Below are 72,089 nucleotides of genomic sequence, written 5' to 3' on the forward strand. Positions count from 1 at the left end.
TTGCTGAGATTATAGTCATGAGCCACAGCAACTGGCCGCCAAATATATTTTGAACCACTTACTGAGTATAAGTATCATGTAGAAATAATTGCTGCTATTATTCTTATTTGTCATATCTTATTTATATTTAAGAACAAATATCCATTACTTTCATGTTCCTTTCCACCTATAGTTTTGAATCTCAATGAAACTACAAATAGAATAAATTGTATTTTAATGAATCCTCTCATCTAATCAGCTATTGGCTAATCAGTCATCCATTTCAGTCACTCAACACTCAATTGGTATATAAATTTTTAAAGGCATTGGAGTCATTTTTAATTTCAGAAAAACTCTCAAATTATCAAGCTAATCAATAACAAAATGTAATTTAGATTTCAGTAAACTTTAAAACTTTCTTAGTTCTTGTTTTCTTCTACGTCTAATTATAAATTGAAAGAAAAACAAGAGAACTTTTCTTTTTGAGTGCTTAAAACAATTCAATAATGGATTAGTCCAGAAGAAAAATACTTTAAAAAAAACTATGATAAAAGCTATTTAGACAGGCGGATCACGAGGTCAGGAGATCGAGACCATCCTGGCTAACACAGTGAAACCCCGTCTCTACTAAAAAAATACAAAAAACTAGCTGGCCAAAGTGGCAGGCGCCTGTAGTCCCAGCTACTCGGGAGGCTGAGGCAGGAGAATGGTATAAACCCAGGAGGCGGAGCTATTTAAGTAAAATAGAGTATTACTACATTCAATATATATTCCTTCCTTTTCTCTATTTTGTCTCTAACTGGACTGTTTTTGGGGTTCAGAATTGTACCTGTCTATGTATCTACGGATATCTCTATAAAAATGCTATTACAGGCCAGGCATAGTGGCTCACGCCTGTGATCCCAGCCCCTTGGGATGCTGAGGCAGGTGGATCATTTGAGGTCAGGACTTTGAGACCAGCCTAACTTACATGGTGAAATCCTGCCCCTACTAAAAATACAAAATTAGCTGGGTGTCGGGGCGCATGCCTGTAATCCCAGCTACTCTGGAGGCTGAGGCAGGTGAATCACTTGAACCCAGGAGGCGGAGGTTGCAGTGAGCTGAGATCATGCCATTGCAGTCCAATCTGGGCAACAAGAACAAAACTCCATCTCAAAAAAAAAAAAAAAAAAATCATAAAAGGCATAAATTTTTCATTTAAATGGAGCTTACTAAAAAATATCCCGTATGGTTAACATGCAATTAAATGTATACTGTCAATTAAAAAATTAGCATCTGCTAGAACAGAATTCATATTTAAAGTCTTTTTTATATTAAATATAACAATTTGATCTTGAACACGTTCCTAAATTTTTCAAGTTCTTAATTGCAAAAAGGCAACCCAATACCATTTTATCTCAGTGGTTTTTGCTAAGGACTAAAAACAACTTAAAACATTTTGTGTTATGTAAAAGCTATTTCACTAAAGTAGCTATGCTCATTTTTTAAGTTAGAAAAGCAGTAATTTCATAATAAACAAGTGCCAGTTGTAGTCAGAAGAAACAATAATCTGAGGGAAAGAGGAAGAGATGGAAGAATTGTAACGTGTTCTATGTCCTTGTCTGTTGCTAAATGCTGGTTCTATGGGTAGGGTCCAGGGCTTCATCTGAGTGCAGTCTACAATAAGTTTAATACTGATAATCAGTTTAGGGCCTGTGTGTGTATGTTCCCAGTCTAAGATTTCCTAATTTTTCTCATGAGAGGACTCACTTTTAATTTAAAAGGATTATTTTTTGCAAGACTCTTCTTCCCCATTTAATGGCGCTTATATGTTTGTTATATATCAATTTAAAAACACATGCCACAAAGCCTTTATGAATTCAGTTTCAATTTAAAATGAACACACATTACTAATCACAATAGAGACTTAATGTATGTTTAAAATAGTATTTATATATATGTGTGTGTCTTTAGTCTATAGATAATTTGGTTTACCAACCCCTTGGAAAGGAATCCCAGTACGTCTCAAACTGGAAATTGCTGACGTTGCTGACGTATTAAAGTCACTTCCTGATTGGAAAATTCTATATGACCTGGTTAGTTTCTTCCCAAATCATTCTATCTTTAAATAAGCTCTGTGCCTTTAAGAAGAATTATGATTATACCTCATACTATGTATATATATTTAAATGAACAATTAATGAAAATTGTTCCCAATTATTTAAAAAAAAGAAGAAGAAGAATACTATTTTGCGGAGGCAGTGCAAATCCTCCGATGTGTCATGGTGGAGTCATTCTCAAAATCTAATGGCTAGAAAATTGAGTAAACATAGAACTAATAAAGAAAAGATTTCTTCATATCATATAACATCAGCCCACAGAAGAGCACATTGCTGTGGAAAATTTTGAGACAAGCACAAGGATTTTTTTTCACAGTGATGATATCTCATGCTTGCAGGCATTAGTTACAAAGTGAAAAAATTCCTCTTCACATATCAATACCATAGAGGTGACTGTTGTCAATTATTATCAGCATGACCCCATTCTCCCTATCACATCCCCACCATCTTTCTTTTCAGCATAAAACACAACACTATATTTAAAGAAACAAGACATTAATCACGATTAAAAACTCTTCCTCTCACTCTTTGCAAGTACCTGACAGAAAATGCTCCCAGTTGACATTCCATTCATTTGAATTCTGCTTTCATTCCTCAAAACACTGGCACTATTTTTTCTTTCCAGATCCAATTTGTAGGACAAAAGCCATTATGTAACCATAAAAGTAACTTTTCCTCTTTCTAATTTATGAAACTTGTGATCCCTACCAATGCTCCATAAAACTATAACCCATTTCTAATATCTTCTTCCTTGGTTCCATTTCATCTTTTCCAAAAAAAAAAAAAAAAGCTATTAAGTGAGAAGTCACTCAATGCCTGCTTTCTTGATAGATTTGGAAGCTAGGCTTAGGAACCCAGCCTACCTCTATCCTACTGTTCATTGATTCATTTAACTCACAAATATTGACCAACTACCAAGTACCAACATCCTAAGCATCAACGTTTGCATATAATGGTAGGTATTTTGAGTGAGCACTAACTCTGTACTCGGCACTGTGCTAAGCACTTCCATTATTTTCCTATGCACTGGATACTATTATTATCCTTGTTTTACGTAGGAGAAAATTGAGACAGATTAAATAACTTGTCCAGGAATTCACATAGACAGTTTATATCTTAACCCCTGATAACATGGTGAAGTACTTGTTTCTAACAAAAGCATTCTGGACATTAAAGGGCCTTAGAGTAAGAGAGAAAAAAAGCCAGAAAAAAAAAAGGAATAGTAATAATAATTTTTTAAAAAGTAGAAATAAAAAGATAAGGAGTTAACATCCATTAGATTCCATTTTCTATTCAAATATGTATATTTACATGCAAATGAGTACTGCTGAATTGACTCACAGTTCTTAGGTCCTATAGAGGAGTGCAGTGAAAAGGAAGACAATTTACACAGTACAGAGCTGAACATAGGACTTACAAACAAAAAAGTTAAGTAATACAAAGTAGCTTCCCCAGGTGTAAAGTACCGGGTCTAGAATTCTATGAGGCTAGGGAGAAGATAAACCACAAAAGCTATAAGAGATCACAATGAAAAGAGATCCGTAAGCCTAAGAAGCCCAGGTCCTTGAGGAGAACCATGAATTTGAGCAGGATTTGACTAATTCCCTTAAAAAGTAGCCATTCCCTCAAAGTACGACTCCACCAACATAGGCAGGAAAGTGGGAGTGAGGAAGGCTTAAAGAGTTTTCCAGCCTGGCTGGGGTCAGGCAATTTGCTTGGGGAAATAGTGGGAGCAGAGGTTGAAAAGACTGATGGGCTTCACATTTGTGGCAGGCCTTGTCCAAAAAGCAATGGGAAGTCATTGAAAAGTTTTGTACAGGGGAGCGACAGGATTAAGGCACTATTTAGGAGGAAGTCATATCATAAGCAGTAGCCTGATAAATGGCAAATATGACAGAAGGAAAAAAAAATAACAGGAGTTTTCTTCACAATGACTAGACTTTGAGGTGATAAATGCCTGAGCCACATTAGAAACAGGGGTGTCAGAAGGAAGGCGCAGATGGGAAAGGCTTTTCTGGGCGGTGGCATTTAAATGCAAGGAGGGCGCCTGAATCACTGACCGACTTCAAGTACCGGAGTTTTCGTGACTGAGGTTAGTAAGTCACACACACAGCTCTCCAAAGGCATGTACGGGGAACGCCAGCCTTGGCTAAAGGACTGATTCAAGTTGTGTCCGTCACCCTGAGCAACCAAAACCACCCACTACAGGGCAGGTGACCCCACAAAGCAAACCAACCCATCTGGTCCACGCTCCCCACCTCCGGGAGGGAGATGGAAAAGTTTCGGGAGTAGTCCCCGACCAATCGGAAGGACATTTTTTCATTCCTCAACCACTACTCTCAGGTGCTCCAGGGAGGGAGGATGACTTCCGGATAGTCCTCCTGTCACTCCTCCCTCGGACCAATTATGAAACTCCGGGCACTCTTGACCTCACCCCGTTAGGGCCCGGGAGGGGTTCCCTAGTATAAAGTTCGCAGCACCGGACAGTTGAGCTCACTTGCCTGATATTTCCAGTGTCAGAGGGACACGGCCAACCTGTGGCCCCTTCTAGGCTGTCAGCCGCGCTCCAGCCACTGCAGCGAGCCGGTCTGCTCCTGCCCTGCCCGTGCGCTCCCCGCAGCCGCCCTCCGCCCAGCCCCAGCGCCCGCGCCTGTCGTCGATGCCCGCGGGGAGGAGGATGGAGATGCTCTCTGCCGGCAGGGTCCCTGCGCTGCTGCTCTGCCTGGGTAAGTTCTCCCCCTCTGGCTTCCGGCCGCCCCAAAGAGGAGACAAATAAGGAAGGCTCCTGTGCATTTGTCATTCGACAAGTACAGAGTTGTCTCCAGGTTCAAGTGTGCTCTATTTAAAATTATGTCTTGTTTTGTGAGTCTGTCTTTCCCTGTGGTGGGATTGGGGGTGGGGACTGGGAATCGATGTTAAAATGCCTTTTATTGGTGAATTAGTTAATGGCATATATGTTATGCATGGATTGAAATACCTACTTATTAAGCAAAATAAAAAGTTGTTGAAAAAACTTTTTTTTTCTTTTGAAAAGTTGCCAGTCCTAGAAATCTAAAGGCCTGGAAAACACTGTTAACATTTCATGTCTTGCTTCTTTTTGTTGGAGAGTGGCGAATAGAAACTGGCGTAAGACTTTTTTTTTTTTTGCGGGGCCGGTGGGGGCGGGGGGAAGCTTTTCCTCCTCTGTCTTGCACTCAGTTTTCTAAAACCTAGCCTGGTTTAGCTTTCCCGGAGGAGCTGGTGTGCGCCAGTGCCAGTTGGCTGAGCTCCAAGAAGCGAGAAATAAAACGCTGGTCGAGAGTACCTGGAGCAGAAGGGCCCTGGGCAGGTCCTGGCGCTTCCCATCGCCCTTCGCCCCTACACCTGCTGCTTCGGTTTTTCCCCTGCAGCCTCCCAAGCAGCCTCTGGAGCAAGCGCTCTGCACTTGCTGCTTATTGCACCCCGTAGCCTGTGATGGCTGAGGGTATTTTAATGCCAGTCTTCCTATTTGAGATGATTTAGTTCAAGGGGAAATATTTCCTAAATAGCCTTTCTATAAAAAAAAAATTACTTATTTCTAATTCTTTAAACTTCAGTTCAAGGAACTTGAGAGTTTGAAGTCGTATATGAATATCTTAATAAGAAAATAAAAGTTACCACCAGTCTCATATTCTCCCTGAAGTTGGAATGAGGCTAATTCCCCAGACACTCTGACTCTACCTGTGAAGGATGTGACTGTTAAATTATTATTTTGACACACTTTATCTCAGGGGTTGAGAGACGTAATGAAATGCATATTATGCATAGTTGAAACTTACAAGTCTAAGTCCAGGAACACAAGTGGAAACTAGATATGTGATTTCTGCCAAAACTGAGCTAAGAAAGACTTGCTAGAAGATTCTCAGTAAACAATGTGGCTTTGCTGTCTTTGTTTTGAAAATAATTAAATTAGAAAGGTGACAGTCTTCCTAGAGTTAGAAATTAACCTCGAGGTCAGAAGAACTTAGCACTTATTATTTTCCCCACATGTAAGGTTGCATCAGAACAACGCACATGTCTGTTCGGGGTGTTTTACTGAATATTGTAATTTGAGACAGCAAGAGCCTGTGAATAACCTGGTTACTACCTAGTGTGTGTGTTGTGTGTGTTTTTGTTGTCATGAAAGTGCTTACCTCCTTTATTGCATTACTTAATTATAGTTCATCTATTTCGTCAGCTGCCAAGCCCATTTCCAAATGAGTTAGGTCAGTTTCTGTTTTCCCAGTTTGTTTGGATATTTCTCTGCCACTAGGAAAGTTCCTGTTTGAAGTTCTGTATTATCTCTCTAAACTCTATTCAGTTATGCAGAGCCCATAGCCTTATTTTAGCAAGACCACATGTTATTTCTGAAATTGCCTTCTTTTCCCCAAACAAAAGATTTCTTAAAAATTCTTTTCCCAAATCCTGTCCTCCTCCCCCCAGAAAAAGAGACAGACATTTATTTTAAATTTTAGCATACATATTATAACTGCTTTATGTAGAATTTGTATGTAGTTATGACTAGGGAATAAAATTCCAGCCTCCACCCTTAACACATGCAGATGTAAATTGCCACTCACAATCATTTGGTGGTTTTTACATTTTATATGTATTTGATATTGATGTTCTTGTTTTATAAATTGGGGAACTGTGACCCAAGTTCCCATGGAAAAGTAGTGACAAAGTGAGAGAGTTCACACTTGGGCTTGCCAGCATGTTTGGCCTACTGAACATTAAGTAAAATAGTTGAAATACTGGGTAACATTTTTCTAAATAATCTATAATTTTAGAGCAGAATTGTCTTTTTTAATCTTGTGATTTTTCTGAAGAGAGGAGGAGAAATTTTTATGTTGAATTCTGCAGTTATGTTCAGGGGCTTTCTATTTTACATCAAACATTTTTTTCATTGCCCACATGGATTTTTGAATATGTTCCTGAATGACATCCCCAAGACAATTTAGTCCTACTTCATCAATGAGAGAGAAGTAAGCAGAAGAAATATTCTTTTTTGAAAATATGAGAAGCATAAATCTCAATGAGACAATAGGCTTGTCTTTGATCATTTCTGTTGACCCTGAGAGTTTATGAGTTACCTGAGTCTTGGCACAATCTGAGATGACAAATCTTGTCCGAAAACATGATGACAGGCCTTTCCTGTCTGGATTTTGACCAGGTACCCTCGCTACCTTCTTCATAGTCTTGCCATGTGAGCAGCTTGGGTAATTTTGGTGTCTGATTCAGCACTAGGACCCTAATCCAGGAGTTGAGGAAGAGAACTAACAGTTACTAAATGCCTACTGGGTGGCAGCCATGTTGTGTATTAGGTACTTTAAACACATCATTACCTTTACTTCTTAAAATAACTGCGTGAGGTAGATCTGATTAGCCCAGTGAAGTCAAGTACTTTACAAAGACTCAGAGATAGTAAATGGCCAGGTCCCTCTGTGATAATGAGGAAAGAGCCAGTAAGACTCACGGCTAGCAGGAGCGTAATAAACATAGCAGATTCTAATGGAGAAATTCCAGAGCAGCCTGAGGCTGCTCCAGGGCTCAGACCCTCTCGTACGCACAGCACATGTACAAATGGGATTTCTGACTCTGTGCAAAATAAGGCAAATAAAACGTGACTATTCTCTTAAGCTGTGCTAAAATATGTTGAATTTTTACTTAATGCTCATAATTTTTAATCAACACAGTTCCTAAGATATGATTTTTATTATAAAGCAGTCATTGAAGTCAGTTGACTGGGGTCCTTATTTTTATATTTTCCAAGATTTACATTAAGTAAAGCAATAAAGAGGGTAACTTATGTCTGTTTTTATTCCTTGTATTCTTTGTATATTATTATGAATTGAATATAGCATCGATAAGGGATCAACTTGGAATCTATAGCCCATTCCGGGTAACTGTGAGAACATAAATGTATTTTCTTGGTTTTAAAAAAATAACAATACTCATATAGTCACTTTGGAGAAACTGAATTTGAATGTTTTCTGTCTACTTTTGCAAAAGATTCTCCCATTTCCTGGTTAATGTTCACGTGAAAGATGCAAATGTCAAGTAAGAAATCCTCTTCAAAGAGAATGTAAATTAAGGCGGGGTTTCCTCATCTGTCAGTCTTTACTTTGAGTGTAGGCCTATACAAATCGTCTAATTAATATGGCTGTGACTGCTACTGGGAACATTCCATTGGGAGACAATGAGAACGCTTCCCAATGGTGTAATAGAAAAGATCCTCAGGGAGGAGTAGTCTGACAGCCATTGCCTTGACATGGCAATTCTGGAACCTTTGGAAAAATGAAGTAATGAGACATACTCAGTGTCCTCTGGAGATGCAGTTTACGTAAGATCAGGTGTTTAGTTATAGGGCACATAAAGGTTGAGTGGCCTTCTAGGTTAAAGTAATGATTTAACTTACTAAGATACTATTTATATGATGATTTGATAATTGTCCAGAAAAAAATGGATTTTTAAATATATCTCATAAGATTCTTAATATACATGTGTATCCTACATCTCTTTTTTAAAAAATTTCAATAGCATTTGGAGTACAAGTGGTTTTTTTTACATGGGTGAATTATACAGTGGTGAATTCTGAGATTTTAGTGCACCTATCACCTGAGTAGTGTACATTGTACCTAATGTGTATTTTTTTTAATCCCTAGCCCACCTCCCACCCTTCCCCGTCTGAGTCTCTAAAGTCCATTATATCACTCTGTATGCCTTTGTGTACTCATTGTTTACCTCCTATGTATAAGTGAGAACATACGGTTTTTGGTTTTCCACTCCTGTGTTACTTCACTTGGAATAATGACCTCCAGCTCCATCCAATTTGCTGCAAAAGACATTATTTCATTCCTTTTAATGGCTGAGTAGTATTCCATAGATATATGGATGTATTCCATGGAAATATATGTAACATTCAGAAAGAAAAATGTTGAACCTTAATCTCTTAGGTTAAAAATCCTCTATTTTAAATTTGAGGCATGAAAGTGATTGATGTGTGCACACACACACGCATCTTTATGTATGTAAATTGTATAGTTTTAAATTAAGAGGCATAGTGTATAGTGTATAAAACACAGATTTCATGTGCCATTTTTTTTATTTCATACTTTCAGAAAGAGTGATTTATCTCTGAGCCTCAGTTTTCTCTTCCCAAAAAAAAGGTTATCTGCAATAACCTTGTACGTAGATTTATTGGATAAGATGATACATGAATTCATAGACAGCACTTTTACATTAATTCATAGAAAGCACTTTTAAAATTAGTGCTGTCATCATCAAAATGGTTTCTTACAATAAAAAGCCTTAGTTCTTACAATAAAAAGCCTTAGTTCTTAGGATGCCTTTTTAGCCCAGAAAGTTATTATTGTTCCCGTTTTACAAATAAGGAAACAGAAGTTACACAGCATGTAAGGCTTTAGGTTTGAATATGCTGTACCATTTACTAGCGATGCCTTCAAGTCACTCTTTACTTTTGGTGAAAGTACTCACTCTTTAAGATTGGAAAAGGAGTCACTTCCTTAGGCACTTCTCTGATAAGCCCTGACCCTCCTCCATTGCACCTTTCCCATTCCTTTTGTCCTATGACCCTGTCACACCACATGCCACACTGTAAGTGTATAACTCTGTCCCTCCTTGCTGGTGCTATAGTCATCTTTTATCATTTCTATTGTGATAGGCTTATAATAAACACAATAAATGTTTGTTAGATGGATGATTGCATTGATACTTTACTCAGAGTTATCACCACTATGTTATAGACTCAATTAGCTGTACTTTAAAAACGTATTTAAAAGTATTTTAAAAATATATTTTGAGAAGCAAAATATCTTGAGGTTAAGTCACAGTTTTGGAAAATTCAATTCTGTTGTTGTTTCTGATGAAGTCTAATAAGTTTTCTTCCCTCTCTTTCACATTTTTATCTCTTTTTATAGTCTGTATTAACTGAAGATATTCAAGTGTGTGTGTGTGTGTGTGTGTGTGTGAGAGAGAGAGAGAGAGAGAGAAAGAGAGGGGTTACCGAGCCATGATATGACTGAATAAAGTGGCAGTGATTGACTCCCAGTGGCAGAAAGAGAAGCATTGTTTTAGAAATTAAAGAAACCTTAGAGAAATCTAATCTGAACTTCATTTCACCCTCTACTCCACCTCACTCCTTGTTCTCTGTTTTCAAAGATAAGGAAACTCAGTTGCAGGGAAACAAAGTAAGTATGTGAGCTAGAACTGGATTCCATTTCTCATGAGACTAATGCAGGGTTTTTCAACCTTGTCTCAGTTGACATTAGGGACTAAATAATTCTTTGTTGCGGGGGCGCTGTATTGCAGGGTGTTTAGCAGCAACCCTGGTCTCTACCCACTAGATGTCAGTAGCATCCCCTGGTTGTGACAACCAACATAGTCTCCAGACATTACCATATGGTGGCAATGGTTCCCAGGAGCAATTTTGCCAACCACGGATACAATTTTGCCAACCCTGGTTGGCAATTTTGCTCCTGGTTGAGAACCGATAACATAAAATGTACTTTTTTTTTTTTTTTATTGCTGTTACACATTGCCACCCATAATTCACAGTTTGGACAATTAGTGCTTGAGTTACCAAGACATAATTAATTTTAATGATAATCTGGATACAAATATAAAGCCCATTCTCATGTTTAAAAAATCAGCTTGGCAATATTTATTGCTGATTTTAGCACCATTCACATCTAATAATGATGAGTCTTATTTACGATGGAATCATGAATACGTTCTCTGATTATTCCTTTGATAACCACCCTCTACCTCCTTTTACAACTCTACTCTCTTAGGTCTCAGCACACTTAATTTTCTTTTTTCTCTAATTTGTTTTTCTCTTTTCTTGGCCACTTCTGTCTGCTCTCTACTACCTGTTTCTCAAAGGTCTGTTATTTTCCATTCTATACTATTTTCCTTAGAACATTTAAATGACTTCCATTCCTTTAAAGGTAGTATCTCCTCATTTGACTTTCAAATAGACTTCTCCTAATCTCCAAATACATTCTTATTTCTTCCCAACAACCTCAGAAATATAAATAGGCAATACCTACAGATAAACATCAAACTCAAATGTGTTCACTCCCTTCGTGCCTTCATGTCCAAACGCCACCAAAAGTCTGCTGTCCTACCTATGTCTCCTCCTTTTTTAATGGCAGCATTCTCTGTTTTTTTTTTTTTTTTTTTTTTTTTTTTTTTTTTTCTAGAAACTTGGCATCATCTATAAATTCTCGCCTTTCCTTACCACCCTTAGGTGTCCAACTCCTTTCAGTCTATTTAGGGCAAGAACAATGTCTTTTGTACCAATTTCTTTCCAGTATTTTGTTCAATATCTTGCATGTAGACAACTCCCAATATATATTTATTGAGTAAATATTATTTGACAAATGTAGTTACTAAAAGCAAGGATGGTAAGCTGCCCTCCTTTTTGATTACTGGATTGTAACTAAGCGCATCCCACCCGGCTATCATGCTATGGAGGCATACGTGGCTCTCACTGAAGTCAAGGTCACCAATGTCAACTCAAACTATATTTTCATAAACTATATGATCTGAAAGTAGAATTCCTTAGCAGCCTCCAGTGTGTGAGTTGTATTATGTCGGTTCTCTGAATAAAAAGTAATTAACTTCGAGTCTTTTGAAATCATCTTTAATGTATTCCCTTTCTCTTTTTTTGTGTGTGCTCACTGGTTAAAACATTATCCTTGCAGATTCATGTTTGGCCATAGGCATCTACAGAGAAAACAATGTAGTCAATATGTTTCTCAAAATGCCATTAAATATCTAAGCTTCATGCTACAATGTGGCCATAATGAAAATAAGGCAAATTGCAGACACTTATAGTCCAAACTGTTGCTCCTTTAGAGATTTTTCTTTTGGAGTAATAATGTAAGAATAATTTAAATTGGATTTATAGGAGTAGAAGCGAGAAGCCAGATGGAAGGGAGTCAAGGTACAAAGGTTATAAAAAAGCTCTTCTTATGTAAGATTGTCTTGAGGAAAATAAATATGTTTCCAACAGAAAATTTGAAATAATATTCTATATATGAAGGTTTGGCTTTTAGGGGATGCAAGTCCCACCTTTAGAGATTTTAGTCACAAAATTCAAAACACTCAGATAATTTGAATTGACTTTTTCTTTTTTTTGAAACAGAGTCTTGCTCTGTCGCCAGGCTGGAGTGCAGTGGTGCAATCTCAGCTCACTGCAACCTCTGCTTCCCGGGTTCATGTCCTTCTCCTGCCTCAGCCTCCTGACTAGCTGGGACTACAGGCGCCCACTACCATGCCTGGCTAACTTTTTTTTTTTTTTTTGTATTTTGGTTTCACCATGTTGGCCAGGGCGGTCTCGATCTCTTGACCTCGTGATCCACCAGCCTTGGCCTCCCAAAGTGCTGGGTTGTACTCTTTACACAAGGGTTGGTATGTATTCTCCTGCATTCTGGAAATACTTCCATTATGAACAAGATATACACCTTTAAATTCATATTTAGGGTAAAATAGATAATTCCCTTATATTTTGACTCACTGATTCTTTATTTGACTAGCTTTAAGTATAGTACTATATGATAATATGTAAGTGAAATATATTAGCATTTGAAGTATGATTTAGAAATGACTACCTAAATTGGAGAATATAACTTAATGCTTATGACTAGAAACACATGGCATATTAATATTTTTGCTACTTGGCAAGGAAGATTCTATAGCTATTTTTCAAAACTCAAAATTAAAATAATTACTTATTTTTAACCTGTTATATTAACCTTGGGTTTCATATGTTTTGTCTCAAATTGCTATAAACAGTTTTTACACTTAGGTCTTAATGAAGTGTAGTTACAAAGCAAACATTAAAAATATATAGGAATAGAATTATTACTGGCAGAAGGCAAGGTTAGCTTTCTATAGATTTATATATATGTGTGTATATATGTGTATATATGTGTGTGTATATATATACTCTCTGAAAACTAGAAGGTGCTGACAGTAAGTCTTTTCAGTATCTGATGTGATAATGAGTTTTAGAGTTATTTTGACCAAGGTGAAGCAAGAGCTTATCAAATAGTGGAATTTAATTTAAAACAAAAAGACATCCAGAAACAGCAAAGGCATATTCACTCCTTAAAAGCACACAAGACCCAACAAGCCTGTTATGTTATAGACAAATTCTAAAATCACAGACTGCCATGGAAGATGGTAGAAAATGAACAGTCTGAGCAGGCTGGCATGTGATCACAGCAAAAGCGTGAACAAAGAGGATTTTGCTATGTGTTTGGGCTGGACAAATGCTACGACCCAGCACAAGTTTGCTTTTCTGGTCTAAATAGCCTAAAAGGTTAAATTGGGAAAATGAGATGCATTTCTTTTATTCTGTAACTTATCTGATTTTAATTTGGATCATTTTAATTTTCTTGATTGTTTTCCAGAAAAGTCATTTCATCCTAAGATTTGCAACTGATTTTGCTGACTTGGCTTTGATCATCCAGTCACCAAATCCTAGCCTCTTCTGTACTGGCCTCCTTCTGGATGAGCCCTCAATGTGGTCCTTAGGAAGCAAGGTCAATCCAGGCACAGTGGCTCAAGCCTGTAATCTTAGCATTTTTGGAGGCCAACATGGGAGGATTACTTGAGCCCAGGAGTTCAAGGCTTCAGTGAGCTGTGATGGCACCACTGCACTCCAGTCTGGGCAAATGAGCAACAGCCTCGAAAAACAAAGTAAATATAAATAAAAAGGAAGCAAGGTCAAAAGAAACCATATGCAATAGGAAGTGCATTTTCTACATCTGGCATTTTGTCTGACTGTTGGGCAACCACTTCGTAGTGCTCCAGGGCCCACGACATTTACTGCTATTGCCATTCCTGTGATGGCACTCAACCTCTCCCACGCGTGGCCCCCAATATTGTGTAAGGGTGTAGGCTTGGCCCTGACTCACAGGGAAGAGGCGATTTGTATCCTCTGAGTCACTGGCACCACTTCCTGCTGGCACATCTGAGATTTCACTGAAACATAACCTGAAAAATGAAGGTAGAGAGATATATAGGTGAGGTTCACATTCCTAAAACCCATTTGGAAATTTGATAGAAATAGTGACCTCTGAATGCATTCCCATTTTTATAGCTGTATTGTAAAAGAAGCGCCAACTGCCAATTTTGAGTTTACAGATCATCTGTGTTACATCACCTGGCAAGAAATTCCTCTGTATCTTAGTTACCAATGCCACCAGACCAGAAATGCCACCAGATCTGTTTTTTTTGACACAGACACTATCTAAAATCTTTAGTATTATAGTGAATTATTTGCTTAGCAAGAATCTACTGTCAAGAATGAAAAAGCCAAATATAATATTTGAGGTCCAATCATACAGAAATTATGTTCAAACAACACTAAGGTCATGAAAAACCTGACATTAAGGAAATATATGCATATGACTTTAGCATTTATTCCCTCCCTGTATGACTCATTAAAATAATGACTAGCGATTCTTAAGGGTAACCGCATAGTGGATATAGTATTTCTCTGGAGATAGATTTTGTATTCATTGTATCACATTCACTCTTCTACCCTAGTTTGCAAGTGTTTGGGAGCAGAGGCCTATTGCAGGAACATTTGAGAACTACTGTTTTAAAGCAATAGTGCTGTGCAGATGGACATGACTTAGAATTAATTTTGCTGTTTTATTGGCCACATCCATCCATGATGGAATGGCATTTATACATTTTAATTTGAAAGGAACATTTAAAATTGTATACGATTCCACCTGTAAAATATCCTGCTGTAGGATTAATGCAGCAAGTCTCACAGAAACTATCCTGAGCAATGGACTGTGTCCAAGGGAGCGTCACAAGTAAGGAAAGCCCAGTTTTTGTGGAGGCACACCCTGAGCTGAACATTCTTTAATTAAGAAAGACAAATATTTCACCTGTGGCCTGAACAACTGGAACAAAGTTTCCAGCAGTGGAAAAACTAACAACTACTAAAAACCTTAAAAAAAAGAAGACTAACAGCAACACTCCAAAGTAAGTTGGATTCTATAATAGTTGCAGGTTGCAATTGGAGGCAATTCCAAGCAGAAAACGTTAGGCTTTAGTTTATGCAAAGGTTAGAGAAACTGGCTTCAAATGTGCATTTTTTTCTCCCTGGCTAGCATTTTCCTAGAAGTAGAATTAGTAATGTCTTCTCCAAAACTTTCCTCAGTTGAAGAAATATGTAGGAACAGGAATGTTAAGGATGTAAGCACGTGCAACTAAAGCTCCAATTTGTATTGAGGAAACTGTGTTAGTTAAAGGATTTAATTCTTCAGTAGTGAAAGTATGGTGAAATTATTATTGGGATTTAAAATAAAATGGACTTGAATGAGAATCTAGCTTATCCTCGATAAAAAGCTTAGTGAAATACTTTTCATCTTGGTTCAACTGATAATGAAATCTAAGCTTTAGCTATTTCTTTGTCATTCAATAAAAATATATTTTTGTGTGGTTCCATAAGAGCAATTGAAGCAGCATGTATATTGTAGAAAAGCATGGAGTTGGGAGGGGATAATTCTGAATCTTTAAAAACAACAGAATTTTCAAATCATTGAAGAATAGGAAATTTGATGTCAAAAGATAAATTCGTAACTCTTCTCTTTGGTGATCATAAGTGATCTTAGACAAGATATTTAATTTAAATACACTGAGGGTATTTGAGACTAATAACTACTTCACAGAATTAAGTGTGAAATTTGATATATGAAGTTACACATTATGATGCTGATGCCGATGTGTAATTTAGTTTTCAGAACCCAAAAATATACAATTGGCTGAACAGATACAAGCCTTCTCTAACTGAGAAAAAATAAAATTCCTGTATTACATGAATTAAATTTTTCTTTACAGTACCAAATTGCAGAGATGTACAAACTTGTTATAAACCAGTAGAGGGCACTGTCCGCATACACTGCTAATACCAGGGGCTAGAAGTTGAGAGTCAAGAAACAAATATTTAGGGATATGTCAGCCATTTCAGGAAAACAACAACAACAAAAAATTAGTTTATTTCACTGTATTCTTCCCCAAAATCTATAAGATAGGAAAACTTAAACATTAAACTCTTTTTAATGTTTTCAAGATCACGTAGCTCAAGTTTTCCTCACAAGACTGCAGAAAAGTAAATTAACTTTTTCGAGATCACGTAGCCCAAGTTTTCCTCACAAGGCTGCCTTCCGCCATACTTTGTGGTCTCTATGTTGGGTTAAATACTCTACTTCAGTTACAGCTACCATAATTTATTCTCTGTGATGTCCATTATACTCTAGTATTATTGCCTATTTCCAAATTCTATAAAGTGGCCCATTTAACAATATGTATCCTTGGGAAAAGTTACTTAAACTGTATATGCCTTAGTTTTCTCTAATGGGGATAATAATAGTATCTTCCTCGAATTGGCACTGAGAGGACTAAATAGTATAATAGAGATAAGGTGAATACGACCATACCTTGTTGTATTAGTTTGTTTTCACAGTACTTCAAAGAACTTCCCTGAGACTGGGTAATTTATAAAGGAAAGAACTTTAATTGACTCACAGTTCTGTATGGCTGGGGAAGTCTCAGGAAACGTACAATCATGGCCGAAGGCGAAGGGGAAGCAAGAACCTTTTTCACAAGGCGGCAGCAGAGAGAGGGGAGACGGAGGAACTTCCAAACACTTTTAAAACCATCAGATCTCATGAGAACTCACTCACTATCATGAGAACAGCATGCAGGAAACCACCCCCATTGATTCAATCACCTCCCTCCCTACAGATCCCTCTCTCAACACATGGGGATTGAAATTGGATATGAGATTTGGGTGGGGACACAGAGCCAAACCTTATTACTGGTACATAGTACCTGTTCGAGAGATGGATGGTCCTCTGTCTGAACTGTGAAAGGAGTGGAAAGTCGAATATATTTTGTTGCCTTTATGAAGGCATTAATCATCATTTCATAACAGTTACCACTTACTTAGCTACTTCAACGAAACAGGTTGATTCAAACTCTTCCTGTGCTTACAGAAACTGGATTCTCAATGTGGTTCATCTGGCATGGCTATTTCTTCTCATGTTAGATAGAATATATTCTGATTTCACCCAGATTACCTTTACCTAGCTGCCAATCAGTCAAGGAGAATTTTCAGGAGTAGGAAGTCATTCTATTTATCACGCACCCTAGGCCAACGAACACCTGAATACAAACGAAAATGTCCAGCGGACTAAACAAAATAACATGGGAGGTATTTTTTCTCAAAAGACCACCTTTAGGGTGTAGAAAAAGCAAGCCTAACACACATGTCCATTATCCCCCACAGTAGGTATTATTCACTTCTTCAAACAAAATATGTCTAATTTTTTTCAAATCTCAGTTCTGAAATTCGTTATTCCCCAAAGCAATTGCAAGCTGAAGCCATTAATTAATTTAGTGGAGCTTAATTGCTGCTGCTACTACTACTACTACCACATTAGTATTTACTATATGACAGTTACTCAAATAAATTGGAAAGAGTGTTTGAAATGCAAATACCTAAAGCTTAAACAGAAGCAGCTAAAAGCTCTTAAGTAAACATGTGTGCAATTAACAGGGTTCTTCTTATGATGCTTCCTATACAATTCAGAAACTACTTGAGTCATTCTGATATCTATGTTCCAACATTTTATCTTTTCACTGAATACACATGATGAAACAGCTGATTCAAACTCTTCCTATGCTGACAGAAACTGGATTCTAGGGCTCAGTATGGTTCATTTGGTATGCCTGTTCCTCCTCATATTAGACAATATATATTCTGATTTTACTTAGCTTGCATTGTGTTAATTAAAATCTATATTCATGTGTAATGCAATGCAAAGAGTAACTTAGGTACATAAATCAATAAGAATGTTTCTTAGGTTGAGTTTCTTGTTACCATAAGTGGAAACTGATTTTTTATTTAGAGCCTTTTTTTTTTTGTGATGGGGTCTAATTTGGAGCCCATGATGGAATAAAATAGTGGAAATTCTCCAACTGATGTGCGTCTTAGGAAATAAAACTTCAAAATCAAATCTTTGAAAATGTTGTTGTGAAATATTTAGAGCAGGTCAAATCTGTAACCATGAATGTAATGCCAAGGCTTTTATCCTTCCACAGACTAGCTGGGGGTGTTTGTATTTTCTGTTATATGCCTATTTCCATGAATTATTTTGTTTTATGGTTTTGATGGACCAAATCAAAGTACTGCAAATCAAAGTACTGCAGTTATGTAGAAATTTGATCAAGATTTCTTTCCTTAACACATTAATTATATATCTGATTTTTCTTCATAAATAGGTTTCCATCTTCTACAGGCAGTCCTCAGTACAACTGTGATTCCATCATGTATCCCAGGAGAGTCCAGTGATAACTGCACAGCTTTAGGTAAGCCCAAGTTTGTCAATGTGGCATCAAGAGACTACACATTTTTAAACAGAAATATAAGCTCAAAGACCATACGTATGTGATAATAAAAAGAAAAGGGTAGGAATAGCTGCTATATTACTTTTTAAACCACCTTATAAACTAATGTTCTGAAAAAATTATATAAAGGAATAACTGGTAGGAGAGGGACCAGACAAATTATATACACAGATTTGACTGTGAAGAGATAGGGAACAACAACAACAACAAATTGCATTCCCTTTGGTCGTCTCCTGGCTCTTTACTGCAAAACATTCTCAGAGACCACACTGACTGGATTCCGGGCAAAACAGCAAACCAGGAAAACTTCGTACAGAGTAGGTTCTCTGTCTCCCTTTCTATCCCTCTCTGTCTCTTTGTAAGAAGAACAAATGATGGTCGTTTCTTTCTAGGCACAGTGTTTATTCAGAAAACATTTATCGAGTACTTAGCATGCACCAAACACTGTGCTAAGGCATAGAGATACAAAGATAAGTAATACAGTTTTTTCCCCACGAGAATTGTGGACTCCAGAAATAGTCCAAGGGGGATCAGCTTTATCTTCAGTCTGAGCTACAAAATCAAGATAACTGAGTTATTTTGAGGAAGCAGGATATTTTCCATAACAACTTTATCTTTTGTCCCTCACCATCAGGTCTCTGGAGGTTCAGTCAGCCTCCCCCCATCATCTTTATTTTTTTTTTCCTTCTTTGGTTATTTGGGCAAGAGTATTACAATCAAGTTGCTATTTTAAAAATGATTTTATAAGCATCTTTCACATTTTGGTATCTAAAATTTTCTAAAATGAGTTTCACACAGAGGCTCCTATTTTCATTGTTGTATTTGCCTGACAGGCCTTTCTCACTCAGGGTTTGTCTAGTTTGGATTCAGGCCTCATCAGTAGAGATATTGGGAGACTGGTTAATTCATTAATGGTAACCTCAACAACTTGAGAACATACACCAAAGCCAGCCTTACTGATGAAAAATCCACTATAGAATTAAGCTCCTTTGAATTAATTAATGGTATGAGCTTGCAACGGCTTTGGGGAGTAATAGATTTCAGAAATGTTTTGGGGCTTGAGAAAAATTAGACATATTTTGCTTGAAGAAGTGAATAACACCCACTTGGAGAATAATGACACGTGTGTGTTAAATTTGCCTTTTCTACCCTTAAAGGTTGTCTTCTGAGAATGAAATCCTCGCATGTTATCTTCTTTTGTTTAGTCTGTTGGACATTCTCCTTTGTATTCAAGTGTTTATTGATTGGTCTAGGGGGTGTGACAACTAGAGTGACTTCCTACTTCTCAAAATTCTCCTCGACTGATTGGCATCTGACCTGTTTTGTTGAAGCAGCTCGGTGGTTACTGTTATGAAAGAGCGAGAAATTCTTCCATACAGGCTAGAGAATATATTCAACTTTCCACTTCTTTTACAGTTCAGACAGAAGATAATCCACGTGTGGCTCAAGTGTCAATAACAAAGTGTAACTCTGACATGAATGGCTACTGTTTGCATGGACAGTGCATCTACCTGGTGGACATGAGTCAAAATTACTGCAGGTAATATGTCAGAAATAAACAAATACATTTTGTAAAATTTTGTTTTATAGATTTAGGGGTACAAGTGCAGATTCGTTAGTGGATATATTCAGTAGTGGTGAAGTCTGAGTTTTTAGAGTACCCACCCCTCGAACAGTGTGCATGGAACCCATTAGGCAACTTTTCATCCTTTAACCCCTCCTAAAACTCTTCTACCTTTTGAAGTCTCCATAGTCTATTACTCCACTCTCTATGACCATGTGTACACATTATTTAGCCCCTACTTGAAAGTGAGAATATGTGATAAACAAATGCAGTTTTACTCTTTTTATTTCTATTTTTATACATTGAAATTACCCTATATTTCCATGGGATGTTAAATGCAGTATATATATTATTAGAAACTTTTCTGAGTTTTTACAAATTAGGTAATAAATAGTGGCTTTTAAATTGCACACATATGTCAGAGGTGCAGAGCAGGGTGGGCTTCTGATGCCTCTCACACTTGCCAAGATGGTGTCTCTCTGCTTTGGGTCTTTTCCTTCAACTTCTGTATCAGGTATTGTTTTAAGAATTGATTCCAGGCCAGGCGCAGTGGCTCATCCCTGTAACCCCAGCACGTTGGGAGGCTGAGGCGGGCAGATCACTTGAGGTCAGGAGTTCCTGACCAGCCTGGCCAACAGGGTGAAACCCCGCCTCTACTAAAAATACAAAAATTAGCCAGGCATGGTGGTGCACGCCTGTAATCCCAACTACTCAGGAGGCTGAGACAGGAGAAATGCTTGAACCTGGGAGGCAGAGGTTGCAGTGAGATGAGAGATCACGCCACTGCAATCCAGCCTGGGCGACAGAGCGAGACTCCATCTCAAAACAAACAAACAAACAAACAAACAAACAATTGATTCCACTGATTTAGACAAAAGGCATCTCAAATCTATACAACTTACAAAACACCACTGCAGACTGTCATCCACCATGACAGCTGAACACAACCATCATTTAATACCACAATTTAGCCCAAGAGCTATGTGGAGCCCTTTTATCATTACTGATCTAACTCAATCTTTGAAATCCTCTTTACAACCTTAGCAAATTTTGTTGATTTCTTGAATTACAGTGTGATATTAGTCCTTATAAAACTAATTCAGAACCATGATTTTCTTTTTAAATAACTGATTTTTCTTTCTTCTGTATTTTCCTTAAGGTGTGAAGTGGGTTATACTGGTGTCCGATGTGAACATTTCTATTTAACTGTCCACCAACCTTTAAGCAAAGAATATGTGGCTTTGACCGTGATTCTTATTATTTTGTTTCTTATCATAGTTGTCGGTTCCACATATTATTTCTGCAGATGGTAAGTCAGCGTGTTTTTTATACTCTGCTTTTATAAATTATTTTTACATAATGCAGACCTATAAACTGGGTAAAAATATGGATAAAGTATTAGAGAGATAAGATCAAACGTGTACAAATGACATTTACAAGAGTTGAGAAACTATTAAGTATTATGCCCAATACCTGAGAGATCAGATCAATTGTACCCCAAATCTCAGCATCATACGATATACCCTGTTAAGAAACCTGCACATGTACCCCTGAATCTGAAATAACTTGAAATTGTTTTTTTAAAAAAATGTTTTTGCTGCAGAACATCTGGATTGAACTTTATGATCAGCTCTGGTACTTATTACCTATGTGAGCTTACATAAGTCAAATTGAGAGTATCAATTCCTTTCTTTAGAAAATATGGACAGAAATTCTTATCCTACATTAGTTACAGGGTGGCTGCTTTTAGTGTGTAATATAATATTTCATGTGAAAGTAAATCATAGGAAAGGGGCTACTGTTGTAGTTAACCACCTGAATTTAATTCATCAAGTCACATTTTTTCTTTTATAAAAACAGCCTTGTAAATTAGTAACCTCAGAAGCTTGGGTTATCTTACCATTTAAGGCAGACTGGTGGAACTATTTCTAGAGAATTATAAAAAACGGTTGTTAAAAAAGAGTTTGTGTTAGTCCCCCCAAACAGTCGTACCCCATCCTCATGTGCATTATTGTCACGAGCTGAAGACAGAAAAAATAGAAAGTGAACACTAAAGTCTAGTTTGGCAGGATTTTTTCAGGGTTAGGAGCAAAGGATGGGGACAGCGTGGATTAATTAACAGCAGTTCCTTTTAAAATGTCTCCATGAAACATATTTTGAAACAGGTTCAAGTTACTCAAGGTGGATTTAAGTTTTTATTTTTCTGTGAAAGTAGCGCACTTCCAATTTTGAAGGTCTGAAAGTGTGCTACTTTCATAATATTAAATTTATTTTGTCCGTATGTGATTTTAAGTATCCATCAAATAACAATGCCTTCATAATAAGTTGCCATGACAGAACTAAATACTATTAAAACTGAAATATGCCTGAAAATCTTTGACCACAATCCTTCCCTTTATAGATGGTGCACTGAGGCTTAGAGAGGTTCATTCACATATCCCAGCTCATATAGTTGACAAATGCCAGAGTTAAGAACAAATTCTTTTTAATTCATATTCTTCCAGTAAACATAGACATGATGTGGTTTCCTCAAAGCTACATGTCTCATTTCCAAAATAGGGACAAAATAAACTCAAAAATATTAGGAAAATAGCTTAATTAATAAATGAAAGAAGATTCTCAATTATGACAAATCTATGAATCCTAGCTATGAGACCTTGGGCACGTTATATATAACCCATTTGTATTTCACTTTCTTCATCTGTAAGATGAGGATGGTAACAGCAAATGTGAAGGTAAAATAAATAATGCATATATAGCACTTAGAAAATTGTAGGTCACCAAATTAGTGCCTGATAAATATTATTTTTATTTTGATTAGTGATAGCATTATATCAATATGATGGACAGAGTGTATTAACGTAGCATGATTTGTAAATATTCATTCCTTAGAAGACAGGAAGGAAAAAGAAAGAAAGAGAGACAGAAAAAGAAAACCTAAAACTCAGACTTAAATGTGGCCACACTCCTCTCGGAATTTCACAATATTCATGATCACATTAAAGGCTTGGAGAAACTCTTTAAGTGTGTTTTATCGTGTCATTCCAAAATTGTTTGACTACAGCACACCACCTCTTCATCCCTCTTTTTTTTTTTTTCTAACCTTGTCCAACCTAAATCTGTTCAACTTTGTCATTTTGGAAACACTATGCTAATGTGCTTTTGCAGTCCATATATGACACACTTTTTCCTTTACTGTTAACTGCAGTGCTAACAGTTTCGTTTGTGAATATTTCCAGGTACAGGAATCGAAAAAGTAAAGAACCAAAGAAGGAATATGAGAGAGTTACCTCAGGGGATCCAGAGTTGCCGCAAGTCTGAATGGAGCTGTCAAACTTATGGATAACAAGTTTGACAGGGATATGGCAGGGATAACAGCGTGCCTGGTTAATATTAATATTCCCACTTTGTTAATAATATTTATGTTGGGTCAAGTGTTAGGTCAATAACACTGTATTTTAATATACTTGAAAAATATTTTTATTTTTGTTCTATTGTTGACAGACTATTTGCTAATGTATAATGTGCAGAAAATATTTAATATTAAAAGAAAATTGATATTTTTATAAAAGTAATTTCCTGAGCTAATGCTTCATTGAAAGCTTCAAAGTTTATATGCCTGGTGCACAGTGCTTAGAAGTAAGCAATTCCCAGGTCATAGCTCAAGAATTGTTAGCAAATGACAGATTTCTATAAGCCTATATATATAGTCAAATGATTTAGTAAGTATTTTTTTTCCTACTCAAATCAATGATAATTGGTTTGACTGTACCAGGGTTTGATATGTTGGTTGGCACCATGGTGTCACATATTAAAACAGTAATGCAATTGGAATTTGGGAAAACCAAATATAGGTCCTGTGTTAAACACTACACATTTGAAACAACCTAACTCTGGGGACTCTATGGTCTCTTCACTCAGGTCTCAGCTATAACTGTTATATGAGGGGCAGTGGACCGTTCCCTATGCCAACTCATGACTCCTACATGTACTAGTCACCCATCTACCAGATTCTGCCTATGTAAAATGAATTGAAAAACAATTTTCTGTAATATTTTATTTAAGTAGTGGGCATTTCATAGCTTCATGATATTCCTTTTTTTGTATATTACAACATTTATGTGAGGTAATTATTGCTCAATAGACAATTAGAAAAAAGTCCACACTTGAAGCCTAAATTTGTGCTTCTTAGGATATTTCTTTTTATAGGTACTTTGCTGAATTCTAACATTAAATCACAGTCCAAAATTTGATGGACTATTATTTTAAAGTATATGAAGACAATAATTCTACATGTTGTCTTAAGACATGCTGTCTTTTATTCAAGAAAGTTTTAACTTTAAAACAGCTCAGTAAATGGCTTCTTCTAGAATGTAAAGTTATGTATTTAAAGTTGTATCTTGACATAGGAAATGGGAAAAAACTTAAAAATTGACATAGTGTATTTTTCCAAATGAAAATCTCAATTGAAAGCGTTTAAAATGTAGAAACTTAAACACACCTTCCTGTGGAGGCTGAGGTGAAAACTAGGGGTCATTTTTCTGACATTTGTTTATTTTTTGGAAGAGACAAAGATTTCTTCTGCACTCTGAGCCCATAAATCTCAGTGAGTTAATAGGAGTATTTTTGGGCTATTGCATAAGGAGCTACTGCTGCCACCACCTTTGGATTTTATGGGAGGCTGCTTCATCGAATGCTAAACCTTTGAGTAGAGTCTCCCTGGATCACATACCAGGTCAGGGAGGATCTGTTCTTCCTCCACTTTTATCCTGGCATGTGCTAGGGCAATGAAGACATAATAAGCCATGGCTGACCTCTGGAGCACCAGATGCCAGGACTTGTCTCCATGTGTATCCATGCATTATATACCCTGGTGCAAGGGATCACACGACTAAAGTCATCTAAAGTCCTGGCCCTGCCCTTACTATTAGGAAAATAAACACAAAAACAAGTAAAGACATATATTCACATACATATTGTATATATAGTCATATACAAACATGTATGTATGCATGACCTTAATGGATCATAGAACTGCAGTCATTTGTTGCTCTATTAACCATTTATATAAAACTTAAAAACAAGAGAAAAGAAAAATCAATTGATCTAAAAAGTTATTTCTGTTTCCTGTTTAATATAGCTGAAGTCAAAGTATGTAAGAACACATTTTAAGTACTCTACTTACAGTTGGCCCTCTGTGGTTAGTTCCACATCTGTGGATTCAACCAACCAAGGATGGAAAATACTTTAAAAATAATACAACAAAAAGCCAATACAGCATAACAACTATTTACTTTTTTTTAAATTTTTATTTATTTATTATTATTTTTTTTTTGAGATGGAGTCTTGCTCTGTCACCCAGGCTGGAGTGCAGTGGCACAATCTCGGCTCACTGCAACCTCCACCTCCTGGGTTCAAGCGATCCTCCTGCCTCAGCCTCATGAGTAGCTGGGTCTACAGGTGCACGCCACCACGCCCAGCTAATTTTTATATTCTTAGTAGAGACGGGGTTTCACCATATTGGCCAGGATGGTCTCAATCTCCTGACCTCGTGATCCACCCGCCACAGCCTCCCAAAGTGCTGGGATTACAGGCGTGAGCCACCGCACATAGCATTTACATTAGGTATTATAAGTAATGTAAAGATGATTTAAGTATACGGGAGGATGTGAATAGGTTATATGCAAACACTATGCCGTTTTGTATAAGTGACTTGAACATCTGTGCCCGATTTTAGTATGTGCAGGGGGGCGATTTAGGAATCAGTCCCCTGTGGATACCAAGGTACAACTGTATTTATTAAACTTACTAGATGTGAAGACAGTCTGCCTATTTTCAGTGATCTTGGCTGTTTCAAAGAAAATCTATTGACTCTTCAGTAAATCAGCTGCAATCCGTTTATTTCGTTTACAAAAGATTTATTGTAAGCATCTCAATCTTGGTTTGTCAGTTTATCTTAAGCATCTCAATTCATAAAAACAAGTCTTTTTCATATTTTTCATCTTTAAGAATGCTTAAAAAAGCTAATCCCTAAAATAGATCTTTGTAAATGCATATTAAATAATAAAGTATGACCCACTTTACTTTCTATGGGTGAAAATAATACAAAAATAATTGTTTTAGTGAGGATGGTGCTGAGTAAACATAAAAACTGATTGTTCTCAGCTCATGGGTCCTGTACACAGTGGAAAAATTTTATTTTATTTTATTTTATTTTATTTTTATTTTTATTTTTTCTTGAGACGGAGTCTCACGCTGTCGCCCAGGCTGAAGTGCAGTGGCCGGATCTCAGCTCACTGCAAGCTCCGCCTCCCGGGTTTGCGCCATTCTCCTGCCTCAGCCTCCCAAGTAGCTCGGACCACAGGCGCCCGCCACTTCGCCCGGCTATTTTTTGTATTTTTTAGTAGAGACGGGGTTTCACTGTGTTAGCCAGGATGGTCTCGATCTCCTGACCTCGTGATCCACCCGTCTCGGCCTCCCAAAGTGCTGGGATTACAGGCTTGAGCCACCGCGCCCGGCCCACACAGTGGAAAAATTTTAGTTCACATTTAGTCTAACTCCCCCATTTTACAGATTTCTCACTATATATATTTCTAGAAGGGGCTATGCATATTCAGTGTATTGAGAACCAAAGCAACCACAAATGCATAAATGCACAATTCATGGTCTTCAACCAAGGCCACATAATAACCCAGTTAATCTACTCTTTAACCAGGAATATTAAGTTCTATAACTGGTACTCAAGGTTTAACCTTAAAATTGAGATTTCCTTAACCTTAACCTTAAAATTGACATTTTATTAAACATACATAATACAGTGTAACTCCACTGTTCTCCTAAATATTTTTTTGCTCTAATCTCTCTGCCAAAAGTCAAAGTGGTGGGAGAATTGGTATACTGGTATGACTATGCCTTAAGTCAGATTTTTATTTATGAGACTTTGAGACTAAATTCAATCACCACCAGGTATTAAATCAACTTTTATGGAGCAAATATACAATTCTAGTGTCTGACTTTTCTTAAATTCAATAATGCAGTTTTTAAAAACCTGTATCTGACCCACTTTGTAATTTTTGCTCCAATATCCATTCTGTAAACTTTTGAAAACAAAGTTTTTAATTCGATGCTCAATATATTCTGACTTTTAAAAAATTCTTGTTCATATGGGAGAAGAGGGAGTAACAACTTGTACAAACAGTATTTGTGGTGTGTATTTTAATGTTTTAAAGAAGAATAATTTTATTTAAATATCTGTTATTCAAACTTAATGATGTTAAATGTAATATAATGTATTTTCCTTTTATTTTGCACTCTGTAATTGCACTTTTTAAGTTTGAAGAGCCATTTTGGTATACACTTTGTATTAAAGATGCTATGGAACATAAAGTTGTATTGCATGCAGTTTAAAGTAACTTATTTGACTATGAATGTTATCAGAGTACTGAATTGTATCAATTTGTTTGTGTTCAGTATCAGCTTTGATAATTGTGTACCTTAAGATATTGAAGGAGAAAATAGATAATTTACAAAATATTATTAATTTTTATTTATTTTCTTGGGAACTGAAAACAATTGAAATAAATAAAAATGCATTGAACATCATGCATTCAAAATCTATGTTGACAATGCAGCTTCATTCTTTTTTTTTTCTTTTGCAATTTTTTCCCCACAATACATTAAAGGGTTTAAAAGCAGTGACAGGGATATAATGTGTGTAGATATAAAGACTCAATGGTGTTCATTTGAGAAAAAATTCTATAAATGTATCACATTTTATAGCCAGCATAGTGAAGAATTTCTTGAAATAGAAGGAGCCACATTAGTTATAAAATTCTAGGTGTTGGTATTTAAAAATCCTAGAAGTTAGGTTTTTTTTTTTTTTTTTTTTGAGACAGAGTCTCACTCTGTTGCCCAGGCTGGAGTGCAGTGGTGCGATCTTGGCTCACCACAACCTCTGCCTCCCAGGTTCAAGTGATTCTCTTGCTTCAGCCTCTGGAGTAGCTGGGATTACAGGCACGCGCCACCATGCCCTGTTAATTTTTGTATTTTTAGTACAGACATGGTTTCACTATGTTGGCCAGGCTGGTCTCGAACTCATGACCTTGTGATCCACCCACCTCCGCCTCCTAAAAGTGCTGGGATTACAGGCATGAGCCACCATGACCAGCCTGGAGTTAGTATTTTTTAAAATAATATTTTAAAGAGTATTTCAAAAGAGTATTTCTAAAAAGAATAGATATCCTATTGGGAAGTAGCATTTGAAAGGATACATCAGCTAGAATGGTGTCTCATGATTCTCTCAGCCTCTGTGAAGAGGTGTGACTCCCCTGAGCCTTCAGAGCAGACAAGCTTGATTCTTCCCACCCTCCATCACAGTGATGGATGGCTTCCTTGGTTTTCCTTCAGCAGTCTACAGAGTACTTGCTCCATTCCTTAGCTCTTTGGATCTTTCATTAGCTTGCGGCTGGGGAAGGGATCTATGGCTTTGACTCTTTGACAGGGAGGTTAAGCAATTTGTTCTGGGTCACACCACTGGCAATAGGTGGAGTGTCATGAGAACTGAGGTCTTCTGACTCCTAATTCCACTAACGTTGTGGCTGTGTCAGAGGCAGAGGAAGATTATAAGGAGTTAGTCTCAGATTTAGTTTAGAGTTTTCTTGGGAGAAATAGAAATTCTTGTAAAATAGAATCTTTGAATTGTCATAGAATCATTACACTGGTTTAGTTCAAGGTCTGAGAATCCAGAAGATTAAGGAAGGGAACTCTTAGAAACACTTTTTTTCTCTTGGCTTCCAGGATATCACACTCACCTGCTTTTCTGCCTGTTTCTCAGTCTTTTGCTAGATCTTCCTCAATATTTCCCAATCCTCTACCATGGACCTGTCAACAACAGAGTGCTCCAGAGCTCAATCTTGTAATTTTTCTCTCCGTATAACCACTCCCTACTTCATTTCATACAGTTTCATATCTTTAATTGCTGTCTATATACTGATTACTCCCAGTCTAGATATTTGCCATGAGTTCCAGATATCTGTGTCCAATTACCTAACATCTCCACTTACATATTCTCTAGACATTCAAAGGTGACACGTTCAATAACTAATATTCCCCTAAAAATGTTTCTTCAATAATGTTCCTATTTCAATTAAATTCAACTCCATCTTTCTTGTATCTCAGACCAAAAACCTGCTCTCTCTCTCTGGGAGGTGCTAAATTACCCATCTTCAAGTGATTTCAGAGAGAAATACCCTAAACTTTTACAATGATGGCATAATTGGTCATTTTGAAGAGATTATGCAGAGGGGGGAAAAAGATTCCAAGAAACTGGAGTTACACAGAATATCAGAGTCTTCAAAAGGATAAAATTATAAGCACTGAATTTGACTCTGATCAATGCTAGAACATATTTTTCCCTAAACAGTCATAAAACATTATGAAATGTATGTGCTGTTTGTTAAGTTCCAACATGAATTCATTAAGAAAAGACATAAAACATGGATCTCTTTTAAATACCCTGTCTGGTCACCCACTAATGTTAACTATCTATCATACAAAACCAAACACAGATACTCTGCTCAGTTTATCTAAATTTCAGAGAAATACTTGGGAAAAGACTTCCATAATTTTCTTATTAGCTTGTAGTGCAATGTGCCTATTAAGAAAATAAGCAAAACTTATGCTCATTTAGTGCAGATAATGTAAGTGGATCCATTACATGCTAAATAAATGGAGACCATGTGACTAGGTGATACAGAACAGATAAGGGATTGGTTATACTAGTGTATGATACAAAATATACATAAAAATACAATCATATATTGTTGACCAATGATGATCTTTCCAATTAATCTATGAATCTATGATTTTCTATTATTCTCAGCACTGTCCCTTCTTCTGGGGATGGCAGGATGTGTTCCAAAGAAGTATGTGTCATGTTTCTGACCTTCAAGTTACTATCAGGAACAATTTGCATTCGTAAAAAAATGATAAAAACAGTGCTTCTTGAATTAATCAATCAATATTTATTGAAAAGCTTTTCTGTGTCTAGTAATTTGCAAATGCTTGTGGAATATTCAAAAGAGTATAAAATATACTATCGTTTACAAATAAATAGAAGAGGGATTCAAAGTTATGAGAACATTTAAAAAAAAGTAGAGGCTTTAACAGTTTCTTGATTTTTAGGGGAAAAAACGCAATTCTGGTGAAACTAAAAAATTTATAGGAAAGTTATAAGAAAGTCAATAGAATTAGAGTAAAAGCTAAAAAACAGGACAGTTTTAGTGATTTAGGTAGCAGTGTGTTGCTTCTAGAAGGTATGTACTCCAACCGTTTTACTTCTTGGGAGCTCGTGGTCTAAGAAGACAGCATATGACTGTCTAGCTGAGAATATGAGTATACCCCTGGCCAAGGAAGGGCACTTTAGCTGAGAAAATAAAAAGTCTGTATCTAATAAGAAAAAAAATACCCCAAAGAAAAATAAAGTGCTATTACCAGAAGAATGAATAAATTCTGAAAAGACAAACAACAGAAGTCCACCATATGTAGTAGATAGTATCATACAAAATAATTTAGAGAAAGGTAACTTCAAGAGGGGGAGGTTTCATTGAAGAGGTAGGACTTTAATTGGACTTTGAAAAAATGACAGGATGACAGGACTTTGATATGAGCAAAGGAGAGATTGTAGGACATTTCAAATAGAAGAATAATCAGCAAAAACACTAACAAAAAGCATAGCATGTTTACGATGTGTCAGGGAGACTATCCTGACAGTAGCCGAGGATCTATATTTGGGAATAGTTACAAATTTAGTCTGAAGGCTCAGTAAAGATGTACCGAAAAGATAAGCTTTACATTTATGGACCACTGAGAATCATTTATAGTTTTTAATCAGAGGAATGACACCATAAATTGGTGTGGTAGGCAGAACAATACCCCTTACCTCAAAAGATGTCTGTGTTCTAATCCCCAGAACCTATGAATATGCTACTTTTCATGGTAAAAGGGACATGAATGATGATTAAGGTTACAGATCTTGAGATGAGGAGGTGATCGTGGATTAACTGGGTAGGCCCAATCAAATCACATGAGTTCTCAAAAGTACAGTCATTCCCAGTTGTCATCAGAGAGATGAGATGTGAAAAGGAAGGACTTGACTCACAGTTGCTGACAAAGGAAGAGGGTCCCAAGTCAAGAAACACTGGTGGTCTATGGAAGTTTGAAAAGACAAGAAAATAGACTCTCCCCTATATTATTCAGAACAGAATGTAGCCCTGCCAACACCTCAATTTTCACCCAGTGCCAACACCTTCCTTTAGCCCAGAGAGGCATCTATTAGACTTCTGAACTGTAAGATAATAAATTCTGTTGTTTTAAGTCACTGAAATCATAGCAGTTTGTTGACATTAAAAGAAATCTAATATGCTTAATTTTTTGGAAAGACTGAAATGAGATTATTTGAGAACACTACTTGAGAGAAAGAGGCAGGAGGCAGAGAGACCTACTAATGGAGTGTTGTAATGACCTAGTTGTAAACTGAAGAAAGTTGAGACTAGGATTATGTCTGGGAAAACAGAGTAGGAGGAGCATTTTAGATATGTCACAGAGGGAAAATCAGGTGTTTACTAATTGAATATGAGAAATGAGAAAAAGCAAAGTTGGAGAGAATTGAGTTTAGGAAAGAAGAAAAATGGTTTCAATATGATGACTCTAAGATAACAGCAGGGCGTATAGCAAAAATAGCATATTTGAGGTATCTGACAACACTTCAAAATTATTTACTGTTTTACAATTTACAAAATACTTTCACATCTATTAACTCTTTGTTTCGATGCACACTTTGAGATAGAAGGTAAGATTCATAATTATTACCTGAAAAAGAATATGGTCTCCAGAGAAGTTGTGATTTGCACCAGATCACAAAGCAAGTGAAGTGACAGAACTCATACACTATCCTGGTGCATCCTCTAAGCCCCAGGTCAAATTCCTCCCCTTCTTAGAGGAAGCCCCCAATGCAGAAGTTGGGTATGTGGTCTGGACTAAAGCTATGATGATGAGAACCCCCATCACGGAAACCATGGCTGAAGCCAAAGAATCACTTCAAGTTGAACACTCCAAAGGTATGAGGGTAGAGGAAAAATGCCAAGAAAACCAGTGACTGAGTCTCAGGAAAGTGATAAAAGAAACTTTATCTAAGGAATGGGTAAAAGAAAAGAAGACTTTACAGACAAAAGAAATAATTAAATATTTAATTTCTTCATTCAATCACTCAAATACTTATTGAGGGCTTACTATGTGTCTTACTGTTCTATATCTTGAAAATAAGTGATAAACAAGACAAACAAAACCTGAAATTTATATTCTAGCAGGAAAAGAAAGAAAATAAATACTAATAACAACAACAGTTGCAAATGTGTGTAGGGCTTACTATTCGTTGTTAAGCTTTTCAAATACAACAACTTATGAAATTCTTCTAACCACTTGATGAGGAATGTCACTATTCATATAAAATGCATTTTTCAGATGAGGAAATTGAGACACAGGGTAACATGTCCAAGGTTTCACGGTTAGTGATAAAATAAGGTAGTAAAACATAATATGCTACAATTTCATGGTGTCTTTAGCTAGGGTGATCAAGGAGGCATCCCTATAGTTTGTGGAGGCAAACTATCCTTGGCTTGGAGCAGTAAGTGCAAGGACTCTAATGTTCAGAAGACAGTAAGACCAGCCTGGTCCAGGGCATACTCAATGGACAGTTGCAAGAGAAGTCAGAGAGGGAGTCAAGGGTAGAAACTTTAGGGGTGATAAGATTTGGTAAGGTCTTTACCTTTTCTTAAAAATGCAATATGAAACTATCAGAGGGCTGGAGGTAGGGTGGTGAAATAATTCAAAAAGACCAGTCTATCTGCCCTGCCGAAAATAGACTAAAAAGGACAAGACTGAAAGATAAGGTGGGGGAGTATTTTAATAACCCACTTAAATTAAAACATGGTTAGGGGAAAGATAGCAGTAGTGGAAGTAATGAGAAAGTATTGAATTGGGGGTATAGGTAGACTATACTTAAATCAACAGGACTTGCTGATGGTTATAACCAGGACATCTAGGAGAACATAATGGCATGAAACTCAGAAGAAATAAAAACAAAATCCAAGATTTGTAGTGATAGTTAATACTGTCTAATAAAAAAAAGAATCTAGAAAAAAACGGGAAAGAAGAAAAATGCCCCTGGTTTTGACCTCCAAATGTCATGAAGGTTGAAAGAGAGTGCTTTTAGTGAGTGATGAAAGTGGAGGCAGAATTGCATTAGATTAAGGGAGTTGGTGGCGGCTGTTGGTAGAGAGTACTTATTTAGAATATTGGCCATGAAAGAAAATGGAAATGACAAGTCCTCAATTGTTCAGTCGTTGATTATACAGTTTTACAATTAGCAGGCCTTGTGCTTTTTTCTTGGGCCCTTTCTGTGTTCATTGCAATATTTAGTAAAGGAGAGTTGACATCAGGGAGAAGGTTAAGATTATCAGTTAAAACGGAAGTTGGGAATACCAGTGGTTTTCGCTTCTTCCAGTCACCTCTGTCACTCAGACCACAGATAGCTGAGAGTTGGCTCTCACTCTGAGTTTCAGGAAAGGGACCAATGTGTGTGAGTCATGTGCTTACATTAGATGCAGTCTTGATTACAGTGGGAGAATCTGGCTGTGGGAATATGAATATGTCCCTTATCAGTGGGTAGGGCCTTTTTATAGATGGGTGGGGCTATGGAACAAAAGTCTGAATTGAAGAACATACACATTAGCTATATTGAAAATTTATTCTCCAGCAATGCACATGATGTCTCCTGGAACTGTCAATAATGTTGTATAATTTAGAAATCATGAGTAGGAGGTTTCGGGCTAATGGATATAAATCTTAGCTGACATTTTAGGGTTAACAATTTGTTATCCTTAATATGAGAATCTGCACTATGATATTCCTTAGGTTGAGGGTAATCTCCAGTAGTTAGTATGTGTTTGTTTTCTAGTCCTTTGTTATTCTTTGGTACTTAATAGAAGAATTAAATGTTTATTATTAATACACTAATAGCAATTAGTCATTCCTCCTTAGCACCAATCTAGGTTGTAAAAAGGCTTAAAACAAAGACTATAACAGAAAGATTTTCTGAATCTAGGCCCATCCTGTAAAATTTAGGTCTTAAAGTACATGTAAGGAATTAACCTTGGAAATTAAATTATAAAATAAGTAATTGAATTATTTTGAAAGTTTTTACATAGAGAAAATGCGAATTTAGCATATAATACAAAGAACTGTGCCTCTTCCACGGATTCTAATCAATCCTGTTACATTTTCTTGTGAGAATGTGCAGCACTTGGTTTCAGGCTTGGGATACTTTCCCAGGAAACAAATCTGCAAGGTCATGGCCCTTTAAAACAGTCATGCATCAGTTTACAACTATGGAAAAGAGATTTCCTGGGTGTACATTCCACCAAAGGATAAGTTTAGGGATCAGGTCTCAGTGTCATTCAGCAACCTAAGTGGCAGGATCTTGTGTCACTGGAAGCCAGTTATAGCATGTAATAAAGGTGTGGGTGTTTACGTATGTGCACACATCTAATCAGAAGCTCATGCTTTCCCTTAAATTTATGGCTACTTATACCTCTTTAAGTCATACTCTAGATGACAGAAAATTATTTGTTTTAATTGCAAAATAATAAGTTTGTTTAAGCAAATTTTCAAAGTGGTGTCAAGTAAAAGTAAGTTTAAGTTACCTTTTTTCCCTTACATGTTAAAATTAGCACTATTAACATTTTCATTTACAGTTTTGCAATTTTTCATGAGTGTGACTGTGGGTACGTATACACAGTAATGGAGCCACTCTATGGGTACCATTGTGTATCTTGCCTTTATCACTTAACGATGACATTTTCCATGCCATTAAAGGTATTATATATACATATTATATATGTATATATATATTATATATATGTGTATATAAATATTATATATATGTGTGTGTATATATATATTTTTTGAGATGGAGTCTCACTCTGTCACCCCAGCTGGAGTGCAGTGACATGATCTTGGCTCACTGCAACCTCCACCCCTCAAGTTCAAGCAATTCTCCTGCCTCAGCCTCCTGAGTAGCTGGGATTACAGGCACCCACCACTACACCCAGGTAACTTTTTGTATTTTTAGTAGAGATAGGGTTTCATCATGTTGGCTACGCTGGTCTCAAACTCCTAACCTATGATTTGCCCGCCTCGGCCTCCCAAAGTGCGGACATTACAGGTGTGAGCTACTGCACCCAGCCATGACTGCATAATCTTAAAACAATACTCTATTATTGGATGTTTGAGTTGTTTTCAGTTTTCCACAGTTGCATATAAGTTTTGATGAATACCCACGTAACAAAATTGTGCCTCTTTTTTATTATTTCCTTAGAATAAATCCCTAAAGTGAAATTACTAAACCAAAGCTAAAAATAAGCAAATACTGTGTTTGATACAACTCCTACCAAGTAGTTTTTAAGTTGGAAGTAACAAAATTATATATAAATCTGTACAGGATTTATATATAAATATATATATATATATAAAAATATGTACAGGATACCTTGGCAAATGATTCAGTCATAAGTTATCCTATGAGCTTTTCACCCTACTTGCTTCATCATTCCTTCTCCCTCTCTGAACAATTTGAGAAAAGTTACAGATATTGCAAAGCTCTGCCTCTGAATACTTCAGTGATTATTTCCTAAGAATAAGGATATTCTCTTATAAAATAATAGTTAAGTTGTCAAAATCAGGAAATTAAGCATTGAATACTTTTATCTGACATTGATTTCATATTAATTCAAATTTAAATTGTCCTAATAATGTTTTTTATGATTCTTATTTTTTTTCATTCAGAATTCAATCCAAGATTACAGGTTGCATTCTGTTGTCAGTCTCTTCAATTTTCTTTTACATTGAACAGCTCCTCAGCATTTCTTTGGATTTCTTGATCTAGACATTTGTAAAGATTACAACTCTTTTCCAAATTATCCCACATTTTGTGTTTCTCTGATGTTGGTTCATGATTAAATTCAGATTATATATCTTTGGAGGGAATATACTGGAAGTAATAGTGTGTCCCTCAGAATACTTTATATTGTGAACCCCATGATATCCTTTTATCCTAATGTTTGTGATATTAAGATTGATCATTGTGTTAAGATGACATTCATTCGATTTCTCCACTATAAATTTACTTTTTCCCTTTATAATTAATAACTAATTTGTGGGGAGATATTTTTGGACTATGTAAATATACTGTTTCTCATTTAAATTTCACCCACTAGTTTTTGTATTGATGTTTTTCCTATGTGATCATTTCTTCTACATTTGTTATTTGGGGTTCTATTGTAAGGAAGAGCTTTTCCTAAAGCTTTATTTATTTTTATCACTATACACTATGAATCTTTGTTCTATCATTATTTATAAATTAAATAAAAGAGACTTTTCATGCCAGTTCAGGAGAGGGACTTAGCACCTTGAGCATGTTACTTAACCTCTCTGTGCCACCATTTCCTCCTTTCTATAGCAACTCTGCTTACAGGGCTACTATAATCTGAATCAACACACATAAAATGCTAACACTAGCATTTGGCAGATACTGAATGTTCAGTAAGTACCATCTGTTATTACTACTTCGAAAGAAGTTCCTCACACCTGGTGGTTTACTCGGGAGAAATAAAAAATTTAAATAATTTGTTCAAATCACTTCTAGTTACTCCTAAATTACATCTGGGGTGACTGCATTTCTCCTTATATAATTACACCAGTTTGCTTTTACACTTTTGGTTTCATTTCTGGTAAGTATTCAGGAACACATTCTTAGTGTTTTGTCAGAAGTGTTCCTGGGCAATAGAAACTAGGGAAACACACAGCTTCCTGCATCTTCCATGGAAGGTGGAAGGTAGAATCATGAGAAGATGGTATTATAGCTGAAGCATTTCCTTTCAGTGGAACATTTGGTCTCCTTGGCATCTGTATAGTTGCGGAAGACACGATGCATTTTCAGGTCTTTCTGCAGCTTGCTGTCATCCAGTGCCCGTAAAGAAGACTCAGAGCCACCTCTGAGGGGCTGCTGTTTCTGTTTTAGAGGCTGTAGTGCAGGAGTGAGAAAGAGGTAGCACAGTGGTTTATGCAGGTCTGAAAAAACCCCACAGAAACCAGAGCTGGAGGGACTTGATAATCAGGGATGTGAACAAAGATTTACCAATGAAGATATTAATTAAAATGCTATTTTTAAGAGCACATACTTAGGCACCACATAAAAGGTCAGTGAATAGGGAATAATACATTTCTAGTTAGAACGTAAGTTGGTACTTTTTTAAAAAAAATTTGTTTTTCAAAATGTAGCAAGAATCTTAAGCTGGTATTACACTTTGAGAAATCCATTCTGAAAAAATATTCTGAAATTCATGTAAAGAAGCTGAACAATTATGTCCATCATAATATTATTTGTAACGGCAAGAGTTGGGAACATCTTACACATCTATAAAACGAATCCATAAAATGAAAATAATGTTTATGAAAACGTTTTAATACCATTGGGAAATGCTCACCACTTAATGGTAAGTGAGAAAATCAAAATATAAAACTGTTCTAGTTGGGTCCTCTGGGAAGCAAACAATTTTGGGCAGGATAATGCCTGTGACAGATAAAGGGGGCAATAAAAAAGGAGAACAGTCTTCACAAGACAGTGTAGGTCTGACACCTCTAGAAGGAGAGAGGGAAGAAAGAGGATGGGGTAAGAGGAGACTCTGGCTGTAGTTCAATCCTAACAAAATCTCGGCCAACGGGAGCCTGGCACAGAGAGTGCTAATGATGGTGCATTGGGCAGAAAGGGATGGGCCCTAATACCGGGGCTGTGCTCAGTCACGTGCTAGAGCTTCCCATGAGAACGCAGAGAAGCCAGAGAACACCGCAAGCAGGGCTCCTCAAACACTATGGCAGATTTTAAAGTGCCTGCTGGCTGAAGACTGTTCGCTAACTCACTCCTCACAGTTGATTGGCACATTCTTTCTGGATGGGAGATCTGATTGGTGACGCTTCACGCTGCTGCAAAAACTATTCAGTGTGATCCTGGCTTTGAGAAAGAAAGAAAAAGATACATGAGAGAATGAGAATGAATAAAATGAAGTTAATATTTATTACCTCTGTATAATCTGTGTGAATATGAATTTTGAAAAAGTCATTTATGTATTTTACAAATTTTCTTTTCCTTTCTTCCTTCCTTCCTTTCTTTCTTTCTTTCTTTTTTTTTTTTTTTTCTTGCTCTGTTGCCCAGGCTGGAGTGCAGTGGTACAATCATAGCTCACTGCAGCTTTGACCTCCTGGGCTCAAGCGATCCTTGGCCCCCTAAGTAACTGGAACTACAGGCACCTGCCGCCACATCGAGCTAATTTTTATTTAATTTTCTTTTATTGAGACGGAGTCTCACTCTGTCATCCAGGCTGGAGTGCAGTGACATGATCTCAGCTCACTGCGACCTCCACCTCCTGGGTTCAGGCGATTCTCCTGTTTCAGCCTCTCAAGTAGCTGAGATTACAGGTGCCTGCCACCACACCCAGCTAATTTTTATATTTTTAGTAGAGACACGGTTGCACCATGTTAGCTAGGCTGATCTTGACTCTTGACCTCAAGCGATTCCCTTGCCTTGGCCTCCGAGAGTGCTGCGATTACAGGCATGAGCCACTGTGCCTAGCCTGCTAATTTTTAAATTTATTTGTAGAGACTGGGGTCTAGCTATGTCACCCAGCCTGGTCTCAAATTCCTGGCCTCAAGGATCCTCCCACCTCAGCCTCCCAAACCGCTAGGATTACAGGTATGAGCCACCACACCTGGCCATTATTTTACAGATTTCTACAATAATCAAGTATTGTGTTTACAATAAGAAAATTGACAAAAAAGAACTCACATGAAAATGAGTTTGAAAAGGAATAAAATATGTTCCCACTCCCATCTTAAATTAAATAATCATTTTAAAAACTTGTGTAGATTCCTACTATGCAGCCATAAAAAAGGATGAGTTTGTGTCCTTTGTAGGGACATGGATGCAGCTGGAAACCATCATTCTTAGCAAACTATCACAAGAACAGAAAACCAAACACCGCATGTTCTCACTCATAGGTGGGAACTGAACAATGAGATCACTCGGACTCGGGAAGGGGGACATCATACACCGGGGCCTATCATGGGAAGAGGGGAGGGGGGAGGGATTGTATTGGGAGTTATACCTGATGTAAATGACGAGCTGGTGGGTGCTGATGAGTTGATGGGTGCAGCAGACCAACATGGCACAAGTATACATATGTAACAAACATGCACGTTATGCACATGTACCCTAGAACTTAAAGTATAATAAATAAATAAATAAGTAAATAAATAAATAAATAAATAAATAAATAAAACTTGTGTAGATTCCTATGTCATAGAGATACCCAGTTACTTTTGCTGTTAGAAGGTCAATACACAATTCTTCAGTGACTTGCAGAGAAATATGTTTTCAGTAATGTTTCCCTGTGAACTCAAGAGGATTTTCCAGCACTGTTTTCAGAATGAGCTCGAAAGTTGATATTTTAAAACCAAAATTTAAGAATATAAAGTTAACATTTATTACAGCCAAATAGCAAGTCCTCAGTTTCCTTTTCACAATTAGTGAAAGAACAATATGTTACCATCTTCTTGTACCTGTCTGCAAAATCGCTTTGAGAATGTTTGTTTCTATCTTAAAAGTAAATATAGAATTTGGAAAATATAAATAGAAGAAAAAATTTTCCTAAAGTTTCATGCCTAAGACAATGATTATCTGTGTTTCTGGTATTATTTTCTGTACATAGATTTTATATATACAATTTTATATTTTGTTTTTGCATTTAACACAAGACTTTCATATAAATTTAGTAGCTACATAATACTTCATTATATATGGACCATGGTTTAATTCCTCATTCCTCTGTTTCTGGACATTTATTTTCCAATGTTTTCATCTTTAAATTTTTGTGAAAAATTGAAGGCTATGACAATAACACTTAAAAACAGAAACAATTCTATTTTTGTAACTCTACCTTCACTTCACGAACTGTGAGTGCAACACAGGTGTTTGCCTGTTTTAAAAAGTGTTAAAAATAATTACATCAATAACCAAGGAAAAATAATCCAAAAGCTGCTTTATTTATGAACATGTTAAGTTCTGAAAGAATGTTCCAAAATTCTTTCTTCTTTTGTTGAATTCAGTTTATAGGTATTTTACTACACTGAAATGAGTTAATCCTTCAAACCATTAAAAATTTGCTTTATTTGTCTCTTTCTTGGTAATATATATCCTACAAAGCTTTTTTTTTTTTTTTTTTTTTAAACAAACCACTATCATCTCCACTGACAGTTGGCTGGGGCCATAACATCCTCCTTCATTATCTTTGTCAGGATTATATACAGCTGCTAGGGCAGCATGGGTTATGTTCCACATAACTGCTCTCTTTGATGTTGCTTAGAAGCCAACAGTTCCCAGACCTATGAGCCACGTGTGAATTGCCAGAAAAGTTTCCACAGCCATACTTTCAATCTTTGTTTAACCTTTAAGTTTCTCAACTTGTTATTTTCTATTGCTAGACTTTACTTGAATTAATATAACTAACAGGCATTCAGCATTGATATATATTCTCTAATCATAATCTGAAGTTCTTCCACTTTTGTCTGTAATGTTTTCTGTTTTTAACTACTGTGAATAGCATATAAACAGTAGTCTTAACCTATTGATAAGTATCTTACTGTACAACGATCTATGTTTCTGAAACACCTCAAAACTACACAAAACAGCCAATAAAACACTCCACCCAAAGGCAGAAGTGGCCCCTCACAATCTCTTATGCCACATTTTAATGGTGAGCAGAGCTGATCTACAGTTGCATTGTACTTCTCTTTTGCATCTGTAAAGTGTATATAAGTTTACAAGTTGAAAGTTCTTGAGTAGTGATGCTTCTATAATAGAAAATTATTATGTAGGTATCACTATTTGTACATTTACCAGATTCTGTTTATATTCTATTTATATGAAAAAACTGGCTTATGCTGAAATCGTTTTCATTCCAGATCTCTGCTACTAAACCATAAATGTTCTTCCCAATATTAACATCAATCTTTGGATTAAGACAAATGATTCCTTTTAAAAGGCCAATGTAACAGAGGAGGTATAACCCATTAATCTATTAGCACCTTCAACTACATCAGCACACATTCATCAGTCATATTAATGGAAAAAGGTGTCCCACCAGGAGAGGGATTTTAATGTGAAGAGAATGAAGGAAAAATGGAAAGTTACTGAAGATGATAATCCTGGTTAAGAAGCAAGAGTGTGAGCAGTGAGAATTGAAGGGACAGAAGGAAGTCTTTAAAGGCCAGGGGGAAGCAATACATGAAGAAAGGGATGCTGCACATATATATGGAAGACATCAATACACATCCTTTGGCTTTTTACCAGGGTTTTCAAATATAAGAAAATTATGTAATTTTCTTATATTATGTATAAGAACTCATGTAATGAAGTTTATAAAGTTTGCCATATCATTTTTGTCTGTCTATATTTCATCTTTTCTCTTACTGGTAATAATGCTGCTGGGACTGTACACATATAAATATAACATATTTATATATATATAAACAATATAAGCAGGGACTAGCTTTGTGTTTGCTTGCTTTTTAAGTCAATACTCAAGGTATGTTGGTTAACAAAGGCAAATGTTCACATGGTAAACTAAATTCGTTAATACCTCATTCAACGGGTCAGGAGTAAAGTAATTCAGTACCTCAGATCCTCTAATAACATCATCATTTTGTTATACAATTGATGAAAAAGATAATTCCCGGCAGAGGCCACTGTCTGTGTGGAGTGTGCATGTTCTCCCCAGGTCTCCGTGGGTATTATCTGAGTACTCCAGTTTCCTCCTAGCTCCCAAACTAGAGCGTGGTAGGTGAATTGGGTGTCTACATTGTCCCAGTCTGAGTGTGTATGAGTATGTGTGGGTGTGAGTGTGTGAGTGTGCCCTGCATGGAATGACCAAGGTGGGTTCCTGCCTTGCCCCGGAGCTGCTGAGAGAGGCTCCGGCCACCTGCTAGCCTGAACTGAAATAAGTGGGTTGGAAAATGAATGAACACAAAGTATTGTCAAAGAAAAATTTGTAAAGCAGGGGGCAATCCTACAAATATACAACAATAAACATTGTGGTAAGGAAGTAGAAGCACTCAGAGGGCCTGCCACGTTGGTGGTTGTTTTTGAACCATGTGGTGGTAGGAGATGCTCCGGACAATTTTCTCTTTGCAAATAAGTATTGCTTAATTTAACTCTCCACCACTATGGCCTCTGTCACTCACTGATTCACCACAAATTTAGTAAATAATTATCTTACTCGCTTTTATTATTCTTTATTTTAAATATGTGTATAGCTCACATTTATTTCAATATTTAATATTAGAAGTGCTTTGTTTCATACTTAGAAGTATGGTGATGTTTTCATGACCAGAAATATGCCATAGGAACTTAACTGTTGTTTCTATCCATTAACCAATGGTAATATTGCTTTCATTAAAAATCATTTTGCCTAAAGTCACAGTTTTCAATAACTCATCAACCACATTGAGGACTTACTGTTTATAGCATTTGTACAATTGATCAGCATAAACTACTAATAAGAATATTAACACTTTAATGGGCAGAAGATTAATTCACTTAATTTTCTGAAGTGAAATTTACTTAACCACAACTTTGTTGAATAATCACACATTTGCTCTGTCAATGCCCACCATTGAAAGTCCAGAAACACACATGCAGTCAAAAAAAAAAAAAAAAAAAAAAAAAAACCCAAGTAAATCAACTGTGCTGCTGTGGTAACAAGAAAGAACCACGGGGCATTTTTGGTAAGACAGAGTAGCAAAGGGCTCATTATAGAGTTTGGTTCTGTGCTGGAAGATTTGCGGGAGATTAAGGAAGTCAAACTTTGTTCTGGATTGAGTACTGTCAGAAGGCATGGGAAGTTCAATAATTAGTATTTTAAAAATTTTTATTTAAGAGGCATTAGGAAGGATTAGGGATGCAGTTGTCATCAGTAAAGAAACAACAGCCACTCATGTTTGCTGGGAGAGGAGGTATTTGGTTATTTTAGTGATTGTGTTGCATCCCTGTCTCTGTGCTTGCAATTATTGGGCAGTGGTTTTGTTTTTAAGTTCTACTGTGGTGGTGAAGTGGCCGTGTCTGGCCCTTCTTGGTATTCTGTGAGTATAGTTTCATTCAGTAGGGAATACCATGGTCTAGCTGTCAGTTTCAAGAGCTGTTTTATTTTGTTTTTTCTTTCTCAGATCATTTATTTCCACATTCAACAAATATAAGTTTCAGGATGCATCTGGTATTATGTGACATTCAAGGAATAGATTGGAAAACAAGACAGCCAGGTGCAGCTCAGTTAGCATAAAATGATCAAGAGTATGACTTTGTACTTCAAGTGCCCAGATTTAACTCCTGGCTTTATCACTTACTGTCTCCCTGTGTCGGTTATTAAATAACACTAATTTTCAGTTACCCATCTGTAAATGGAAATAATAATAGTAGCTCCCTTAGGAAATTGTTACTGATATTAAATAGGTGTTAATTATAATCATCATCATCACTAGGGAAGACAGCTATTAGATAAATCATAAAGCCATCAAATGTTACAAAAGAGACACAGACTGATATGGTGGTATACATATCAGAGGGACCTAAACAGCTCTAGAGGAATCAGGGGAATGTTCCCCAAAAGGAATGTTTAAAGCCCTGAGTACAGGCCGGGCGCGGTGGCTCACACCTGTAGTACCAGCACTTTGAGAGGCAGAGGCTGGCAGATCACGAGATCAGGAGTTCGAGACCAGCCTGGCCAAAATGGTGAAATCCCGTCTCTACCAAAAATATAAAAAAATTAGCTGAGCGTGGTGGCGGGCGCCTGCAATCCCAGCTACGTGGGAGGCTGAGACAGGAGAATTGCTTGAACCCGGGAGGCAGAGGTTGCAATGAGCTCAGATCGTCCCACTGCACTCCAACCTGGGCGACAAGAGCAAAACTCCTTCTGAAAAACAAACAAAAAAACCCGAGTACATTTTAGATTTTAGTTAAGTGGAGGCAGTGACTAAAGGGGTTTTCTACCCAGGTAAAAGAGGGAATCTGAGCAAACACCCTGAGATGTAAAAACACAGGTCACATTTGAAGTCCTGGAGGAAATCCTGTGAGATGAGCCTAGATTGAAAGGAGCAGACAGGCCGGGCGTGGGGCTCACGCCTGTAATCCCAGCTCTTTGGGAGACCGAGGCGGGCGGATCACGTGAGGTCGGGAGTTGGAGACCAGCCTGCTGACCAACAAGTAGAAACCCCGTCTCTACTGAAAATACAAAGTTAGCCTGGCGTGGTGGCGCATGCCTGTCATCCCAGTTACTCGGGAGGCTGGGCTGAGGCAGGAAAATCGCTTGAACCCGGGAGGCGGAGGTTGCGGTGAACTGAGATCGCACCATTGCACTCCAGCCTGGGCAACAAGAGCGAAACTCCTACTCATTAAAAAAAATAAAAAAGAAAAAATAAAAAAAGAAAAGCGGAGCAAGGAGCAGATAGTGGGAGATTAGACTGGTGAAGTGAGCAGAGTCAAATTAAGCAGGACCTTAAGGTCATATTAGAGATTCTGAACTACTTCCAAAAAAGAGCAGCAAGACACCAATAACAACAACGTCCTCCCTCACCCCGCACCCTTTCCAGGAGCCGTTCTCCATAGCCACACTAAGGGGCTTGACTTTTCATCCTTTAGTCCCCTCTCTGGCTCCCAGACATGCTCCCGATGAAGATGAAAGGGTCTGGATTGTTAGTCCTGTCGAGTAGCAAGGGCCTGATTTGTGCTCAGTGCTGGTGGGGGCGGGGGCGGGAGATTTATTTAAAAAGAAGAGGAAAGAAAAAAAGAGATCTCTATAGGCAAGTTAGCTTTGCAACGTTTCAGATAATAGAATATATGCCACATGTTTCTTTTATCCCTTTATCCAGGTATGTTTGACATTACATTTTAGATATGGATTTAAGAGTCTAGTATTCCATGGATTTTCTTTCACCTGATGATTAGAGATTTTTAATTTTTTTCACTGCCTTCAATGCATTCAGCTTCCAAGTAATCTAATTGATGTGGGATTATTAGTGTGCAGATGAATAGACTAAAATACAGATGTAGATTTTTTCAAATTACATATTTACATCTATAAAAATCAACTCACAATGAAAAGTGTTAAAAGCATAAAATTACTTATAAATAATTCTTGTTTGTGACTCCTTAAAATTAGTCTAATTATCTCCTCTAACTTCAAGGATTGTGATGAGAATTACATGCAATAACATGTCTAATGGATATTCACTACGTGTGTATATTACCTTCCCTTCTGCCAAAAGGACTGTTCTTAGGAGAAGCTGAGACTAACCACATGGAGCTGACCCATTGAGTCTGTATCTTTGGTTTTCCTCAGTTTGATTTGGAATTTGTCAGTGGTGGGATACCAATGGAGTTGATATTTATGGCTACAATTAGCGTATATGCAAGAAGGTTAAGCAAAAGCACCAGTAAGTGCAAAGCTGTTTTGGATTCCATTTCTCTTTGAACTGTGTCCAAAAAAGAGCAATCACACACCAATGCATTCTCCAGTGCAAATCTATGCTGTTATGAGTCCAAAATAACTGGTCAGACTTTGTCTAGGTGGAGCTGAACTGAAAAAAAAAAAATCTAACAAAATAAACTGCCCTGGGCTACCATTCCTGTGATTTATTTGAATGAAAACACAAAATTATCTACTGCATAAGGAAATTATTATATTAAGTGATCTAAATAAGATGAATTCAATGTCTGGAGAGGAGATGAGTATTTTTTTCTTCAAAACACCAGAATTCCTGCTGACATCACTTAGAATCATTAGTCTTCCTGTAATTATTTCACCTTTTCTTTAACCTTGTGTTCACCCTTCCATTTGTCTATATTTTTGTCTTAACTGGACAAAAATCACACAAACTCTTTCAAAGTTGTAAAACCAGCGTATTATTATGTAGATTTTTACCAGCTTGAAATTCAAGTTGGTAATTTTGCCTTTAAGTGGGAGGTATCTGAATTTTTGAATAAAATTCAGTTTTGCAATATTTTACTTTCACAAACAGCGATAAAATGCATCAGAAAGATCCATTGATATCAATAGTTCTGAGAAATGCATACTCTAAGAAGTTTCCAAATGGTATAACAGATTATCCAACAGAAGTATGCATGAACAAGGCAGAATTGAAATAACACAATGTCTTGTTTTACCTATGTGACCTGTACATGAGGTAAATAAATTTTCTTCACATATGGTGGTTTGTACAGGTGGGGACATTGTTTTGAAATGATCACACATACTTGCACGCTAGCCATGCCTGGACCTTTTTCACTGAAGAGGAGTGACTCAGTGACCACAACAGCTCACGAGGCCAAGAATTCCAGAAGTCTTCTTGTCTGCCCAGGTGCAATCTGTCATTGGTTCAGGGATAGAAATCCTTTCTGATCATCTTCATAACCCCCTACAACTCGGAAAAGTTCGTTAAACACAGTAGTCTCTGAAATTGGATATTAGTTATCCCAAGATGGCCAGCAAACAATAACCAGTGGCAAAAACACATGACTGATTTTGCCATATATTCCTCACAAATATAACTTTATATAATCCTTTAACCCTGTGGGTATCAGTCCCGTCTACACATTACTATCAAATTTAGACTTCAAAAATATCTATGCCCAGGCCCTACTCCAGACAAATTAATCAGAACTTCTGAGTGAGATTTGGTGTTTAAGATCTCCTCGTGATGTTTATATGCAAATATGGCTGGGAACAATGGCCTCAACCAATGGAATCACTCAGTGAACCTTATAAAGTAGAAATACTTGGGTTCCATCCCCCAGGATTCAGACTTAATGGTGTGGAATGTGGCCTGAACGTGAAGAGTTTGAAAAACTCCACAGATGATTCTGATATGCAGCAAGGCCAAGATGATGACCTTATAGATTTTCTTCCTCCTCTCTTTACAGATCTGTAGATATCTAGGAAGAAGAAGGCTCTTAAAGCAGTGGCTCCAATATGGGGTCCCTTGAGAAGCAACAGAGCAATTTATAACTATAATAATTCTTCATATTTATTTCATATTCAGTATATTTCATTGCATTTTCCAAGGCATCACATCATATTGAATAATCAGTATGGAAATATTTTATTTATTATTATTATTTACTTTTATTTTTTTTCAGAAACAGGGCCTTGCTCTGTCCCCAGGCTAGAGTGCAGTGGCACCATCATAGCTCACTGCAACCTTGAACTCCTGTGCTCAAACTATCCTCCCACCTCAGCCTTCTGAGTAGCTAGGACTATAGGCACAAGCCTCCATGTCTGGCTAATTTTTTTTTTTTTTTTTTAGGGGTAACATCTCACTGTGTTGCTCAGGCTGGTCTCGAATTCCTGGGCTCAACAATCCTTCCCCCTCGGCCTCCCAAAGTGCTGGGATTATGGGCATAAACCATGGCACCCAGCCTGGAAATATTTTTTAAGTAATCTAAAAAAATGCAAAACTGATACCTCTCTAGTGTTGCCTATTATCTTCTTGTATCTACTAGAGTTTAACTCATACATAACTTTTCTAATAAACTACAAGATGTTTAAGGTTAATTTCTGTATCATATTATCTTTATATACTGTACAAGTGTTCCATAAATGTTTTAATCTGATAAATGTTCAGTTTCTCTTGAATAAAAGATTGAATAATTGTTTGCTCCAATGAATACGATTAAGCATCTCCTCTGGGCTATCTGATGCAGGCCCTCTAAATACAATGGACTTTAAAGCTCCTAGCCCCTGTTTATAAGGAGCTTATACTATAGGAAACATATGAAATACTGAGGTCTCAACTTCCAGGACGACTCCATGTCTCACATCTGTACTGACTTGCCATAGCAGAGTTCCTGGACTGGCATGAACCAAAAAAACATGGGAGACATATGCCTTTCCCTTGACTAACAGACAATCAAGAATCAGCCTGTCTTGGATTGTTGCAATCTTTCTATCATTTTAAATCAACAACTTCCTATTACTTTGAGCTTCCTCACACAAAAGACTTAAGCACCACAACCAAAGGAATGCATTAGCAATGCTTAGAACAAAAACCTGAAGTCTTAGCAGATGATGCAAATGCCTCAGGATGTCATGTAATCTATATTCAATCTCTCCATAGGAAAGATTGTACCTGAGTCTTTTATTTCTACTGGTGATTTACACCTGCAATATTTAAGATGAAGATATGTGCCAGGGAGATGTCTCAGCATGCGTGAGTTTAAAAACCAATTAAAATAAAACTGTATGTGTGCATGTATAATGATCACCCATCAACAACTCTAAGAAGAATGAGGGTGGCTTTCCCTTAGGTTAGGTAAAATTGAAAAAGTGACTAAGGAAACCCTCAAAAAACCTGCTGTTAATCCAAGCTCTTGCACTCCTCCAGCATGCTCCAGTGTCAGAGCTCATTTATCATCCTTTTAAGCAAAGATCTAATGAGGGCTGCACTCCCTTTGCAAGAAAAACAGGGCATCATCAGAGAGACTGATGGAAACTATAACCTGATTTGAAAAGCAGCCTCATTGGCCTTTATGATTTCAAGACTGCCCTAGGGAAGGAGGGGAAAAAGTGAAGAAAAATCATACATCCCCCTAATCTTACTCCAAGTCATATCCTGATTCACTGGCACCTTGTCTGTAGGCTAGACCAGGTAAGGCTTGACCAAAAATAAATGTGCTTATAGCTATTAAATTCTACTTTGGATTTTACAGTTTAATATCATTGGATTTTGTGATCCAAACATCTTTTAGTTTCATGGGCAGGCTGAATGGGAAAATGGCAGTGATACTGTTAAAAAAAAAAAAACTCTGCACTTTGACTGGGCATGGTGGCTCGTGCCTGTAATCCCAGCACTTTGGGAGGCCATAGCAGGCAGATCATGAGGTCAAGAGATCAAGACCATCCTGACTGACACGATGAAACCCCATCTCTACTAAAAATACAAAAAAAAAAAAAAAAAAATAGCTGGGTGTGGTGGCACGCACCTGTGGTCCCAGTTATTCAGGAGGCTAAGGCAGGAGAATTACTTGAACCCGGGAGGTGCAGGTTGCAGTGAGCCGAGATCGTGCCATTGCCCTCCAGCCTGGGCGACAGAGCAAGACTCTGTCTCAAAAAACCAAACCAAACAAAACCAAAAAAAACAACGAAAAGGGAGCTTCGCACGAAGACATGGTAATAGTCAATGTAAACGCCCCATTAAAGAATTAACATTATGCTGGGATGTAGGGAAGGTTATTTTGAGTTTTGAGTCCAAATATAAAAGTGATTTATATGGATGAAAAATGTTAGCCTGCTTTTAAGTTCAACTTCAATAGAGTTATTTATTATAGTAGCCATAATTATTTTTAAAAGCACCTTGAAAAAAATTCAGGTGGTAATCATTTAACCAAGTTACTAAGGTGAGAATCTCAGAGTCTAATCTAAAATTAGTGGGTTTTTTGTTAATATTTCTTACTATGTTTCTACAAATGTTCATCTTAGGTTTATTGTGTGTCAAAAACAATAGACATCACCCAATACCTTATTACCCTTTTGAAATGAGGTAATAAAAAGACCTAATTACTGGGGAGGAAAAAACTAAACCCTACATATTCAAGCAGCCTATCTATATTAGATGTCAGTTTCCTTTTCTAAGGCAAAATAGTATGATGATCCAGTAACTACTTTTAAAGATTGTAAACTCACTAACAGGATATAATCATCTTGGCATGAAGATTGTGTAGAGGAGAATTTGGTTACTACTAAATAGTTAAGATGGAAATATCAGCTGATATAAAGGCAAGATAAATTTTATTGAAAGCACATTTCTGCATTGCAAATATTAACATTTGAAGCAAGAAATAGTTATGTCAGTTTTATATTACCCAGCATTTTATTAATCACAATTCTCTACTAATTGACACTTCTGAAAATTTCCAGTACAAGGGTAGTTATTAATCATTATTACAACCCTAGGATATTGAAGCATTGCAAAACATTATTTTAAAGCTAAGCATATTGTATACTCTAGTACTACTTGAAAATAAACCATACTTATGTAATTCATGTTTAGCATATCTTAATTAACCATAACACTATTCCCTAAGAATTCCAGATATAAGGCTTCTTATAAAATATATCTGTTTGAAGAATTTCCCCTTAAGTAACATTAGTCAAAAAAGAATTTTTTTGTCATTGAGGCCAATTAGAAAAGTAAGTTGCATGGAAGAAAAATTATTAAGTATTGGTCTCAGACTTCAAGTGGCAATGAATTTGACATCATTAGTTTCACTTGTCCGTCAATTTCCAGGTATTAGATAGTTTCTCATTAAGGTTAGTCCTTTTTGATTTGTCTGTGAATTTTGCATTTGGAGAATAACATTTTATGGCACCGTTACGGAATTGAAGCACAGATGTGCAATGGGGGAGGTGCTTACAAACTGTAAGAACTGTAAGACCTCACTCACTAAAGGCATTAAAATGGCATTTTTTTTCAAAGTATAGTCCTTGAGCCACTTGCATCAATAATCACCTGGGGTGTTTCTTGCACATGTGAATTCCTGGGCTCCATTCTACATCAAATGAGTCAAAAACTTGTCACAGGAATAGGTGTTTTTATTAAGTGCCTCAGTTGATTCTTAACTCAGGCTAAAGACTAAAAATATTTGCCTTAAATGACATTTTTCATAATTTTTAAGATGAAAGTGCTATAAAAACTGCAACTACTAAAATATAGACTCTTTCTGCCTAACATGACTGTCTCTGATGGGGCTATATCAATAATACACCTTATAGTGCCTCTAAGAAACTTTTCCAAAGTTACATGGTGATGATGATGGTAATGGTGGTAGTGATACTGATGACGATGGTGATGATGACAGTGGTAGTGGTGATAATGGTGATTATAATGGTGGTGAGGGTAGTGATGATGATAAGAATAAGAATGGTGATGCTGCTGCTGATGGAATCATATTAATTTTGACCAGGCTGACTCCTTTTCTTTCCTTCCCTTTGCCTTACCTTGCCCTGCCTTGCCCTGCCTTGCCCTGTCCTGCCCTGCCTTGCCTTGCCTTGCCTTAATGCCATCTTCGCTCACTGCAACCTCTGCCTCCTGGCTTCAAGTGATCCTCCTGCCTCAGGCTACCGAGTAGCTGGTATTATAGGTACCTGCCACCACACATGGCTAATTTTTGTTTTTTTGTTTTTTTTTTTAAGTAGAGGTGGGGTTTCACCATGTTGGCTGGGCTGGTATCAAACTCCTGGCCTCAAGTGGTCTGCCTGACTCAGCCTCACAAAGTGCTAGGATTACAGGAATGAGCCACTGTGCCGGCCTCACTGACTCTTGAAAAAATTAAGCACTAGACTCATTTCAGAGCCTTTGCACTTATGTTCGCACTGCCTAGATTTTAAATGGCTTACTCTTCATTTCCATTCAAAAATCACCTTATCTGAGAGATCTTCCCTAACCATCCCCAAATTGTATCATCTTCTTTTACTCACTAGTGCCCTCATTTGGATTTGGATTTGTTTTTCTTCATAGGTATATCTTATATATTTATTTACTTGTTTAATTTTTCCCCACTAAAATGTACGATCAATTAGAATAATGTATTCATGTGTTTTGTTCACTGCCTTATTCCCAGTGCCTAGTACAGTAACTGGCACATGAGAACGCTTTATAAATACTTGTTGAAAGTGAATAAGCCAACATACACAATTATTACTTAATTTCCTAGCAAGCACATGTATTAAAATGATATGAAAAGGATCTGATATGTGAGCTTGTAGAACCCCAGTTTGCCCATGCTCCAGCAATGTTGCCTCCAGAATGAAGGTGCTGAAGGTAAATTTGTATTTTCATATTTTAAGACATTCCCTAATAAACTGATCTCTCTGCTTCCACTATTGTCGCATAAGAATTCTTCCCCCATACAGAAGTCAGGGTGATAAAATTACACCATTCATCTTTTTAAAACCATTTGATGGCAGCCCATTGCATCTGGGATAAGAGGCACCTAGAGTTTTGCATGGTCTAGATTCACCTGAACTCCTACCACTTTGATCTTTGTCTGATCAGTTCCTCCAATATTGTCAACTCTTTGCCATCCTAAAAGCTACATCTATATTGATCTGTACCTGGACTACTCCCTTGCCCCTTTCCTTGGCAAACTCCTACTCCTTCTTCGTATCTTAGCTGAAATACCACTTTTTCTCAGGAGCCTTTCTTGACCTTGATATTTAAACAAGTTCTCCTTGAAATATTTATTGATAGCATTTTGATTTTCTTCCATAATGCTTATTAAAATCTATATAGTTTTGATGATATAATTATTATTTTAAAAATCTTATCTCTATTAAGCTCTAAGTTCCATTTCACAGGATGTTTGTGTGTTTTTTTATTCTCTAGTAATTAGCACAATGTAGTACGGATTCTTAATCAAGACATAATAACCGAATGAATGAACTATGCAAAAATAACCTCTGGTAAGAGCAGTGTTACGATGGCTATTTTATTCCACTGTGAATGCTGTTGAAATTTCCAGAAAGTTAAATGATTTTTAAAATAGTCATTCATTCTGTTACTCTCTTTATATTGTTAATAGTAATTCTTATGCATTATCTGGTTATTTGCTTTAATCCTTTAAAGCCTTTCTGAGATAATTTGTATTGCCATTCTATAGATGAGGCTCACTGCTAATGATGGGAACCAGGACTTGTGTCTAGTTCTGTTGACTCCAAAGCTTATGGTTTAACCTCTACACTGTACTGCCTCTGTCTCTGTTTCCTTTGTGAAGCCTTGAACACTTTTATCTATACCTGGGGATGCCCTGAATTCATATTCATTAAAACATAGTTTTTCTCTGTTCATGAATCTTTACAAAATTTAATGGAAGTAAGCTAAATCAGCCTGCTTCATCAATAAATACTGCAATAGAAAATTCAATTTATTAATTCATATAGGGTATTTTGTTTGTAGGTTCTGGGTTTGGGGCCTTATAAGACAAATTAGTGCCTTACTTATTTTCTCAATACTATGTCAAACATTTTAATGAGTACAGCGATAACTATATATATATATATAAGTTTGCCCAATACGTTAGATTTTTACTTGGCGGCTACCAGGTATGCTAAATGCCAGACTTAAACATGCCTCTGCATGTATCACTGCATTTGCTCTCTCTGACCTCCTTATGGCATTCAGGCTGATAAATAAGACTCCCAAGTCAATGAACACGCCAGATCAGCTATGGAATTCGTAACATTATTTGCTGTGAATCAAAGTTCATTTGATCACCACCAGCTTTTGGATATTGACCTGAGTCCTCCTAAATTGTCTTCATTTATTTCAAAGTAAACCTCAGTTGACATTTTAAAATCTTGATTAACAGGAAATCAATTGACTCTGTTGAAATAAGTGAAAGGCAAAAATTCTTTTTGTGTGAAAGTCCACTGGGACTTTACAGGCATGCATAAATGATGTATGAGTCACCAATGTGAATGAGTGTATTATATATCACTGTGATTTTAACTTTAATCACAAATTTTTTGTTAGACAATTGTACTTATTTTTAAATCATTATAGAATGTTAATACTCTGTGTACCTTTATGTTTACTTAGCTTAGACCCCCAATTATATATTCTTTATTAGATTAGGACAATATGCTATGACAGGAAATCAGAAACTTTATGACTAGCAGCCTTATCTATTATGCTGTATGATCTGCAAGAAAAACTAGGGATAGAATTTTAAAAGCTTAGACTAAATTGGCAAATTCCCAACATTTTTCACTCCCATTAAAAGTAGTAATTGGCCCATTTGGCAGGCCATGAAGGTTTCTTAAACGCTAAGTTAAGAGTGTGAATGGTTATTCAACTTCTTATTTTTCCAGGCTTACTAGATAAATTTGTGCTAAGGTGAGTATTTAGACTTTAATGTATAAATGAAATCTCCTGTGTGTCTCACTAAACAGCAGATTGTCATTTAGGTTGGGACTCAAGATTCTGTCTTTCTATCATGCTCCAGCAGACACTGATGCTGCTGGTTTTTAAGCCATTGTGTTCATGATCTACACAGAATAAGAGTTTGATAAAGGCTGCATTAATTGAATTCATGAAAATTGATTCCATGAGAGCATCCATGGTCATTCTCTCATTTGTTGAACAAACGTGCTGAGTGTCTACTATGTTTTAGGTACTGTGGTGTGTGCTAGGTGTCTGTTGTCAACAAAACGATATACAACAACCTTTAAAAGCCATAGTAGTGAGAATCAGTTGCGTATCAGTCCTATCTCTGCCTCAGAGACTTGTGAAGACAAATATTAAAGAAATAAAAACATATGAAAATATAGGACTACTACAAATCCCTACATGTGCAATGGAGAGTGTAACTAAAGAGGCTCACAGGTTTATACTGGGGTGTGCAGAAGTTAACTTTCAGCAGGCTTGAAAGGTGCCTAAATGTTAACCAGATGAACAAGGGGATAAATGTACTTCAGGCAGATGGGATAACTTGGGCAGGGATCCAAAAATATAAAATAATTTAGCCTCCTCCTGAAACGTAGAGATGGCAAGTGTAGCCTAAGTATGGTGAAAGAATAGAAGGAGCAAAGAAGTGAGGTTGGAGTTGAGTGACCACCTGATTTACTTTCAAACAATACTTTCAATGGTATAAACCAAGGTGTGTGATTACACCCTAGTTTAGACAAGCAGACAGAGGTCAAATCATGCGGGAGCTTTTGGGTATAATGAAGCTGTTGTTGTTTCCTCATACAGAAGGGACTAATTGTAGGAGTCACATAATTCCATTTATAATTTAATAGGTCACTCTGGAGGCTATAGATGTATGATGATAAAATCAACCTTTTAGTTTTATTTCCAAGCACTTTTGGTTTGCTTCAGAAGAAGCAGTGTCAAAAGGACACTGAATATTAATATGGACAAAACTCAGTTCGATTTTTATTTACTTGTTTTATGTAGGTTCATGAGATTTATTTGCTGTATATGGCACATGTCTTACACAGTTTTTCTATTTGTTTAATTTAAGGGCTTAAACACTATGTAAGAAATCCTAGTAGAGAATTTTAAGATTCCTGGAATAGCAAGCATTAAATACATTCCAAGAAATTTTAATGCTAGTAATATATTCAGTTGGTGCAAGCATTTTTTTTGCCATTGAAAGTAATGGCAAAACCCGCAATTACTTTTGTACAAACCTAATAAATATGATGAACGAGCTATGATAAAAGACTTGGGTGAACATCAGGTGAGTATGCTAGATGCCTGGAGTGAAGAAATGGATTGTTCTCAGAAGCGACAGTCTTCTCATCTGTGACCATTGAAAAATTCAAATACCTCACACACATATCTGGAGAGATCTGTGGGATACTTTAAAGTAACTAATTAGGATTGCATTTTAGAAGTGTTTCAAAGCACTTATTTTGCCATGACTAAATGCTATCAACTTTTTGCATCTTCTCTTCAAGAAGCGACTTCTCCCTTCCTTCCAATCCTTTCTAAATAGAACTAAATGCTGACAATTTATGATGCTCTCCTATTAGAGTGATTCTTCTACTTTCATCACCTCCCTACCTTTGATGTGTCAGACTCTCTCTCCCAGCCAAATCAGTTTCTGGAGTGATTTGGTTGCGTGGGGAACACAGTCACTCTTTCAGGACACTAAGGACTGTTCATGTCCCCCAAGAACCTGGTGTGTGTACATGGGTGTGGGAGTGAGGGGGTTCAAAGAATCCATAGATTCCATTATTTCCTCTCCCCTAAACCCTTGCTACACACCCTCTGATGCTAGTTGACTCATTCATTCTCTATGAACCATCATCTCCTTTGGAACCTGTCCATGTTTTCCCCGCCTTCCCATTTCCTCTGCCTGGAGCTCTAACTCTAAGACAGAGAAATGCTTTCCTAAAGAGATGAGTGATATCACATCCTTTTCTAAACTGTTTATCTTATCCCTAGCCCATGCTACACCCAGCAAGTTTAATTCCCTTTGTGAAAGAGATCTCCTTAACATTTGTCCCTGAATCAAATTGGTTTTAAATGAATGGTGGCATCTTGCTCCTGAAAACAGTTCTCTGAAAAAATGCTTGAAAATATACAAAACAAAGTAAGGAGTTATTTCTGTCTACCCACCACCAAGTATGAAGAAAGAATTTTTATCTATACTGTCTGCCAAAATGGATGCAACGGTTTGAGACAAGGTCATTTGGCTATTTCAAGTCACACATGCCCCTCTTTTGGGGGGACAACAACTAGGGGCAGATGGAGCCACTGGAAACAATAAAAGTCATTTTCTGATATTATGTACTTCTATGAGGCAACATGTATTTTAAAAATCAGAAAATGATAACTTTTTATATTTGTTGTCAAAAAATCCAATTGAAAACAACTAAATACAATGAAGAAAAAAAAATCACCCTTAATATAATCACCCAGTGATGAGCAAAGCTACTTTTGGGGATCACTCATTTCACATTTTCCAAAATGAGTTTCCATGTTCTCATACTGGGACAGGGTAGAGATGGGGGTAGGGATAAGAGAAAGACAATCAAAGCCAATGGCATCAAAGTGTTCCCAAGTGGGTGTATTAGATGAACATCATTTCCTTGTCCATGCAGGATATTACAAAAGCCTCTGTAAAGAGAAAGAAAAGAAGGTGGTAGAGGAGAGTGAAAGCAGACGAAGGTATATGAACAAAACTCCTCTATCCCTAATCTTCTAGACACTTCCTGAAATAAGAAAAGTCAAAGCATAAAATTTCGGAGAGCTTACTGTGTTAAATAATTCACCAAGTCTCTTCTGGGATACATGAACCTGGTTCTCCTTGTGGGTGTGAGGTGTCCAAAGATTGTTAACCTGGGTATGGAAAGGATTTTAGTCCATTCTATTCAGTTGGGAGAGTATGGCCAGACATATTTTTAATTCTGCCTTCTTCACAGTTCAAATAACATCATATGGTTATTAGTACTACCATATGCACACTCTAAAGCAGCAGTCCTCAACCTTTTGGCACCAGGGACCAGTCTCATGGAAGACAATTTTTCCACAGACCAGGGGGTGGGGAGATGGTTTCAGGTTGATTCAAATGCTTTACGTTTATTGTGTACTTTATTTCTGTTATTATTGCATTATAATATGTAATGAAATAATTCATTATATATTATATATTTATATATTATTTATATATAATATATAGTATGTTAAATATACAATATATAATAAAATAATTCATCATATATTATATAATGAATTATAATATAGAATGAGTGAAAACCTTGAGTTTGTTTTTCTGCAGCTAGATGGGCCCATCTGGGGGTGATGGGAGACAGTGACAGATCATCAAGCATTAGATTCTTATAAGGAGCACACAGCCTAGATCCTTCACATGTGCAGTTCCCAATAGGGTTTGCCCTCCTATGGGAATCTAATGGATCTGCTGATCTGACAAGTGGCAGAGCTCAGGTGGTAATACAAGCAATGGGGAGCACCTGTAAATACAGGTGAAGTTTCTTTCACTTGCCAGCCATTCACCTCCTGCTGTGCAGCCCAATTCATGACAGGCCATGGACCAAACTGGTATTGGTCCCTGGCTTGGAGGTGGGGGGCCCCTGCTCTAAATGACTCCTAAGGCAGTATAACATGTCCTAAAATAATTCCAGTCTCAGTGGCTTTTCACTTGCCATTCCCTCTGCTTTGATTATCATCCCCCTAAATGTTTGCATGGTTGTCTCCTCATCTTTCATCCAAGCTCAAAGAGAACTTTCCCGACACTTTTAACATACAATAATCATCATCATCTTAATCCTCTTTATCTCATTTTTATTAACTGTCTTATACCATTTGGAATTGTTATCTTTATTTATATACTAAATTGTTGACAGGTTGTGGCCCTTCATTGTAATAAGAATAGGAGCCTTATCTGTCTAGTTTAAAGCTACTTTTCATCTGTAAATGCACCTGGCACATAGTAGGTGCTGAATAAATATTGAAGTAATGAATGAATGAAACAAACACATGATGCAAATTATGCTGATAAAATAAGTTTATTGGGCCAGGTGCGGTGGCTCACACTTGTAATCCCAGCACTTTGGGAGGCTGAGGCGGGTGGATCACCTGAGGTCAGGAGTTTGAGACCAGTCTGGCCAACATGGCGAAACTCTGTCTCTACTAAAAATACAAAAATTAGTTGGGCATGGTGGCACGTGCCTGTAGTCCCAGCTACTCGGGAGGCTGAGGCGGGATAATTACTTGAACCGGGGAGGCAGAGGTTGCAGTGAGCCAAGATTGTGCCATTGCACTCCAGCCTGGGCAACAAGAGTGAAACTCCATCTCAAAAAAAAAAAAAAAAGTTGATTGAAAGCAATGTCTAAAGCTAGGTGTTCAACTATCTAACTAGTCACTTGACAGCTGAAGTAAACAAAAGCAGAAGATTCTGTTATAATATAACACTGGCCTTTCTATGAGCCAAAACCCAAAGGACAACTAGGTCCTGCGGATTCTCTTTCATCTGCTTACTCATTTCTCTTCCCTAGCTGTTCTTAACTTATGTGCGTAAAAACACTTGCACATTGTGGTGTACTTGATAAACATAAAATGTTTTTATTTCTATTAGCAAGAATCATCTTACATTCACCCTACTTCTTTGTTTAAAATGAGGAAAACAAAGGTTACATGGTGGAGAACTGGTAGACATAAACTAAAGGTGCAGCTCGTGAAAGTAATCCACCTCCCCCACGTGTCTCCCATGGAGGGAGTGATATCACTGTCCTCAAAACAACCCTACAAAATACTCCTTTTCATTCCCATTTTTCTACTGAGGACACTGAGATTAAGAGTTTTTAGGCCGGGCGCGGTGGCTCAAGCCTGTAATCCCAGCACTTTGGGAGGCCGAGGCGGCTGGATCATGAGGTCAGGAGATCGAGACCATCCTGGCTAACATGGTGAAACCCCGTCTCTACTAAAAATACAAAAAACTAGCCGGGCGTGGCGGCGTGGCCTGTAGGTCCCAGCTACTCGGAGGCTGAGGCAGGGAGAATGGCGTGGAACCTGAGGCGGAGCTTGCAGGTGAGCCGAGATCAAGGCCCACTGCACTCCAGCCTAAGAGCGACTCACCTCAAAAAAAAAAAAAAAAAGAGTTTTTAATAGTCTGTCCAAGATTACAAAACTAAAAATTAAAGCTGGTTCTGATTCCAAAACTAATATTTTCTGCTCTAACATGATGCTCCAGAAGCGCAGTGCTGTGTGAAAAGAGGAGCCGATTCTTGTATCACTTTCCCCAGTCCCTACTCCACATTTCATGTGGTATTTCAACGTGATGGTTCCTTACAACAGAATTCCTTGAAATACAGAAGAAAATGTAGATCATTTATTCCTCTGCCTCCTCATAAACATGCTTATTTCCCTGAGATCTCATTTCCTCAGTGATTTAGACTTATTTCACCATCATCATTATGAAGAAGAAGGAGAGGAAGATAAAAAAGCAGGAGAAGGAGAAGAAGAAGAGGAAGAGGAGGGGAAGGGGAAGGAAGATGGGGAGAAAAAGAGAAAGAAGAAAAGGAAGAAAAGGAGGATGCTAACAGGGAGAAGGAGGAGAAGGAAGAGAAAGAGGGAAGAAGGGAGGAAGAAAGGAAGGAAAGGAGGACAAAAGAAAGAAAACACATACACTAAGGCTCTTGGCACAAGGATCTGTCATGTGTGTATGTGTTCGTGTCTTTTTTGGCCTAATTTACATAAACATCTCTTCTATTTCAGAAAATGAAGCTAAACAGAAAACCGCCTTTCCTCTATTTACTTATTGTACCAAAATGTTTGGCTCAACATCAGTCTAGATTTTGGTTTCTCTTTTACCACAGAAATTATTCTCCTTCCATAGAGTTCATAGGCTCTGATTTGCTATTTCTGGTCTTTGATGAACAACCTTTAACAGTGGCTATTTTTTATTATTACTATAACTTTTATAGAAAATATACCATTAAGTAAGGCAAGGGACAAGTTGGGGTAGAGAGTGTGGAGGGTATAGGAAGAGAAAAGGTGATGAAACTTAGTTTTAAATAGGAAACTGGAAAGGAGATAGAGTGATCCGATCCTATTCACCATAACTCAGCCCTCAAGAAAAGAAGAGGTTGAACAGGGTTGACTACTGCTTAAATTGAACAGGGCCATCTAGTGTAACTGTGACCATTTTTGTGTGTGTGTGTGGGATCAAAGCTTCAACTCCCAGTGTTAACAGGCTAGGTTTTGGCTCCCATATCCACTGTTCATAACTCTATCTCCTTTTCAGTTTTGTTTTGTTTTGTTTTGTTTTGTTTTTGTTTTCGTAGACAAGTAAATCAAAGTGTTCAAAGGTTAAGTAACTTCTTAAAGCCATCTACATAATAAGTAAGAAAACAAGATTTGAATCCAGACTGTTTCCCTCCAAGAGTCAGACCTTTATCCCCTACTCAGTAATGCTTATATTATTTAATACTTATTTCATGATTCTGTATGTCCTCTGGGGACTGGTATCTTCTCTGCTATGGCCTGAGAGGTGGCTTCATGCTAGAGCATTAGACTCTTTCAAACCAGAGCTTGTATCAAAGTGTCAAAGTGTGGATAAGGCGAATGAAAAAAGATGAAATTAGGACTGCAAGGGAGATATTTACCTAGGTTAAAAGATTTGACCAGTCTCCAAGTGGATATAGAATTCTGTGACCTTTATGGTACCTTCTAATTCTTAAAATTATTTGATATTGTTAGAGAGGAATCTGAAGTTTTTTACTAAAATGATGACGGGAATTAGAAGGTGCCATAGAGGTCACATAATTCTATACCCACCTGAAGATTGGTGAAATATTTTAACCTAAGTTAAGTAAATACCTCGTTTGCAGTCCTAATACAGTCTTTTCTCATTCTCTCATCCATGTTTTGAGACTGCGATAAAAGTTCTGGTTTTAAAGAGTCTAATGCTCTGGCACAAGGCCACATCCCAGGCTGTAGTAGGGGAAAGATAGCAGTCCACAGAGTACATGATGATAAACAAAGTTATCAAGAGCTGGTTGTAATAAACTAAGAATAGCATGTAACTCACTTCCAAGTCGTTGGTGTTAGCTCTATAGTGCTGACAACAAGGAAAGTAAACAGTCAACAAAATGGTTATGACTCAGACATAGGACATGGTATGTTTATAGAAAGCCAAGTCTGGCTCTTTCTTTGTATCCCACGTAGTTCCTCCTTATGCTGAGTTCCTTTTGAAGTCAATTAAAGCTCTGCAATGGAAATTCATTAGAAAACATGTAGGAGAAAACAAATCCAATAGTCAGTGCTTTAAATAACAATCTTTAGGGAAAAAAATTACATCTGATTAAGAATCTGTCCCAAATATTTTCTGACATCATACAGGTAACAATCAATTATACTGAAACTAAAGAATAGATACGCAAGTGCTCTTTCATTTTTAGTACTTCCTTTGCATAATTTATATAAACATGCTTTTGTTTGTACCCTCTCTTTGACCATAAAAATAAAAAAGTTGCAACATAACACATTTCCCATTTAAAGATACATCAAGAAAGTTTAATTCTGCCTTTCCGAATTCCCCATCTGTATTAAGTGCTTTTATTCATGAAACAAAAATTTTACTTAAAACTACTTGCAACTATAAAACTTAAATTTACTTACCCCTGAAAGTGTTAATAACTCATATTAGAATAGAATACAGATATTCTAAATTTTCAAATAATACCTAAAATTTATTACAATATGCCTTAAGGGAAAGTCTTAAAACCTTTCCAAAAGGGGGAAGTATCCTAAAAGGAGAGTCAGACTGATGATGTTGGACTTCTCAGCAGCAAGACTGAACATTAGAAGGCAAGGAAGCATATGAACTTTAAAGCAGTTTTTTCCAATTCTGTGAAGAAACTCATTGGTAGCTTGATGGGGATGGCATTGAATCTATAAATTACCTTGGGCAGTATGGCCATTTTCACGATATTGATTCTTCCTATCCATGAGCATGGTATGTTCTTCCATTTGTTTGTGTCCTCTTTTATTTCACTGAGCAGTGGTTTGTAGTTCTCCTTGAAGAGGTCCTTTACATCCCTTGTAAGTTGGATTCCTAGGTATTTGATTCTCTTTGAAGCAATTGTGAATGGAAGTTCATTCCTGATTTGGCTCTCTGTTTGTCTGTTACTGGTGTATAAGAATGCTTGTGATTTTTGCACATTAATTTTGTATCCTGAGACTTTGCTGAAGTTGCTTATCAGCTTAAGGAGATTTTGGGCTGAGACAATGGGGTTTTCTAAATATACAATCATGTCATCTGCAAACAGGGACAATTTGACTTCTTCTTTTCCTAACTGAATACCCTTGATTTCTTTCTCTTGCCTGATTGCCCTAGCCAGAACTTCCAACACTATGTTGAATAGGAGTGGTGAGAGAGGGCATCCCTGTCTTGTGCCAGTTTTCAAAGGGAATTTTTCCAGTTTTTGCCCATTCAGTATGATATTGGCTGTGGGTTTGTCATAAATAGCTCTTATTATTTTGAGGTACGTTCCATCAATACCGAATTTATTGAGAGTTTTTAGCATGAAGGGCTGTTGAATTTTGTCAAAAGCCTTTTCTGCATCTATTGAGATAATCATGTGGTTCTTGTCTTTGGTTCTGTTTATATGCTGGATTATGTTTATTGATTTGCGAATGTTGAACCAACCTTGCATCCCAGGGATGAAGCCCACTTGATCATGGTGGATAAGCTTTTTGATGTGTTGCTGAATCCGGTTTGCCAGTATTTTATTGAGGATTTTTGCATCGATGTTCATCAGGGATATTGGTCTAAAATTCTCTTTTTTTGTTGTGTCTCTGCCAGGCTTTGGCTGTAAAGACACATGCACACGTATGTTTATTGCAGCACTATTCACAATAGCAAAGACTTGGAATCAACCCAAATGTCCATCAGTGACAGATTGGATTAAGAAAATGTGGCACATATACACCATGGAATACTATGCAGCCATAAAAAATGATGAGTTTGTGTCCTTTGTAGGGACATGGATGCAGCTGGAAACCATCATTCTTAGCAAACTATCACAAGAACAGAAAACCAAACACCGCATGTTCTCACTCATAGGTGGGAACTGAACAATGAGATCACTTGGACTCAGGAAGAGGAACATCACACATCAGGGCCTATCATGGGGAGGGGGGAGGGGGGAGGGATTGCATTGGGAGTTATACCTGATGTAAATGACGAGTTGATGGCTGCAGCACACCAACATGGCACAAGTATACATATGTAACAAACCTGCACGTTATGCACATGTACCCTACAACTTAAAGTATAATAATAATAAATAAATTAAAAAAAAAATAAAGAAGGCAAGGAAGCAATTAGTATAATGTAAGGAGTGAAATGATTCTGAAACTGGAATTGGATACATAGCCAAACTATCAATCATATGTGAAAGAAAATAAAGCCATTTTAAGATGTAGACATACTCAATAGCTCACACATCCTTTATGAAAATGTATATTTGAGGGGATACATTAGGTAAAAAAATATAAAACCAAAACTGAAAGGGAGAATATGAAAGAGAATGACACCTGGTACAAAAACAAACAAACAAACAAAAAAACAATGCTAGCTGAATATGATCCACAAGAAGTAAAGGAAACTAGGCAGAAAGATACTTTGGGATATACTGATACACAGAAATGCTTGGAAGATTCTCCTTTGAACAGCAAAATTTAAATGATATCCCTTTCTCTGCAGGTATAATATTTTATTGGTTCCCTAATGTTGTAAATGCTATTTATTAATTTTTAATTTTTAAATTATGTAAAAGAGCATAAATGATGCTAAATGTAGTAGCAAAATAGAATATTAAAGCTATAAAGTAGGGCAATATAAATGTAATAAAATAACCATTGGAGGAGATTAGGAAGTAAAAAGTGAAGAAGTAAAAAAATAGAGTAAAATGCACTAATTTCTATTTTTCATTAGGAAAGAGTCAATATTCTCTATTTAAAGTCAATCAATCAAAAACAGTGTTGTAAATATGTTGTTTTAAATCATAAAGGCAACTGAATAAAGAAGAATACAATTATAACTTACAAAAAATTGAGAATTAGGCCAGGCTCGGTGGCTCATGCCTATAATCTCAGCACTTTGGGAGACAGATGATGGCAGATCGCTTGAGGTCAGAAGTTCGAGACCAGCCTGGGCAAAATGGCGAAACCCCATCTCCACCAAAAATACAAAAAGTTAGCCAGGTGTGGTAGTACATTCCTGTGATCCCACCTACTGAGGAGGTTGAGGTAGGAGGATCACTGAGCCTGGGAGGCGAGGCTGCAGTGAGCCAAGATCATGTCACTGCACTTCAGCCTGGGTGACAGAGTGAGACACTGTCTCAATCAAAAAAAAAAAAAAAAAAAAAGAGAGAGAGAGAATTAAATGGAATTGGGAGATCACATTAGGTAATACTTTTTTCCCATAAATGGAACTAAATAATGTTTAAAATTGATAAGTTGAGAATAGAGTTATCACAATAGTGTGTGTATGTGTGTGTGTGTGTGTGTGTGTATATATATATATTTATAAAATTATCATAACCATCACCAGAAGAACTAAAACCAAATGGATACCAGAGATTACATCTAGAAAATGGCACTGAGGAAGTGGTAATGGAGGCAAGAGACCTTTAGGAATGTTTCTATGCACGTTTTTACCCTTGGTTTCTTTTGATTTAATCATATCTAATGATTACTTTGAAAATTTAACAATAAAATGAATGAAACAACTTGGTTTCGATTCTGTGGTTTAGTCGCTTTTTTTTATGCATTGGCATTCCAAAAGAACTTAAGGAGGCTGACTTCCGTGAGAGTTTTTAGGTTTTATATTGATTAAAGCTTTTTCTTATACGAATAATATATTTTGAATTTGTTTTTTCCAAGACATACTTTTGACATTTTGAGAATATATGTTGAAGGAAAAATGTTCTAAAAAATACATGGTTGCTACAAGGCAACATGTTAGTGACTTAGGAGATATCAGAGAGGTTTTCCTTTCAATCATACCCTGGTTATTCCACTCCACCACTGATACTCACTGTGTTGGGTAGAATACCGAACCATCTTAGATGACATGCCTAAGCTTTGAAATGCAAGATCTGCTGTCCATGTTCCCAACAGACCAATATAGCCCTTTATTATTCTATACCAAAATTTGCCCTTTTCATATTGAAATCCTTAATAAAATTCTCTTCATCTTGCACTAGGAAAATCATTTCTTGATTGTGTGTACTGAATTCCATAGATTAATATCAGAAGCTTCAAACAGTAGTCTCCAAATCCCTGAACTGTATATAATTTTCAAATAGTACATATTTTGATAACTCTTGAATGCACAAAAGTGCTACATGGTAAGGTCTCCAGAATGACTCATGTTTAATAGAACCTCCACAGCAAGAATTCTTGGTAGGTAACAGTCTTTCTCAAAACATGAGGAAACAAAGCAGGATGATGTCAGAGAAGATGAGGCCCAGAGGAACACCACTGACTGCCTGAGCTTTGGCTTGCTGTCTGTTTATGTGGTTTGTGACAAAGAAAAGAGGTCACGGAAGAAGAGTATTTGTTGTTTTAAGAATGAGACATCAGCTATGTCTTAAGATGTGTCTTCAGAGTCTATTTCATGGTTTCTATATAAGGCTGCTGACAGTGGTCCAGCCAGCTTATAGACACAGCTCTGACAGCTGCTTTTCTCTGGCTCCTGATTGGATGCAGACTAAATGCTGTTCCTTTGCCTGGAACACTAGTATACTCCTTCCCCAATCCTTGCCCCCAATAAAATATTTATAGGATCACCTGTCCCATTCTAATTAGTACAACTCACCCTTTCCAGGTATCATTTCTCCCAGGAAGCTTTGCTGAATCTGCCAAGTCTAAGCTAAATGACCACACTATGTAAATCTCAGGGTACCATGTAATTTCCTTAGTATCATACCACTTAAATCACAATGCACTGTTATTTTCTGCTTCTTATCTGTATCAATTTCTGCACCCTAGGGCCTATCACTGTGCCTGGGATGTAATAGGTGCTGAATAAATACTTGGTGAATGAATCAATGACCTGTAGGCTCAAAACTCCATCATGGCTATTTTTGGAGGTAAAGCTGACTTGGAGAGGTGGTCTAACCAAACTTGCACAAGAGTGAAGTAAAAATCCAGAAAGTGAATTTTTAAGTTCATAGTGAGAATTATGACTGAAGTGACAGGATAGAAGGATCCATCTGGCCCGCACTACCCTTAAAGAACTAGAGAAGACAAATTCTAACCAGAAAGTTGCAACAGCATTAGACTGATTGAGGTGGATATAGCCATTTCTTTAATGATGATGTATCAGCTACAAGAGAAAAAAGATGGATTCCTTCAGTTAGAGAAGACCCTTCTTAGAAATGTGTTCAGATGGACAGAGCCAACCTTAGCCTTCCTAAATCTCCCTTCTGATTTGTCCTTCAGTTTTATTAAATTAGTCAATGTCTTACAGGCCTAGGAGAAATTTTGGTCTTTTAGAGTTATTTCACATATCTGTTCTGCTCTACTAGTTATTATAAACTCAGAGGTCAATTTATTTGTAGGTACTTTCACCCTATGGTACCATCAGTATTTCAGTTTATCAAGCAATTAATTTCAATTTTAAAACATTGTTAAGCACCTACACTATGTCTAGTGCCATGCTAGACATTATACATAGTGATTAAATTCAAGAGCTTTGGGTCAAATAAACCTGGGTTTGGATCCTACCTCTCTTGAGAAATGTGTGACTTCCAGCAAATTATTTGAACCCTTGATTTCCTCATTTGTTACATAGGGTTGATAATACTTACATTATAGGGTTTTATGAGTATCATAAGAGATAAAATCTATAAAGTTTAGAGCATAAACTCTCATGAAATGCTATCTAAATTATATGATAATATTCTCAATTTAAAGGAACTTTTTCCTGTCAGAGGCATATCTTGCTGTAAAAGGAAAAATAGTCCCCAACAGTTTCAGAATAAACAGTGAATTATGATTGTTTTTTGGGTAGGAAACTCTTAATGGATTTCTGTTCCTGTCTCACGACCTGCATACAATGATAATATTATTTACCAAGAATTTCCAATGTGTATAAATTGTGCCACAAATTAAGGTGATGAACAGATGAATAAAATACATCCCTGCTTCCATTCTTACATATTGTCCATGTTAGATGTGGTTAATTCTCATTCTCAGTAGTTTTTCAAATATCTCTTTCACTTAGCTTTGGTCATCGTAGTAACCTAATCATAAGTAGTTTTCTTATGTAAAAACAATGTTTATTTTTTAAAATGACATAAATTCATTTAAATGTTACCTTGACAATTATGAAATAAAGATGGGAACTCAATGTTCTTGGTTTGATTACTAAATACTTGCTGTTTTATACAAGTTATTCAACCAATAATAATTGGACCTGTACCATGTACCTACCAGGCACTGTTAAAGGTGACAAAGAAAAAAGTAGCTCTTTGCATCCAGGAGCCAGTCTGGTACTATCATCTATCATCTGGGCTTTGAGGTTCTTCTGTTGCACATAAACAATTTCACAGAATATTAACATCACTCAAGGCCACTCTGTGTATTAAGGCAAAATAAAGATAAATTCATAATCATGTCTGAACATAAATAAAACTTGAACCTTATCCAAGCCACAACCATAACCAGACATCCCCCTATCCTGACTCATATGGGTGACTGCTGATTCTTTAATAATTACAGGTTAGCCTCTCTCCTTGCATAGATTTATTAAGGTACCCAATCAGAATCATGCCAAGTTCCTGACAGCATCCATTGCAGAGCAAAGCCCTACTCCCTTAAACTCTCCCTAAATCACCTAACTGAAGCCTAAATCTTGTGTGTCCTGTCTAGCCCACTGTTAGGAGACGCCCCTGGCTCCCCATGTTGTATGTTCTCCCTTGCTGCAATGTGTTCAGCCATGTTCCTAGTGGTCTTTGGCTGGAGGACACTGATGTAGAAGATAATATGACAATGAATACAACCGAGTTTCTTGATTACCAGATCATCTGGTATTGGACTCAGCTGCATATATTAGAACACCCAAAATAATAGTGGCTCTAATAAGATGGAAGTTTTTCTCTCTTATGTAAAGAAGTCTTAAGATACAAAGAACGGAGTGCTGTAGTAGCTCCAAATCAGTGATTTCAGCTCTTTTTTTCACCATTCTAGCAACTACCTCCCAAATTCAGTACTGGTTCATTGTCTAGTATGACTCTTGGAGATGCAGCCAAGTGTCCATATTCCTAGCAGCTGGAAAGGAGTAAAGAGAGAAGGATGATAGGAATGTGTCCCACCTTTGTCACCTCCCCTCAAGAAGCCTTCCAGAAAATTCTACACCTCACTCCTTTCAGCTCACCAGACCTAACTAGCAGAATTTAGTCATGTGGCCACCATTATCTTCAAAGTATCCTGGGAAAGGTTATATTTTAGCTGGACACCTTGCCAATTTGAATACAATCAGGGTTCTGTTACCCTGATTTATCTTCCTAGGAAAGCGACAAAAATGGACACTGACTAGAGTTTACGACATAATTATTGATACAGCGATTCGTATCTACAAAGTAGCTATCTTTCACATAGGTGTTGATTGGGCTCACTCTTGACTTCACCATTCTGAAAAGTTTTGAATTCTTATAGGCTTATTGGCCACAGTAAGCAGCAGTTCTCAAGTTATGACATCACTTACAGTATTTACTTTTAATTGAATTCTAAAATATGCATCAGAACACTTTTCATTAGAATTCCTAGTACTTCCTTCATTGATTTCATTATTACTATAGTAAAAATACTTAAGATACTGAGTAATTACAAAAGGTCAGATACTGTTGCAAGTATTTTAATGTAATATTGCATTTAAACCTCACAAGAACCCTGTGATTTCAATACTGTTATTGTCATCATCTCCCTTTTTAGAGATGAGAAAACTGGAGCCACAAGGTTTTTAATTTCTCTGGTTGGCAAGGGGAAGAGCTCTGTTAAAATCCAGTATTCTCAGACTCAGCTCCTACAACCTAGACCACCTCATTCTACATCTTCACTGTAACACAAAGGACAGCACAGATGCGGGAGCAACTATGCAAGTGTAAGAAAGGCTGACAGCTCAAGAGATATCTTCTTTCAAAACTGACACTCTTATTGGAAATACTGATGTAATCAATTGTACAAATCACAACTCAAAATCTACTTGGAAGATTATCTTCTTGTGTAGTTTGGGTTTTTCATCCTAAAAAATAAAAGTAATACATGATCTTTGTACATGTATTAAGACATAACAGGGAAGCAATTAATTCCCCAACCAAAAGATAAACATTTTTATATACTCTTTCTGAATATCTCTATGCATGTATATTTGTAGATACATATTCATATATAATATGTATGTAAATCTTTGTAAATATATTGAGTTTCATTTTATAGAGTTTTGTTAGGTTATTTTACATAAGTATTAGAAATTTCTTTCATGTCAGTAAATAAACGTATATATGTAACTTGTCTTCTTTTACTCTTAAAAATAATAAATTTTTGAAAAATACAGACTTGCTCTCATATTGTTCTTTTTTGTTTCCTCATATGTATATATGTATATATGTATATATGTATACTACCCTTCAAAATCTATGAGTGCAGATAAATAAAGATGCACTTAGTATGTCTTAAAAATTCCATTAAAACTAGTAATTTTGCACAGATTGCAATATGATTATAAGGAAAAAAGTATGTATCATATGTAGCACAGGCATATCTTCAAATATCGCCAAACTGGGTAGATTTAGTGACATAAAATTTAATAAACGGTTTTTATGAGTTATTATATTTTTATCCGTAGTTAGAATAACTTTTCAAAGTGCAATCTGGATAATTTTTTTCTAAGATGTATTTTAGGCAAAGCATGTCTTCAAAGTTTCTATTTTTTCTATTTAAATAAGCATATAAATTATATTATATATCATTTTAAGATGGAAAAATTAAATTTAAATTTCTTTTTAAAAATCCTTTACAATTTTTAATTATCATTTGAGTAGCACTCCCCTATCGTGTATTAGAATTAGCTAAGACCAGTTGAACTGTTGAAAAGCCAAATATTTCCTTAATTAGCACAAGGTAGTGATTGAGAATCTCAAAATTTCTAGAAAATTCTTAATAAAAATATTGTTAAAATGCTCGTTACATTGAGAAGTGACCAAAATGAGCAATGTTTGAAATTCCTGTGAAAGGAAAGAAATGTAAGAGTGAAATCATACCTAAAATAAATGGCAAAGTCATCCGAAACTCCGAATAAGAACAAAACTATTGATTTCAGGAAGAATACTTGACACATTTGACAATCATAAAATTTATAACTGGATCTACAATTCTTCTCTTCTACAAATTCTACATGTGTCTGTACTTTTTCACATTAACTAACAAATACTTTTTCTTATTCTGGCCATGTAATTTTAGTGCACATGTTCAGGAAGCTTTGTGAAGTGTGAAACACAAAGACCAGTTCTTTTGTGGTTTAATCCGTCCCTGCTTAGGACAGACTGTACAGGAGTGGTCTATACCACAAATTAGTGATAAGTTAGTAATTGCTTCAGTTACGATATTACAAAACTGCTATTCTCATTAACTGAGACAAGAGTCTGTTTTGTTCATGAGAAAATACAGCAAAACCTGTATATAATTAATGTAGCTTAGCTTTGCTAAAAATTCATAAACGTTTGAAGAGATTATTTAAACTCATAACAGAAATGCATGAAATACTCATCATTAATAATACTACCCTATAGTTCTTAGAGATATGCATCTGTTGTCAAGTTTTGAATAACAAGAAGGCCAACAGAGAAGTTGGGCAACTATGAAAAATGACGGGCAGGTGCAGTGACTCACGCCTGTAATCCCAGCACTTTGGGAAGCCAAGGCCGGTGAATCACAAGGTCAGGAGTTCGAGACCAGCCTGGACAACATGGTGAAACCCTGTCTCTACTAAAAATACAAGAATTAGCCAGACATGGTGGTGTGTGCTTGTGATCCCAGCTACTTGAGAAGATGAGGCAGGAGAATCGCTTGAACCCTGGAGGAGGATGTTGTAGTGAGCCGAGATCATGCCATTGCACTCCAGCTTGGGCGACAGAGCAAGACCCCATCTCAAAATAAATAAATAAATGAATAAATAAATAAATAAATACTATCACACAGTCTTTCAATGTACAATAACTGGAGTGATAAAATGTAAAATAAAATGTAAGAAAAGAACAAAAGTGTAGAAATGTATTTTAAGCACATCTTAAGCACATTATAAATGTTTTTTTAGAAATAACAAAAAAATGTCTGGGCATGGTAGCTCACACCTCTAATCCCAGCACTTTGGGAGGCCGAGGCGGATGGATCACTTGAGGCCAGGAGTTTGAGACCAGCCTGGCCAACACGGTTAAACCCCATCTCTACCAAAAATACAAAAATTAGCCAGGCATAGTGGTGCATTCCTGTAACCCCAGCTACTGCAGAGGGTAAGGCCAGGAAGTGGAGGTTGCAGTGAGCCAAGATTGTGCCACTGCATTCCAGCCTGGGCAACAGAGCAAGACTCTGTCTGAAAAATAAATTAAAAATAGAAATAACACAAAGAGACATAAATATTTAGTGACTATAACTGGGAGTTCATAAAACTCTATTGGACTCTGACTACTTTGATCACTTGACTTTAATATATTATTTTTCTGAAATAATAAAATGTCAAA

The 72,089-nt window shown here is 36.8% G+C and overlaps 1 protein-coding gene across 1 annotated transcript; it reads left to right on the top strand.

Moving 5' to 3' along the window:
* The first annotated feature begins 1,179 nt into the window (after nucleotides 1-1,179).
* Nucleotides 1,180-25,181, top strand: EREG (epiregulin). The gene is made up of 5 exons (XM_003898760.5): nucleotides 1,180-4,804; nucleotides 18,411-18,497; nucleotides 19,953-20,076; nucleotides 21,260-21,409; nucleotides 23,340-25,181. The coding sequence occupies exons 1-5, from the start codon at nucleotides 4,738-4,740 to the stop codon at nucleotides 23,419-23,421; spliced, it is 510 nt and encodes a 169-aa protein (XP_003898809.1). The 5' UTR covers nucleotides 1,180-4,737; the 3' UTR covers nucleotides 23,422-25,181.
* The last annotated feature ends 46,908 nt before the right edge of the window (nucleotides 25,182-72,089 follow it).

Source organism: Papio anubis, chromosome 3 (assembly GCF_008728515.1).
Source record: "Papio anubis isolate 15944 chromosome 3, Panubis1.0, whole genome shotgun sequence".
NCBI classification, from domain to species: Eukaryota; Metazoa; Chordata; class Mammalia; order Primates; family Cercopithecidae; genus Papio; species Papio anubis.

Bases quoted from the DNA above. Each gene is read 5' to 3' on its own strand.
- EREG (XM_003898760.5), top strand. From the start codon at position 4,738: ATGCCCGCGGGGAGGAGGATGGAGATGCTCTCTGCCGGCAGGGTCCCT. The intron at 18,498-19,952 runs GTAAGCCCAAGT...CTTCTTTTACAG, and splicing joins TGATAACTGCACAGCTTTAG to TTCAGACAGAAGATAATCCA. The intron at 21,410-23,339 runs GTAAGTCAGCGT...GAATATTTCCAG, and splicing joins ACATATTATTTCTGCAGATG to GTACAGGAATCGAAAAAGTA.